Here is a 52,429-nt window from a genome sequence, read left to right on the forward strand (position 1 = left end):
TTGGTCTAGTTGCTGTTGGAATTTGTCTAAGTGTTCTTCATAAAAATTGTTCCTTATTGTCTTATCTTTAATTCCCTTTTTGAATCACTCTATTTGGAGTTTTTTAGGCCAAGATATGGCCATTTAACTAAGGCTGGCCGGATTAGTATTACCCAGAATTTATGGGCATTTTACTGGTTCTGGCAGTTTTGGACAACTAAATTTGGGTGGCAAAATGACTTGGTTATGGGCATAATTTGGGTTGGTATTCTTCATAAAAGTTATAGTTCTATGTCATGCCTTTCCAATGCCACAAAAATCAGATCATTTGGATCTGTCTAGACCAAGTTATGGCCAAATGAATAAACATTGTTTATTTGGTCATTTTTGTACAGTGGCAGTGCACATTACCCGGATTTGACCTATTTGTTCACTATCTAAATGTCATTTTCTGGGCATGTTCTCTAAATGAAAATTGTGTCTTTATGTGTCTAATTTTATTCCCAATTGGCCTCATACCAATTGGGTTAGTAGAATTTCAGTTTTGGTCTTTGAAAGGGACCTAGGTCAAATTGCCAGATTGGGACCCTTCACTAATCCGAATTGCACTTCATTTTCACTCATTCAAACACATTCCAAATGACTCAAAATGACCATTTCAAACATCAATTAGGTTAAAATACATAAATTTACTAATTTCTCAAATTTTCTCCTTAAAACCCTAAGGGTCAAGAAGCCTAATTATGTAATTCATGCAACTAATGAGACTAAGGTGTACAATCAACATCTATACACTAATCTAAGCTTAAATATACTTTTAATTTCATCAAACTAAATCAAACCCTAGTGGATCTAATGGTGGCCAAAATTTTCCCATGGCTCAATTCATAGAATTTTTCAAAGTTTTCATGAAATTTTATCAAGCATAACTTAAATTCAATCAATTTTTACTAAAGAAGAGAATTAAATTACTTACCTCACTTGAAGAATTTCAAACTTCTTAAATCCTTCACCTTTCTTCAATTTCTTTCTCCCTATCTTCTTTTCAAGAGTAATTTAAAAGTTTTCTAGGGTTCTAGGTTAAAAATTATGGGAGAATTTCAAGTTATTCAAGCTTGAATAACTCATCAATGGTGAAATTTCATGGAAGTGAGAGAGAGAAGTGGGAGAGAGAAAGTGTCACGGCAAGGAAGAAAATGAAGATAGAAAATTGGCTTTTTTAATTTTGTACATTTGACTTTTATTTGTGTGTAATTATCCATCTTTTTCCATAATTAATAAATTTTAATTATTATCTCATGGTGATGTCACTATAATGATATCATAATTCTCTTTTTAATTTCTTTTCTTTTCCTTTGTTTTCTTCATACTTCTTTAATTTAATTTCATATTTCAAAATTTTTATTTCTCAGACTTTATTGGACAGTTAGGTCATAAGTCACCTCTAGGGGTGAATTGATCAATTTGCCCCTCACCGGATTGATCCGATTTGCAAATAATCTGGTATTTCTTTCGGAGTCCTGACATAATTATTTACCCAACTTACCAACTCTTTTCTGTGATTTTCTCTTTTTCACTAGGTTCGCAATAGTCTTAAGGACCACAACGACATATTTTTTGGTTTAGAATTTGGATTAAGACTAACCTCGCAGTCACTTCCCGGGAAAGTCACCCATCACTGTGACCCTCGGCTCATTTAACTTTTTATGTTTTATTTTTCTTATTTATACTTAACCTTCTAGCACTCGCTATTTATTTTCATTCAGAGCTTTTCTAGGTGTCTTAAACATAGTTCTAATCCTCTTAATTATCCGGACCGACACTGATCCCCAGAACTGTAAATTACACATAGCTATGCATATAGGGGTGTTACAAGCTGCATAAGCAAGGACCGAATCTGCATAAGTCATGCAGTAACTTATGCAGGTTCCGACAGGTAAAAAAATTGCTCCTTTTTCCTGTGTAGAACTGCACAACTTGTGCAACAGGTAATGCAAGTTTCAGCAGGTTTGCATTCTTCAACCCTGAAGCTTTATTTTTGACATTTATGGCTATGGGAATCACTCCTCACTGGCACAATTTCTTTTTAGTTCCTCAAAAACACCATCTTATCTACAAAGCAAAATTACATATTATCCTAAAAATTGACAATTATAAAAAATTATCTAAATAACTAATAAAATTAGTCAAAAATGATTAACAAATAAATGAAATGGTAATGAAATTTAACCTAAATGACTGTGTAAAATGCGTGTATCATTAATTTAGAAAATTCAAGCAACATTTTTCTTTAAAAAAAATAGAGAGTTTAGTTGAAGTTCTTGCCTAGATTTAGTCTATTTGGTCTACCAAAGACTCAAGATACAAACATGTAAAATTCAAATCCCATCATATCTTATATATTGGATTCATAGTAAAACAAGAAAATTCAATTAGAGATTACAAGCATTAAAAATAAATTTCCATATTAACATTCAAAATCCCAATCTCCTTTTATGATTAATTAATTTTACCTTAATAAGGACCTTAATCAAGCCATAGATTAGAAAATCTTATTAGTAATAGTAATAGCCGGACATTTACCATATATTTTCATAATTAATTTTAGAAAAAATTACTATATATTTCAGCTTAATTGCAGGCATATCTTTTTCAATCGATTTTAAATAGCAAAGTATTAAAGTAACAATATCTTATTAGTATCATACTACATTTTTTTAATATGTTAGGGGTGATTTTGGCGCAATTATAAAATTATTCTATTTATGATTTCAAGATGGCAGATTTCGGACATTAAAATAATATATCTGCAAAGCAAAATAAGACTGGATACATAAACCCTCTTTAGAATCTATGAGTGTTGATGCATTATACTAAACCATGCATTATGAAATATTAGTTGAAGCATTTTAGCTCCAAGGTTGTAAGAACAAATAAGGCAATAGCCTCTCAACATGCAGTAGTTGTAGATTAATTAATTAAATGGTTTTTGTCTCTCTTACTCTCTATTGCAATTTAATTCATAGCGGAAACATATTATTAGGTGTGCTTTTTGTTCACAAATGACTAATGAAAAAGAAATTAACCCATAAGATCAATTACCCAAATGCGATTACAGTGTAATAGTTCTGTGTCCCCTGGCTCCAAGGAATTCGTTTTTTATTGATTGCAGCTCTGCCACAACATTGCTGATATTCCTCCGTTCATGTGGAAGTTCTGCAGAGCAAGCAACTCCAATTTCTAACATAGAAACTAAGCTCTTCTGAACTCTACAGCCTCCTGCGCCCCCATTTTCCCATTGGACAATTTCTTGAAGCAGAAATGGATCCACAATCTCTAGCATTCTATCAGGCAGAGCTGCCCTAACGAAGTTGTGAAGGTTCAAACCTTCTTTAAATATGTCATTGGTTGGCTTCTTTCCCGTAAACATCTCCAACAAGAGGATGCCATAGCTGTATAGATCACCAGCAGTTGACACTTCGCTTCCCATCCCATATTCTGCAATTACACAATAAAAAAATCACGATCAAAGAATGGAAAAAAAGGAGAAACCTGTAGGAAATGACCAAGCTATATAGATTTACCAGGAGCAGCATAACCAACAGTTCCCCTTACACCAACTGAACTTGTTCGACTAGCAGGCAAGTCTTGTGTGGCTTCTGAAAGGATTCTTGCCAATCCAAAATCACCTACATGTCCTGTCATATCATTGTCCAGGAGAACATTGCTTGGCTTGAGATCACAATGAACTATTGGAGTTTCACACTGATGGTGAAGATAATCCAGTGCGCAAGCAACATCAATGGTGACATTTATTCTCTGAAGTAAATTCAAACTCCTCGGAGTTTCTTGTGTCTCCTCTGTTGTTGGCTTCTGATGTAACCACTCCTCTAGACTCCCATTAGCCATGAACTCATAGACTAGAGCTTTGAAATCATTCCCCTGATAATCAACACTTGAGCATACAGTTAGTATCTTGATGAGATTTCGATGTCTAATATTCCGTAAAGCCTCACACTCGGCTGTAAAACTCCTTGAAGCTCCATGGCGTACAAGAGTAAACACCTTGACAGCAAAAGCCATTCCACTTTGATCAAGAATTCCTTTATATACAGATCCAAAGCTACCAGCTCCAATCAAATTAGCCAAGGAGAAACCATCTGTAGCTTTTGAGAGACTATGGTAAGACACCATCAAATGCAAATTTTCAGCAAAGTCTGAAGCAGGTTCGTTTCTTTTCTTTCTAGTTAAAAATAGGAAATAACTAGAAAGCACAAGAATTAAACATAGCAGTCCCGAAAGTGTTGATATTACTATCTTCCATGTAAGGGACAGTTTCCCTTTTGAGTGTTTAAAGTTGCATCCAGGGAGATGAAATTCGGGTGTTCCTCCACAAAGTCTGCTATTTCCAATAACTGAAGTTCGACTTGCATTCTTGAAAACTCCTCCTACTGGTACCACACCCTCAAAATTGTTGTAGGATAGGTTCAAAACTTGCAAATAGATCAAGTCCCCTAAAAATTCTGGAATTTCACCAGATAAATTGTTGTTTGAAATATCTAATTCTTGAAGGCCTCTCAGTGAGCTCAAAGATGAAGGAATGGGTCCTTGGAATAAATTGCCTTGCATGAATATAAATTCTAACATCACACAGCTACCCAGAGTGCTAGGAATCTCACCTGACAACATGTTCTTAGATACATTGAGCACATTTAAATTTTTCAGATTTCCGACTTGTAAGGGAAGGACACCGCTCAATCGATTATGAGACAAGTCTAGGTAAATGGACAAGGAAGAAAGGCCTATAACTTGTGCTGGTATGGAACCACTTAGATTGTTATAAGAAAAATCCAATTTTTGCAAATTTTGGCAGTTTCCAAGACTCGAGGGGATGTCTCCCTGAAGATTGTTGCTTGCTAAAGAAACTTCATATAAATTGGTTAAGTTCCCAACAGAAGATGGAATATGCCCCGATAACTCATTAAAACTTAAACTCAGTATCTGTAGATTTTTAAGCTCTCCAATTACAGTTGGAATGTTACCTGAGAGATGATTGCCTGGTGCCAGGAAGACGATTAAGTTGATGAGATTTTGTAACCCTGCTGGGATGTTTCCAACTATATGATTGTCATTAAACCGCATAATTTCAAGCGTAGTTGAGAAGTTGCCAATTAGTTCAGGCAACATTCCTCCAAAGTTATTGTCGCCCGCAACCAAAACTCGTAAATTGGTGGCATTGGTTAACGAGGAGAGAAAATTCAAGTCACTGGCTCCCCCATTCCCAAGAAAGTTGTATTCGATAGAAAAGAGTTGAAGTCCAAGTGAATTTCCAAAAGTAGGCACCTGGCCAGTAAGACTGTTCAATTGCAGTTGGATCACTTCTAAATTTGAGGCATTGGACAATGATGGTGGAATGGATCCTATCAACTGGGCTTGGAACATTCCGAGATGCCGAAGATGTGGAAGTGAGATTCCTAGATTGGAGGGAAGACTACCAGGATAAAATGGGTTGCCTGCTAAATATAAATCTGTCAGAGAAGAGAGATTGTAGATTGAAGGAGGGATTGTGCCAGAAAATGTGTTAATATGAAGGAAAAGCTTCCTAAGGGTCGTTAGTTTGCCTAAAGCATTGGGAATACTCCCACTGAAGTAATTCTCTCCTGCAGCGAGTGATTCAAGGGATGATAAGTTTCCAAAAGAAGCCGGGATAGCTCCTGTCAGGTTGTTGCCGGAAACAGCAAAAAGTGTGAGCTTTGAAAGGGAGCCAATCTCCATAGGTATTTCTCCAAAAAGTTGGTTGTTTAAAACGTGAAATTTGATAAGGTTGGAGCATCTGGATAAATTTGATGGAATCCCACCGCTAAGTGAATTATTAGGGAGATAGAGATACTGCAGTCTGCTAAGACGACCAATTTCAGGAGGGATTTCTTGACTGAAGCTGTTGTTATCCAGACTCAACTCTCTTAAAAAGCTCAAATTTCCAATATGCGGTGATATGGAGCCTGCAAGCTGCAGGGACATGAGATTCAGTGAAGTGACTCTCTGGTGTCTGTGACTACAAGTAACACCTTGCCACAGGCAAAAGTTAATGGAATCATTCCATGAGCTCATAACTCCAAGGGGGTCGGTTATCCTGGCCTTGAATTCAAGCAAAGCCAACCGGTCTGTCTCATTCCCACCAAGCGCACAATCAGTGAGACCAAGGGACAGGAAGAAAACGGTGGCATAGAAGCAGAAAAATGACCAGAAGTATCCCAACTGCATGGTTGCCACGGCTAGACGAGAAACAAGTAAATCAAAAACCAAGTATGCTATGAATCTCAAAGCTCACGTAAATTTAATCTGTTTGTTTTTTGTTAAAAAAAAATATATTTAATGAAATATTTCATTCTCGCTGTGACACGAAAATTGCCATGCACCCTTGACTGATTATGTTTTAGACTACGTAAAAATTTTTCGTTTTATTTGGCCGGCATAAGGCTGAATCAAAGAAAAATTTTAAAAATAAAAGTGCCATTGATGACAAGTTTATTCATATAATTTGGATATTCAGGTGGAATCATCGAAAGCACCAAACATGTCAACTAGAAAAACAATAATTTTATTTCGCCTTTTGTTTTGTTGTAATTTGCCATGTTTGATCCAAATGGAGGTCTGAAATACAAGTAATCAAAGACCAACCAAATATCAAAACTCATGTAGTTCATATATTGTTATTTTTTGTGGCTTTGAATTATTGAATATATTTTCATGGGCCCAAATTGTGACCCGACCCTAAAGTTTTGCGCTGCGACCCAATTAGGATAAAAAGTGAGATCTGTGATGGTTGCGGAGGGCACGAGCCGATAGGCCCAGGCCTAAAGCCCACCATTGATCTCCTTGGGGGTGCGAGGGCAATGCTCCCGCGGTATGGACCAGTATAAATATTATAATATTATACCCTTTGCGACAGAGTTGTGAGATATTTGGGAAACATACTAGATTTAGGGTTTGAGAGTTCTGATTGATTGTATCTTGCTCTTTTCATCATAGTGGAACCTTTTTCTCTTGTCTTGCCTATGGACGTAGACTTTACAGTTGAACCACGTTAAATCCTGTATTATTCTTCTTCTCTTCTCAATACTGTGTGATTGTGCAATTTGTGTGTGTGCCTTAGATTTGCGAGCTTGTTATAACAAACTGGTATCATAGCTTTGTGAGCAAAACCTAGGGTTTATAAATGGCGTCGTCTTCAACGAAGTATGAGATGGAGAAATTTGATGGTGGATCGAGTTTCAATCTGTGGAAGATTAAAATTAAATCTTCCTTGATCCTACAAGGTCTATGGAAGGCAATCGAGGATAACTTTCCATAAGATATGACAGAGGCGGAGAAGGCTGATCTAAAGGAGAGAACCTTGAGTGCGATTTCATGAGCGTAACTGATAATGTCCTATGCGAGATTGCTGGTGAAAGCTCAACATCTGTGGCGTGGAAGAAATTATAGGAGTTATACTCTGCCAAATCGTTGACCAACTACTCGTATCTGAAGAAAGACTTTACAATCTGAGAATGAGAGAAGGTACGCCCATTAAAGAACATTTGGATGAATTTAATTCAATAATTATGGATCTGAAGAATATTGATATTGAGATTGATCGTGAGGATCAGGCCCTTATTGTGTTATGTTCTTTGCCAACCTCCTATGAAACTTTTGTTGATACTCTGATGTATGGAAAAGATAGTATTTCACTAGACGATGTTAGTAATTCTCTAAAATCGAAGGAGTTGAAAAAGAAATTTCCAGATAATAGAGAAAGATTTGAGGGGGAAGGTTTGGTGAGTAGGGGAAGAACACATTCAAGGGAGGGTTCTTCCAGCAGAAAGAAATCTAAGGCCAGATCTAAGTCAAGAATAAAAAAGGCCAACTGTTTTGAGTGCAGAGAGCAAGGTCACTACAGGAGAGACTATCCCAAATTGAAAAATAAAAAGGGAAAGCAACCAAAAAGTTCTGCGAATGTGGTTGATAGTTTTATTGATTCTGATGGTGATGACAGTGCTGGAGAAATTTTATCCATGAGTTCAGATCATGGACAAAATTCTTGGATTCTTCACACTAGTGCTACTTAAAACATGTGTCCACACAGAAACTGGTTTATCACTTACAAACAGATGAGTGGCAAGGTGTTTCTGGGCAATGATCATGCATTATATGTTGAAGGAATTGGTAACATCAGATTGAGGATGTTTGATAGCGTTATCAAAACTATAGAGTGTTAGCATGTTCCAGGACTAAAGAGGAACCTGATTTCTCCTGGGACACTTGACTCTCATGGATTCAGATACCATACAGAGAATGGAGTTCTCAAAGTATGCAAGGGCTCTATGGTACTCATGAAGAGCAGTTTGGTTTCAGGATTGTATTTTCTTCAGGGGAAGCTGCAGTAGCATCGGGAAGCAATAATCAGAATCAGACTCAATTGTGGTATATGCGTCTTGGTCATATGAGTGAAAGAGGATTATCTGTATTAAGCAAGCGAAATTTGTTGGATGGGCAGAAAACAGAATCTATGGACTTTTGTGAACATTGTGTGTTTGGCAAACAGACCAGGGTGAAGTTCGACAAAAAGGCAGTGCATGAGACCGGAGGAATGGTGGATTATATCCACTTAGATTTATGGGGTTCTAACAAAATCCCTTCCAAGAACGATGCCAAGTACTTCATGACTTTGATTGATGATTACTCTCGGATGGTGTGAGTGTATTTTCTGAAAACAAAAGATGAGGCATTTTCAACCTTTGTAAAGTGGAAGACGATGATTGAGAAGCAGACAGAAAAGAAGGTAAAGCGTCTTAGAACTGATAACGGGTTAGAATTTTTTCTGAAAACAAAAGATGAGGCATTTTCAACCTTTGTAAAGTGGAAGACGATGATTGAGAAGCAGACAGAAAAGAAGGTAAAGCGTCTTAGAACTGATAAGGGGTTAGAATTTTGCAATTATGAGTTCGATGCATTCTGCAACAATGAAGATATAGTGAGACATTGCACTTGTACAAGGACACCACAACAGAATGGTATTGCAGAACGCATGAATAGAACACTTTGTGACAAAGCACGAAGCATGCTCTCACATTCAGGATTGGGAAAGGATTTCTGGGCTGAAGCAATTAATACGGCCTGTTTCTTGGTTTATAGATCTCCATCTATAGCTATTGAGTGCAAAACTTCTTTTGAGATTTGGTCTGGTTCACCTGCTGATTACTCTCAGCCGAGAGTATTTGGTTGCCCTACTTATGCTCATGTGAGGATGGTAAGCTTGAGCCAAGGGCAAGAAAATGCATATTTCTAGGGTTTACATCTGGAGTGAAAGGCTACAGGTTATGGTGCAATGATCCAAAGTCTCCAGAATTAATTATCAGTAGGGATGTGACATTTAATGAGTCTGTTTCATTGGATAGTCAGAGAGAGAAGTCAATAGCAGAATCAGATCATGGTGTCAGAGCACAGGTGGAGCTTGATATTGATACTTCAGCAGTTCAGTCCAGTGATTCAGAGGATGAGGTGTAAGATCCTGATCAACAAGAGGATGCACCTAAGCAACAGCAACAAGAATAATAAGCACGCAAATTTAAGGTACACACACAAATCACACAATCACATAGTATTGAAAATAGAAGAAGAATAACACAGGATTTAATGTGGTTCAACCGTAAGGTCTACGTCCACGGGCAAGACAAGAGAAAAAGTTCCACTATGATGAAAAGAGTAAGATACAATCAGTCAGAACTCTCAAACCCTAACCCCAGTGTGTTTCCCGAATATCTTACAACTCTGCCACAAAGGGTAGAATATTACAATATTTATATTGGTCCATACCGCAGGGGCGTTGGCCCGGGCCCGAAGCCCACCACTGATCTCACTTTTTATCCTAATCAGGTCGCAACGCGAAACTTTTGGGTCCATGAAAAAACATATCCAAATTTCAAGCCATAAAAATAACAATTCTTCCCCTTGGCTTGAATTCCTCTATCATCAACAAAATAACCATAAACACTCTGTCTTGCCATATGCCCTCGCAAGGGCATTACTGAGCACTACAAACACCAACCAAGTCTAGGCAATGCCTAAACTTGCTGACTGGGACTCCCTTGGTCATCATATCTACTGGATTATCATGTGTAGAGACTTTCTGCACAATTACAGTCCCCTGAGATACAATGTCCCGAATGAAGTGATATCTAAAATCAATGTGCTTAGTTTGCTCATGGTACATCTAATTCTTTGTGAGATGTATTGCACTCTGGCTATCACAAAACACTGTTATCTTATTCTGTATCAACCCAAGATCACCCACCAAACCTTGTAACCACAAAACTTCCTTTACTGCCTCTACTAAGGCCATATATTCAGCCTCTGTGGTAGACAAAGCAACTGTAGCTTGCAATGTTGCCTTCCAATTGATAGCACTTCCAGAAAGAGTAAACAAATAACCTGTCAAAGATCTTTTCTTTTCTAAGTCCCCTGCAAAATCCAAATCCACATAGCCAACAATTGAATTACTCATCTTGGCCCTGTTAAATGTCAGACCAACATCTGTAGTACCCTTCAAATACCTCAAAATCCATTGCACTGCCTGCCAATGCTCTTTTCTAGGACATACCATGTATCTACTCACAACACTAACTGCATGTGAAATGTCAAGTCGGGTGCATACCATAGCATACATGATGCTACCAACAGCACTTGAATAGGGAACATTGGACATGTGCTCCATCTCCTCATCTGTTTTGGGTGACATGTCTGCAGATAATTTGAAATGGGCAGCAAATGGAACAGTTACAGGCTTAGTATTATTCAGAACTCTCAAACCCTAACCTCAGTGTGTTTTCCGAATATCTCACAACTTAGCCGCAAAGGGTAGAATATTACAATATTTTTATTGGTCCATACCGCAGGGGCGTTGGCCCGGGCCCGAAGCCCACCACTGATCTCACTTTTTATCCCAATCGGGTCGCAACGCGAAACTTTTGGGTCCATGAAAAAACATATCCAAATTTCAAGCCATAAAAATAACAATTCTTCCCCTTGGCTTGAATTCCTCTATCATCAACAAAATAACCATAAACACTCTGTCTTGCCATATACCCTCGCAAGGGCATTACTGAGCACTACAAACACCAACCAAGTCTAGGCAATGCCTAAACTTGCTGACTGGGACTCCCTTGGTTATCATATCTACTGGATTATCATGTGTAGAGACTTTCTGCACAACTACAGTCCCCTGAGATACAATGTCCCGAATGAAGTGATATCTGACATCAATGTGCTTAGTTTGCTCATGGTACATCTGATTCTTTGTGAGATGTATTGCACTCTAGCTATCACAAAACACTGTTACCTTATTCTGTATCAACCCAAGATCACCCACCAAACCTTGTAACCACAAAACTTCCTTTACTGCCTCTGCTAAGGCCATATATTCAGCCTCTGTGGTAGACAAAGCAACTGTAGCTTGCAATGTTGCCTTCCAACTGATAGCACTTCCAGAAAGAGTAAACAAATAACCTGTCAAAGATCTTCTCTTTTCTAAGTCCCCTGCAAAATCCGAATCCGCATAGCCAAAAATTGAATCACTCATCTTAGCCCTGTTAAATGTCAAACCAACATCTGTAGTACCCTTCAAATACCTCAAAATCCATTGCACTGCCTGCCAATGCTCTTTTCTAGGACATACCATGTATCTACTCACAACACTAACTGCATGTGAAATGTCAAGTCGAGTGCATACCATAGCATACATGATGCTACCAACAACACTTGAATAGGGAACACTGGACATGTGCTCCATCTCCTCATCTGTTTTGGGTGACATGTCTGCAGATAACTTGAAATGGGTAGCAAATGGAACAGTCACAGGCTTAGCATTATTCATGTTGAAACGCTTAAGCACTTTCTCAACATAGGCCTGTTGAGACAAGAAAAGCTTTCCAACACTTTTATCCCTGGTAATTTCCATTCCCAATATCTTCTTTGCAGCACCCAAATCTTTCATCTCAAACTCATCACTCAACTGCTTTTTCAGAATGTTAATTTGTGACATGTTTTTAGTAGCAATAAGCATGTCATCCACATACAACAACAAATAAACAAAGGAATCATCTGAAAGCTTCTTATGATACTCACAACTGTCATATGAACTACGATTAAAGCCATTACAAACCATGAATGTATTAAATCTTTTGTACCACTTCCTAGGAGACTGTTTCAGACCATATAAAGATTTCTTAGGCAAGTAAACATGGTTTTCCATACCTAGAATGAGAAATCCCTCATGTTGACTCATAAATTTGCTCCTCCAACTCACCATGCAAAAATGTTGTTTTCACATCTAGTTGCTCAAGCTCTAGATCATGAACAGCAACCATAGCAAGTAAGACTCTGATAGAACTGTGTTTCACAAATGGAGAAAACACTTCATTAAAGTAAATCCCCTCCCTCTGAGTAAAGCCTTTTGCTACCAACCGTACCTTATATCGTGGTGCTTCAACCCTTTGAGTGCCTTCCTTTTTCTTGAACACCCATTTGCAACCTATCACTTTTTGCCCCTTAGGTAATGTTGCAAGCTCCCAAGTCTGATTCTTGTGAAGAGATTCAATTTTTTCACTCATGGCACCAACCCACTGATCTGTATCTGAATAAGAAATAACTTCTCTATAATTGCTAGGTTAACACACATTAACTGTCTCAGTAACTGACAAGGCAAAAGCAACTAGATCTGCATATGCATATCTCTATGGTGGTCTAATTCGTCTTCTCTCTCTACCAGTTGCAATGCTATATGGTTCCTGTTGCTGTTGCTCAGGTGCATCCTCTTGTTGATCAGTATCTTGCACCTCATCCTCTGAATCACTGGACTGAACTGCTGAAGTATCAATATCAAGCTCCACCTGTGCTCTGGCACCGTGATCTAATTCTGCTATTGATTTCTCCCTCTGACTATCCAATGAAATAGACTCATTAAATGTCACATCCCTACTGATAATTAATCTTGGAGACTTTGCATCATTGCACCACAACCTGTAGCCTTTCACTCCAGATGCATACCCTAGAAATATGCATTTTCTTGCCCTTGGCTCAAGCTTACCATCTCTCACATGAGCATAAGCAGGGCAACCAAATACTCTCAGCTGAAAGTAATCAGCAAGTGAATCGGACTAGATCTCAAAAGGAGTTTTGCACTCAATAGTTGTAGATGGAGATCTATTAACCAAGAAACAAGCCGTATTAATTACTTCAGCCTAGAAATTCTTTCCCAATCCTGAATGTCAAAGCATGCTTCATGCTTTGTCACAAAGCATTCTGTTCATGAGTTTTGCAATACCATTTTGTTGTGGTGTCCTTGTACTAGTGCGATGTCTCACTATACCTTCATTGCTGCAGAATGCATTGAACTCACGATTGTAAAATTCCAACCCGTTATCAGTTCTAAGACGCTTGACCTTCTTTTCTGTCTGTGTCTCAATCATCGTCTTCCACTTTACAAAGGTTGAAAATGCCTCATCTTTTGTTTTCAAAAAATACACCCACACCATCCGAGAGTAATCATCAATCAAAGTCATGAAGTACCTGGTACCGCTCTTGGAAGGGATTCTGTTAGGACCCTATAGATCTGAGTGGATATAATCCACCATTTCTCTGGTCTTGTGTACTGTCTTTTTATCAAACTTGACCCTAATCTGTTTGCCAAAAACACAGTGTTCATAAAAGTCCATAGATTCTGTTTTCTGCCCATCCAACAAATCTCGCTCGCATAACATGGATAATCCTCTTTCACTCATATGACCAAGACGCATATGCCACAATTGAGTTTGATTCTGATATTTACTTCTGAATGCTACTGCAACTTCCCCTGAAACTGTACTCCCCTGAAGAAAATACAATCCTGAAACCAAACTGCTCTTCATGAGTACCATAGAGCCCTTACACACTTTGAGAACTCCATTCTCTGTATGGTATCTGAATCCATGAGAGTCAAGTGTCCCAAGAGAAATCAGGTTCCTCTTTAGTCCTGGATCATGCCAACACTCTATAGTTTTGACAATGTCATCAAACATCCTCAATCTGATGTTGCCAATTCCTTCAATAGATAATGCACGATCTTTGCCCAGAAACACCTTGCCACTCATCTGTTTGTAAGTGACAAACCAGTTTCTGTGTGGACATATGTTATAAGTAGCACCAGTATCAAGAATCTAGGAATTTTGTCCATGATCTAAACTCACGGATAAGATTTCTCCAGCACTGTCATCACCATCAGAATCAATAAAACTATCAACCACCTTCGCAGAACTTTCTGGTTGCTTTCCCTTTTTATTTTTCAACTTGGGACAGTCTCTCATATAGTGACCTTGCTCTTCGCACGCAAAACAGTTGGCCTTTTTCATTCTGACTTAGATCTAGCCTTAGATTTCTTCCTACTAAAAGAACCCTCTCTTGAATGTGTTCTTCCCTTGCTCACCAAACATTCCCCCTTAAATCTTTCTCTATTATCTGAAAATTTCGTTTTCAACTCCTTCGATTTTAGAGAATTACCAACATCATCTAGTGAAATACTGTCTTTCCCATACAACAGAGTATCAACAAAAGTTTAATAGGAGGGTGGCAAAGAACATAGCACAATAAGGGCTTGATCCTCACTATCAATCTCAATATCAATATTCTTCAGATCCATAATGATTGAATTGAATTCATCCAGATTTTCTTTAATGGGCGTACATTCGCTCATTCTCAGATTGTAAAGTCTTTTCTTCAGATATGGGTGGTTGGTCAGCGATTTAACACAGTATAACTCCTCTAATTTCTTCCATGCCGTAGATGCTGAGCTTTCACTAGCAATCTCGCGTAGGACATTATCAGTTACGCTCATGAAAATCGCACTCAAGGCTCTCTCCTTTAGATCAACCTTCTCTGCCTCTTTCATACCTTCTAGAAAGTTATCATCGATTGCCTTCCATAGACCTTGTAGGATCAAGGAAGATTTAATTTTAATCTTCCACAGACTGAAACTCGATCTACCATCAAACTTCTCTATCTCATACTTTGTTGAAGACGACGCCATCTGTAAACCCTAGGTTTTGCGCACAAAGCTCTGATACTAATTTGTTATAACAAGCACCTAAATCTAAGGTGCACACACAAATCACACAATTATACAGTATTGAAAATAGAAGAAGAATAACACAGGATTTAATGTGGTTCAACCGTAAGGTCTACGTCCACGGGCAAGACAAGAGAAAAAGTTCCACTATGATGAAAAGAGCAAGATATAATCAATCAAAACTCTCAAACCCTAACCTCAGTATGTTTCCCGAATATCTCACAACTCAGCCGTAAAGGGTAGAATATTATACTATTTATACTGGTCCATACCGTGGGCGTTGGCCTGGGCCCGAAGCCCACCATTGATCTCACTTTTTATCCCAATCAGGTCGCAAAGTGTGAAACTTTCGGGTCGGGTCACAATTCAGATTTATGAAAAAACATATCCAAATTTCAAGCCACAAAAATAACATGTAGCTTACTTCCCCTTTGTTCCATTTGCTGCCATTAGATGTGTAGTCTTTCTTTTGCTAAGTTTATTTATCTTCCAAGTTTTGCTTTCCTCTGTTACATTTATTTGCTCTATTAACAGTGCCTAAGTGTTGCGTTTGGTTCAAGCTTTTCTTGCCATGGAGATCTTTTGAGAGTATGGAGTATGTACCTATATGTACATATCGAATTTGTCATTAGTAAACTAATTCTTGTTTTTTTTCAAGAAGTAATTGATACATCTGGAGGGTGGGTTTCTTCATGCCTATAGGTATTTGATATATAATGCTACCCGTTTTCTCTTTTTTTCTTTTTTTTTTTTCTGATAATATTTAATTAGTTGCCAGATGTGGTGCAAGCTTTGCAAGGAAGATTTTTCAGAACAGCTTGAAGGGAAGAGATTGCTCGAGCAACATCAACTTATTTGTCTAGAGTTGGTTTTGTCTTCTCTCACCTCTTTTCTTGGTAATCTTCCATTGTCATTGTTTTGTGAAGAAGGTAAGCATTTTCGTCTCTATGGTTATTTCACATGAGTTATTTGATGAAATATCTCAATGTTACTTTCTATTATTGAGTAAAGAAAAAAAAAAAAAATCCCGATTCCATTACTTTGATTTCTTTTTTTTTTTTTTTATTTCGTGTAGATTAATTACAGTATATAGTCCAAAGCATGCTCTCAATTGTTATATATTCTGAAATTTAATAATCTATTATGTTATTTGTTTAAACTTGGGTTTTTGTTCTTAAAGTTGTTCTCTTGGTAATCTTCCATTGTTCTCGGTGCGTGATCAAGGTAAACATTTCTTTTTGTCTCTCTACTTCCACAACACTAAAGTTTGTGATGGATATGGTTATTGTACATGAGTTGTTTGATGAAACCCATATTATTTTATGTAGTTGTTAAAATATGATCAGATCCATGTGTAAATGTGGTCTAATTTCATAAATTCTAAGTACACAAAGGGATCATATATTGAACAGTTACCTAATCAAAATCGTCATTACATTCAAACTTGATTTTCCCAATTTTGTTATGAAATTTTAATTTTAGTACCCAATTGAGAAGCACTAACATTTCTGTTGTTGCACTTTTTATTGGCACTATTCAAAATTTTGAAGGTTATGAAATATTAATGTTGTATTTATATTATTAAAAATCCAATGTAGCAGTAAATTATGATAGTCTTGAATGTCTATTCGTTGGTTCCTTAGTTTTGGTTTGGGCATTTAAGTTGTTTATATGCTGCGGCTGACTACTATTAATTGATAATTCATTAGCATTATTTGCCACTCTTTCTTTCTCTAAATTTCATTCTTCCTCTGTTATCTCTCTCTCTTTGATTGTTGTAATTAGTGCTTAGTGACCAGAGCAAAGCTTGGAGACTGATCCATCAACTTCAACCTCGAGGTCGATATTTTCTTTCCTCTATTTTTTTATTTATAATTCCTATATATGTACGTTTTTTTAAATTTTCTTTTGAGTGTTTAAATGATGATAAAAACCAATTTTAATTGAAGGATGTGATAATGTCCATTCATGAGTTCACTTTGTTATTTCTTTATAGATTTTATTGCATAAATTGCAATCATAAAGTTAATTAAATGAGTAAAAGAGTTTGTCCAATATTCATATTGAAGAAAATTTCCTACCAAAGTTAATTAGACTATTTCTAATTTTTTATTTTTTTTTATCTCCATACATATTTATTTATTTATTTGGGGATGCCATTTATGGTCAAGGAATCTGTTTTCAGTGATTTGAGAAGCAGAGACAATAGAGGTTCAAGTGATACTCATTAGGTATTCGCCCTAGGAAGAAATTTTCACCACTTCTTGCTCTTGCAGACCATAATTGATAGGCGAAGGTAAGAAATTTGAGAGAAAAGGAAAACGAATTCTATTTTCTTCAACTACTCAATCACATAATGATCCTACATACATATATATACAATATGAGTTAGCTACTGTAACTGAATCTGTATTACCATAACTGATTTCGTACACGTGACTTATCAATTTAAAACTCTAACTGACTTTGGTGCCATCTTTGACTTTGCCTCTTTTGCTGTCATTGCTTCTTTGATCAGCTGATACCCCCCCCCCCCCCCCCCCACCACCCCACACCCCCCGCGCAAGCTGGAGAATGAATGTTAAGCATTCCCAGCTTGGAAATGATCTCTTGAAATGGAATGACACCAAGTGGCTTGGTGCAAATGTCCGCAAGTTGATTGGAAAAAGAAAGTTGTAGCAATCTGATAAGACTAGTATGCAATTTTTCTCTCACAATATGACAATCAATTTCAATGTGCTTCGTACGCTCATGAAAAAAGGGATTTGTTGCTATTTGAAGTGTAGACTTATTGTCACAAAACAATAAAGCAAGCTGAGGATGGTGGATATGTAAATCTAGTAACAAATAAAAAAGCCATTGAATCTCACAAGTAATTGTTGCCAATGCCCTATACTCGGCTTTTGAAGATGATCGAGATACTATTGATTGCTTTTTAGCTTTCCAACAAATAAGAGAAGAACTAAGAAAGATGCAGTAGCCTGTAATAGACTTGCGAGTGTCAAGACATCCAGCCCAATTTGAGTCACTAAAAGCGTGTAATTGTAACTCAGAATTAGCTGAAAAGAATAAACCAGTACCAGGAGAACCTTTTATGTAACGAAGCACTCTGTGAGCTGCCTACAAATGAAATGAAGTTGGTTTGTCCATATATTGACTCAATTGTTGCACAATAAAACAAATATCTGGCCTGATAGATGTGAGATATAGTAATCGACCTACCAATCTTCTATACTGAAGAATATCAGTAAATGGAACACCTTGAGCTTCACTAAGCTTCATTTTCGAATCCATAGGAGTTTTGGCAGGTTTGGAATTGTGAAATCCAGCATCTGTTAAAATGTCAAGGGCATATTTCTGCTGATTGAGGACAATACCTAGTTGTGTTCTAGCTACTTCAAAGCCCAGAAAAAACTTCAATTGGCCCAAATCTTTGATTTTAAACTGATCATCCAGATAAGATTTGACATTGTTAATTTCAAAAAGATTGTTGCTGCTAGAATTAAATCATCCACGTAAACTAAAATCACTGTAATAAGATCATTTTCTTTCTTCACAAAAAGTGAATAATCAGCTTGTGAGTGAGTGTAGCCAAGAGAAAGAAGAGCCATTGACAATTTAGCAAACTATTGTCTACTGGCCTGTTTAAGACCATATAATGACTTTTGCAAATGGCATACTTTATTAGGAGCAATAGCTGAAAAACCAGGAGGTAAAAGCATGTAAACCTCTTCATGTAAATCCCCGTGAAGGAAGGCATTATTAACATCCAATTGTTGCAAATACCAATGATTAATTGAAGCTACTGCCAACAGTAATTGAACAGTTGTAAGCTTTGCAACTGGAGAAAATGTGTCAAAATAGTCAATGCCCTCTGTCTATGTGTAACCTTTAGCAACTAAACGGGCTTTATATCTTTCTATAGATCCATCAGCCTTGTGTTTAATTTTATAAACCCATTTGCATTCTATTGCACTTTTGCCTGGAGGAAGATCAGTAATAACCCAAGTTTTATTCTATTCAAAAGCATGGATCTCTACTTGCATTGCTTTTCTCCAACATTCATGTTGGATAGCTTGGTTATAGTTCTTAGGCTCAGAAATAGTAGCTATAGAAAGGCTAAAATGATATTGGGGTTTAGACAAGTGAGAATAAGAAATGACAGATGATAAAGGATAAGGAGTAGTACCTGTGAAATGTGAAGACTAATTGGAATTAGCTGAAGTTAAAGATAAAGTATAATGATAATCCTGCAAGTAAGAAGGTAATTTTCTTGTTCTTGAGGACTGTTTAGAAGGAGCTTGGTTAGAAGAAACTTGAGTCGGAGGAATTGGATTAGAAGGTGAAATAATGACATCTGAATCTGGAAGAGAAGAGTCTTGCAAAAGTGGAGCAATTGTGTTTAAAGAACTAGAGGAGAAAGGAAAAATATTTTCATGAAAAGTGACATTTCTAGAAACGAAAATGTCTCTAGAATGAAGATCTAGAAGCACTAAGCACAAATCCTCTAGTGCCTGTTTTAAAACCAAGAAAAAGACACTTTTTAGCTCTAGGGTCCAATTTGGATCTGTTGACAGTGAGGGTAGAAGCATAACAAAAGGAACCAAAAACTTTGAGATTGGAAAATTTTGGAGGTTTGTTATACAACAACTCATAAGGAGTCTTATTGTTGAGTAAAGGTGAAGACAATCTGTTGATTAAGTATACCGCATGTTTAACAGCATATGACCAATACAATTTTGGCAAATGTGCTTGAAATAATAGGGCTCTAGCCACATTTAAAATGTGCTGATGTTTTCTTTCAACAGTTGCATTTTGTTGGGGTGTCTTGACACAAGAATTTTGGTGAAGAGTGCTTTTGGAGGCATAAAAATCTGGCATATGAAATTCTACCCCATTATCACTTCTTATTGTCTTAATTTTGGCAGAAAATTGTGTTTCAACTAAGAAAAAGAAGAACTGTAACGAAACTCGAGCTTGAGATTTATTTTGTAATAAGAAAATCCAAGTGTGCCTTGTATAATCATCAACTACGGTAAGAAAATATTTGTGATTATGAATGGAAGTAATGGCAAAAGGTCCCCATATATCAACATGAACCAGATCAAAAGGTTTATTAGATTTGGAAGTACTTACAGAGAAAGGTAATCTTTTCTGTTTTGCAAGATGACATATGTCACAGTGACTATTGTTTTTGAAAGAAAAATAAAAAATATACTCATGTAACAATCTTATTCTAGAATCAGAAGGATGGCCTAGCCTGTAGTGCCATAGATCAAACTGAGATGGTGTAGAGGTTGTGTGTAAGATATTGTGGGAAGACTGAGAAGAAATTGCAGGTGGATGTATTGTATATAGGCCTTCATGAACTTCAGCTATACCAATCATCCTCGAATTACGGAGATTCTGAATGAAACAACAATGAGCATAAAAAGAAAACAACAATGAGAAGCAGAAGTGAGTTTAGTAACTGAGATGAGGTTAAAATGAAATTGAGGAATGAAAAGAACATCAGTAAGAATAAGTTCTGCAGAAAAAAGCACAGTACCAGAAATTATTGCTAGGACTCTAGAACCATTAGGTAAAGTAACTGACACTGGTTTAATGGATTTGTGTGTGCTAAAAAATTGCATGGAATTGGTGATATGATCTGTGGCACCAGTGTCCACAATCCATTGCTGAGATTTAGAAAAACAAGATAAAGAAATGTGATTACCTGTTTGAGAAGTAAAACATGACACAAGATTAGTGGATGAATTGGCAATAAGTGAAGTGTGGACTTGATTGGCCACGTGAAGTTTGGAATCAAGTTGAGAAGATTGGAGTAAAACTAACAAACTTTGAACTTGCTCCTAAGTCAAAACAACACTAGAATTACCATGATTTCCCCGAGGTAAAGTGAGAGGATCATATTGTGGAAAATTAACCTTAGCGTGAGAATCAGTTTGCTCATCAGAACTAACAACATTGTTGGCTGAGGCATTATAATAACTTGGCTTGTATCCAGGTGGATAGCCATTTTTCTAATAACATGTCTCAATAGTATGCCTTGGTTTTCCACAAAAAGTGCAAAATCTGTTATCTCCAATGGTAGAAGACTTAGGACAGAACTTTTGAGCAAAATATGGCTTAGATCTGTTATCTGACTTGTTAGCAAAAACCTTAGGCTCAATCACACCAATTGAAACAGGACTGAGTTGCCTTTCTTGTTGAATGACTAGTGAAAAAGCCTTATTAATGGAAGGAAAAGGTTCTAGCAGCATTATTTGAGGTCTATCGGTTGCAAATTGGTCATTTAACCTTTTTAGAAATCTAATCACATAATCATGTTCTTGATACTATTTGATCTTGGTTAAAACACCACAAGAGCATGGAGTTGCGCAAGAACATTCAGGAAAAGGTCTGTAATTCATCAATTCTTCCTAAAGGATCTTCAATTCAGTGAAATAATCTGTAACAGTTTTATCACCTTGCTTAAAAGAATAAATTTCCTCTTGCAGATCTGCAATCTTAAGAATATCACATTGAGAAAATCTCTCCTTAAGGTCTTTCCACACGTCAACAACCTTATCAAACCAAAGAACACTTTGAGTAATAGATTGAGACAAGGAATGAGTAAGCCAAGAGAGTACCATTTTGTTGCATCTCTCCCAAGCAGGATACAGAGGATCTGTGCTAAGAGGAACTTGTAAAGAACCATCAACAAACTTCAAGTTGTTCTTGGATAACAAAGCCATCCTCATTGCCCGTGACCATGAGTGGTAATTGGAGCCTGTAAGAACTGGAGATACCAGAACAAGAGCTAGATTCTCATTGGGATGAAGATAGTAAGGCTTAGATGGATCTTGTAAAGAATTTGTTCCAGTAACTGTCATGGCAGATCAAGATTTGAAATTTCAAAGAAACAAAAGCTCTGATACCATAAGAAATTTGAGAGAAAAGAAAAATGAATTTTATTTTCTTCAACTACCCAATTACATAATGATCCTACATACATATATATACAATATGAGTTAGCTACTGTAACTGAATCTGTACTACCATAACTGATTTCATACATGTGACTTATCAATTTAAAACTCTAACTGACTTTGGCGCCATCTTTGACTTTGCCTCTTTTGCTGTCATTGCTTCTTTGATCAGCTAATAGAAGGGAGGGACGAATCCTGGTTTAATAAAACAATTAATGCTCTTGCTCCTATGACTACCATAACATTCGCTAAAATTCTCTTTCTCAGGCATTAATGCAGTCTCCATCTTTACCAATTTATCAAGCCTTGATGTTGTGTCCATCTTTGCCTCTTGCTTAGGCATTGATGTTGCATCTGCATTTCCTTTATATCAGCATCTTTTGCTTCCTTTCCTACCTCCATTCTTTCAATTTTCAACCAACGGTACATTTTTCTTTGGTGGTCTAAAAAATATCACTTGATTCCTTTTGTAGATCAAAATGACACTTTTTTTTTGTCTTAATCAGAATTGCCTTGTTCTATTGTCTATATTATAGATAGGAAGATATCCATAGTTTAGATCAATACTGATCCTGCTTTTCAGCATGCCATTCATTGTTCTTTTTCAATTTTCCTTTAAATATCATTTAATAAAATACAATAATGAGAAGTCCACATTCTGCATTTGCATTAGTTATTGATGAGAGAATTGAGTTGTGCTATGGAGGATGATACGAAGCTTCAGTTCTTGACATCTGTTTTGAGGGGAAGGCACTGGTATGATCATTTTGCTTCCTTCCTTGCTGGACTCTCTTTCAAATTATCTAATTTGGACTTGAATTCCAAATCAGTAGAGTCAAACCTATGTATGAATATTTTTCTGTTCATTTTGTGCTTTGGAAACAGACAAGAAGGTTAGTGATAGAAGGACCTGGCAGAACCACCCAAGTCATAGGTGGTGGTGGAATGATTCAAGAAGCTGACATGGCTGCTAGCATCAATGTCGTGGAAGGTATGCAGGCCAGTAGAGTATTTGATTTCTACTTGAAGCGGCTATAACAATAACAATTTGGCGTTTTCTTTCCCCGACTTTTTATTATGTACAACTGAAAAGTTACGTGGATGTTTTTTGTCCTTTGCAAGCACTTTTATTCTGCTGCCATTATCCACTTAAACCAATATTTTCTATTAATATAAAGTGATTAATATTTTCTATATTTACCATATATGCTAGGTTGGGTTTCTGTACTAAGATGCATGGTTGATTCTTGATATATATATATATATATATATATAAATTTACTGAAATCTTATTGTTGAAGCAAAAATATTCATTTAAGTTGAATGTAAATTATGCAAATTAAAACCAAATATTTTAATTTCTTCAATATTATAAAAAGTTATTATTATTATTATTATTATTATTATTATTATTATTATTATACTTTTATCTTAAAATAATTTAGTTATCAAAACACACAAAAAATTATAAAAAAAATTAAAACTTTTTATTTTCATAACAATCGCTATTATTAATTAAAAAACAAAATTAGTTGGTTACCTGCAGCAAAGTGCGGGTACACCGTTAGTACAACACTATAAGTAAAAGCTGGGTTAACGATTGAAAGAATTTTTATTTTATATATATAATTTTATGTAAGATAATTTAAAAATTAAAATATTTAAAATATATATATATGTTAAATATATTTATGAAAAGTTAAATTATATTATATAATTGAAAAATAATTGTTATAATTATGGATCATATATTAATTTTATTCTTTAATATAACTCTAAATATTTATATATTTACATAATCAAATAAGATTAAAAAGACAAAAAAAAATCAAAATTTTTATATCAATTATCAATTTTAGCAAGAAATTTTAATTATATCAATTTACTCATTAATCTTTTCTAATGTTTTTAGTTTTATTAATAAATTTAATTAAAAACAATTAACTCATTAATTGATAAAAATAATTTGAGTTTTTTCATTTATTACCAATTTTAGCTATCTCTTTTAGTTTTATTAATATATTTAATAATTTTAGTATTTTTATTAATTTTAAGAAACTTCATATTGATAAAAAAAAATACTAAATGAATAATATATCTAATATAATTATTTAAATTTTAATTTTTTTCTCTCTTTCTTTCTAATTATACTTTTAATTCACATCTTTTCTATCATTTTATTTCAAAGTTAAGAAAAAATTAAAAATAAAGTATGAACAAATAATAAAATCAAAATAAATGTAATTATAATTTTTAAAATAATAAATAAATTAATTAAAATAATATTTTATATCAATTTGAGAATAATAGTTAAAATTAATATAAAAATAAAAAATTAGCTAGTATTAATAATATATGCAAATATTTGAATTACTTTTGTCAATTAAGTAATCCAATTAGGCTAATTATTAAAAATAAAACTAATGTCAAAGTTTGAAATTAAATTGATAAAATTAAAATATTTGGCTAAAATTGAAGAAATTTATAAAGAATTTGATTTTTGTAATAATTTAGCTATTAAATAATAATACAAAATTTATCTAAATAGACAAAAATTTGAATTGAATAAACATTAAAATTTGATATTATGATTTTCTTATTATATTTTATATAAAATTTAAATTTATTTTATTTTAAACAATTATTTTTCTAAATAAAGACTAAATAATTTTTTTGAATAGCATTTTTTAAAAATTTGTAATATATTTATAAATTATAATATTTTATTTATGTAAAGAATAAAATTAATTAGAAAATAGGATTAATTAATTAAAAAAATTCTAAACATTTTTTTAATTTTATTTAAATTTTAGTTGATTTTATTAAAATTATAAAATTAGTGTTAGTTTCATTCTATTTACCTAAATTAGTTTAGTTTTACTCCATTTACCTAAATTAATTAAAACTGAAATACAATTATAATAATTTCATTAAAGTTTTCAAAACAAATTATTTTTTAATTTATTATATTGAATACTAATTTGAGAATATAAAGTTATTTATTTTTATTCTTGTTGAGAATGAAATACATAAAATTCATTTATATATAAAAATAAATTTTATGTTTGATTAAAGTTATATTTTTATCAATATAAATAATTAAAAAAAATTATAAATTTATGATTAATAATGTTGTTTATCTACTTGAATTCAATTAAAAATTTAAATTTTTTATTTTAATATGTAGTTAACGCTAAATTTTTATTTAATTATATATATGTATTTATTTACTTATTAATTTTATTAAAATAAATTAAATAATTTTTAATAAATTAATAATACTTATAGAATTATAATTATGGAATTACTATATTATGAATTATAATATATTTTAATATAAATAGAATTATTATTAAAATAATATTAAAATTTTAATTTATATTAATTATTATAATATTAAAAAATAAAATTATTAGGTATTTAATGATAAATATTTTGTCGCTAAAAGTTATTAAAGACAATATAAAATATTATAAAATTAATATTTTAAAGGACTTGGCAACAAACTATATGCCACTAAAACATTAGCGATAATAATGTTTAGAAGATATTTATTGTTAAAATTATTAGCGACATATATTTTTATGCTGAATTGTATTAGCAACGAATTTATAATAGGTTATTAACTTTAATATGCATTATTGGCGACGAATTATTTATCTATCACTATAAATATATTGTTTTATATTTTATAAATAATAGATAGATAAATAATATTTTTTATTTTTTTTTATTTTTATTTATTAATTTTATTTATTTATCTGTCACTAAATCAAAGATGATAACTATAACTGTTTCAACTGTAATGGGATTCAATTATAAAAAATTCTATCTCCTCCCTTTCTCCTTCTCTCCTTGCTCTTCTCCTTCTGCTTTACTGTGAACAAGTCACAACCTTTTAATTTTTGTTATTTTATAAATTAATAAAGCATTATTTTTCATATATAATTATTAATGGATGTAATTAAGTACATTTTGTACTTGTATGAAAAAATTTATTTAGATCCAGTTGATAATTATAAATCCCACCAGGACCATCAAAAGGGTTGTTATCTTTATGATCCCTTTTCTGGAAGGAAAATTTCAGGTCAGCATTTGCATAATCTTCAGTGTACTTGAACGTGAAATGGCTAACACTTGCCCATTCCTGTAAAGATTTCCGAATTGCGTATACTCCTTGTCTTGGTGTTCCATTCAGGAATCCATAGGTAAGTGTTGATTTAGAAGGTGGCCATTTTGGATTTCCATCGTAGAATTTGTAGTCAAGATGAAATCCTGCACTGTTACCATTCATTTTATCTGGCACGCCACACCGTGGCATCATCATCTTAGATACAGTTTTTGAGTCTAAGCTTCCTGTTACCGTGAATTGTAATTCAGCTGAAACTTTCTGATGGCCGACTCTGTTTGCTCATGGAAATCATCATCACCATCACCACCACCTTCATTATTGTTGTTGGTGTTCAAATAATTGCTGCTGGACTGGTCATGGTTTAGGTGGCCAAATCGTTTAAGGTACTCTTTTAGCTCTTTGACGCCTTTAACGTTTTGACCCTTTTGAGATCCCTGCAAATTCTTTAGGAAATCAAATGGTGATGACGGTGGTGGAGATGCTTCTTCTGTGTAATTTGATTGATCATCTGATAAAACTGCATGATAGTGTAGAGAAGATGAAGAGAAAAATGAGAGACAATGGGGTAACTAGTTTAGGTGTCATGGTTGATCACGATGTGGTTTTCCTAAAGATTTTGGCCTATTTATTGAGGAGAAAATTAAAATGGCCAGAATAATGTGCATGCTAAATTGTTAATTATTATTATTTTCTTTTTTTTAAGAAGATTGTTAATTATTATTATTATTTGGTGGAAAGTTTTTTTTTTTAGAAATTTTTTGGTGAAAGGTTGTTAACTATTATTAGTGGCTACTACTAAGTAATTTACACCCGAGTTAACTCAACCATTAGAATTTACCTACATACTAAAATAAAATTAAAGGATTAAATTTTAGTGTTAATTTATAAAATTCCATCAATTTTTTTTAAATAAAGAGTTTAGTTGAAATTTTTATCTAAATTCAGTCTATCACATACCTAAAATATAAATATATATTATTCATATATTTAATAGGTATATCTTGAATCCATGGTAAACTGGGTATAAATAAGAAAAATATTGCACCAATAAATTTTTGTATTAACATTCAAAATCCTAAACTCCTTTTATGATTAATTAATTTTACCTTAATCAGGGACCTTAATTAAGTCATAGATTAGAAAATCTTATTATTAATAGTAATAGCCGGACATTTACCATATATTTTCATAATTAATTTTAGAAAAAATTACCATATATTTCTGCTTAATTGCAGGCATTTCTTTTTCAATCGATTTTAAATAGCAAAGTATTAAAGTAACAATATCTTATCAGTATCATATTACATTTTTTTAATATGTTAAGGGTGATTTTGGCGTAATAATAAAATCATATATCTGCAAAGCAGAATAAGACTGGATACATAAACCCTCTTTAGAATCTATGAGTGTTGATGCGTTATACTAAACCATGCATTATGAAATATTAGTTGAAGCATTTTAGCTCCAAGGCTGTAAGAACAAATAAGGCAATAGCCTCTCAACATGCAGTAGTTGTAGATTAATTAATTAAATGGTTTTTGTCTCTCTTACTCTCTATTGCAATTTAATTCATAGCGGAAACATATTACTAGGTGTGCTTTTTGTTCACAAATCACTAATGAAAAAGAAATTAACCCATAAGATCAATTACCCAAATGCGATTACAATGTAATAGTTCTGTGTCCCCTAGCTCCAAGGAGTTCGTTTTTGATTGATTGCAGCTCTGCCACAACATTGCTGATATTCCTCCGTTCATGTGGAAGTTCTGCAGAGCAAGCAACTCCAATTTCTAATATAGAAACTAAGCTCTTCCGAACTCTACAGCCTCCTGCGCCCCCATTTTCCCATTTTACAATTTCTCGAAGCAGAAATGGATCCACAATCTCTGGCATTCTATCAGGCAGAGCTGCCCTAACGAAGTTGTGAAGGTTCAAACCTTCTTTAAATATGTCATTGGTTGGCTTCTTTCCCGTAAACATCTCCAACAAGAGGATGCCATAGCTGTATACATCACCATCAGTTGACACTTCACTGCCCATCCCATATTCTGCAATTACACAATAAAAAAATCACAATAAAAGAATGGAAAAAGGGAGAAACCTGAAGGAAATGACCAAGCTATATACATTTACCTGGAGCAGCGTAACCGACAGTTCCCCTTACACCAACTGAACTTGTTCCACTAGCAGGCAAGTCTTGTGTGGCTTCTGAAAGGATTCTTGCCAATCCAAAATCACCTACATGTCCTGTCATATCATGGTCCAGGAGAACATTACTTGGCTTGAGATCACAATGAACAATTGGCGTTTCACACTGATGGTGAAGATAATCCAGTGCACAGGCAACATCAATGGTGACATTTAATCTCTGAAGCAAATTCAAACTCCTCGGAGTTTCTTGTGTCTCCTCTGTTGTTGGCTTCTGATGTAACCACTCCTCCAGGCTCCCATTAGCCATGAACTCATAGACTAGAGCTTTGAAATCATTCCCCTGATAATCAACACTTGAGCATACAGTTAGTATCTTGATGAGATTTCGATGTCTAATATTCCGTAAAGCCTCACACTCCGCTGTAAAACTCCTTGAAGCTCCCTGGCGTACAAGAGTAAACACCTTGACAGCAATAGCCATTCCACTTTGATCAAGAATTCCTTTATATACAGATCCAAAGCTACCAGCTCCAATCAAATTAGCCAAGGAGAAACCATCTGTAGCTTTTGAGAGACTATGATAAGACACCATCAAATGCAAATTTTCAGCAAAGTCTGAAGCAGGTTCGTTTCTTTTCTTTCTAGTTAAAAATAGGAAATAACTAGAAAGCACAAGAATTACACATAGCAGCCCAGAAAGTGTCGATATTACTATCTTCCATGCAAGGGACAGTTTTCCTTTTGAGCGTTTAAAGTTGCATCCAGGGAGATGAAATTCGGGTGTTCCTCCACAAAGTCTGCTATTTCCAATGACTGAAGTTCGACTTGCATTCTTGAAAACTCCTCCTACTGGCACCACACCCTCAAAATTGTTATAAGATAGGTTCAAAACTTGCAAGTAGATCAAGTCCCCTAAAAATTCTGGAATTTCACCAGATAAATTGTTGTTTGAAATATCTAATTCTTGAAGGCCTCTCAGTGAGCTCAAAGATGAAGGAATGGGCCCTTGGAAGAAATTGCCTTGCATGAATAGAAATTCTAACGTCACACAACTACCCAGAGTGCTAGGAATCTCACCTGACAACATGTTCTGAGATACATTGAGCACATTTAAATTTTTCAGATTTCCGACTTGTAAGGGAAGGACACTGCTCAATCGATTATGAGACAAGTCTAGGTAAATGGACAAGGAAGAAAGGCCTATAACTTGTGCTGGTATGGAACCACTTAGATTGTTATAAGAAAAATCCAATTTTTGCAAATTTTGGCAGTTTCCAAGACTCGAGGGGATGTCTCCCTGAAGATTGTTGTTTGCTAAAGAAACTTCATATAAATTGGTTAAGTTCCCAACAGAAGATGGAATATGCCCCGATAACTCATTAAAACTTAAACTCAGTATCTGTATACTTTTAAGCTCTCCAATTACAGTTGGAATGTTACCTGAGAGATGATTGCCTGGTGCCAGGAAGACGATTAAGTTGATGAGATTTTGTAACCCTGCTGGGATGTTTCCAACCATGTGATTGTCATTAAACTGCATAATTTCAAGCGTAGTTGAGAAGTTGCCAATTAGTTCAGGCAACATTCCTCCAAAGTTATTGTCGCCCGCAACCAAAACTCGTAAATTGGTGGCATTGGTTAACGAGGAGAGAAAATTCAAGTCACTGGCTCCCCCATTCCCAAGAAAGTTGTATTCGATAGAAAAGAGTTGAAGTCCAAGTGAGTTCCCAAAAGTAGGCACCTGGCCAGTAAGACTGTTCAATTGCAGTTGGATCACTTCTAAATTTGAGGCATTAGACAATGATGGTGGAATGGATCCTATCAACTGGGCTTGGAACATTCCGAGATGTCGAAGATTTGGAAGTGAGATTCCTAGATTGGAGGGAAGACTACCAGGATAAAATGGGTTGCCTGCTAAATATAAATCTGTCAGAAAAGAGAGATTGTAGATTGAAGGAGGGATTGTGCCAGAAAATGTGTTAATATGAAGGAAAAGCTTCCTTAGGGTCGTTAGTTTGCCTAAAGCATTGGGAATACTCCCAATGAAGTAATTCTCTCCTGCAGCGAGTGATTCAAGGGATGATAAGTTTCCAAAGGAAGATGGGATAGCTCCTGTCAGGTTGTTGCCAGAAACAGCAAAAAGTGTGAGCTTTGAAAGGGAGCCAATCTCCATAGGTATTTCTCCAACAAGCTGGTTGTTTACAACGTGAAATTTGATAAGGTTGGAGCATCTGGATAAATTTGATGGAATCCCACCGCTAAGTGAATTATTGAAGAGATAGAGATACTGAAGTTTGCTAAGACGACCAATTTCAGAAGGGATTTCTTGACTGAAGCTGTTGTTATCTAGACTCAACTCTCTTAAAAAGCTCAAATTTCCAATATGCGGTGATATGGAGCCTGCAAGCTGCAGGGACATGAGATTCAGTGAAATGACTCTCTGGTGTCTGTGACTACAAGTAACACCTTGCCACAGGCAAAAGTTAATGGAATCATTCCATGAGCTCATAACTCCAAGGGGGTCGGTTATCCTGGCCTTGAATTCAAGCAAAGCCAACCGGTCTGTCTCATTCCCACCAAGCGCACAATCAGTGAGACCAAGGGACAGGAAGAAAACGGTGGCATAGAAGCAGAAAAATGACCAGAAGTATCCCAACTGCATGGTTGCCACGGCTAGACGAGAAACAAGTAAATCAAAAACCAAGTATGCTATGAATCTCAAAGCTCACGTAAATTTAATCTGTTTGTTTTTTGTTAAAAAAAATATATATTTAATGAAATATTTCATTCTCGCTGTGACACGAAAATTGCCATGCACCCTTGACTGATTATGTTTTAGACTACGTAAAAATTTTTCTTTTTATTTGGCCGGCATAAGGCTGAATCAAAGAAAAATTTTAAAAATAAAAGTGCCTTGGATGACAAGTTTATTCATATAATTTGGATATTCAGGTGGAATCATCGAAAGCACCAAACATGTCAACTAGAAAAACAATAATTTTATTTCGCCTTTTGTTTTGTTGTAATTTGCCATGTTTGATCCAAATGGAGGTCTGAAATACAAGTAATCAAAGACCAACCAAATATCAAAACTCATGTAGTTCATATTAAAAATAATTGTTCGATATGAATTAAGTGATTAGCTCAGCTCTGTAAAATCTTTTTTATATATATTGAGATTATGTTTATTACTCTTATTAAATTTTTATTAGTGAAGGCTATGCACCAGGCTTAAAAATTTCTTTCAGAGGATAATTTTTTTTTTTGAAAGTGAAAATACTTTAATATCAATTAGAATAAATTAATTTTTTTAAAAAATTAAATTAGTATTTCATTTCTATTTTTATTAAATTTTATTATTATGAACACTTACATGCCTTGAACTTTTATCATTATTAACATTTTAATCTCTCATTAAAGATCTTTTAGTTAAATTAATAAAAATACAAGAAATAATAAAAAAATATGAGAAAAATAAAACATAGAAATACTAGTTTTTTATACAACATACATTATACATTATTATATTCACTACACAGGCTTGTAATTGAACTTTTTTTTTATAATTTTTTATTAATTTTTTGTATATATAATATAATATTACCATAATATTATAAATATTATATTGAATTATTTGAATTAAAATATTAATTTTAACGTCATTTTAATTAATTATATAGATAAAAATATCTATCAATTTAAGAATTATCTTCTGAGTATAATTGGTTGGCAATTGAAGTTTGTTGGAGCTGGGTTTTGCGTTCTTGGCTTGATTTGCAGGCTCTTCATGTCTTCAAGCCTCCTATGTGCTCTTTTACCTTTTGAAGATTCTAATGGCCTAGGAGTTCTGAGCTTTCTGCTTTTGTTAGCTCTTGGTCAGTTTAGCAAATCAGGGGCTTTCAGAAGTTCTTTGAATCAATGAGGATGCTTTGGTGTTCAAGCGAGGAACTCCTGATGGTGCTCTTCCACTAAAATGCTTCTTTTAGGGTGCTGTAATTTTCATTGCGCAAGGGATTTTTTTGGGCATCATCTTGATTTTGATTGGTGGCCTTGGGTTTTGTTTCGCTCTTCGATTATGGGAATCATGGACGTGGTTTGCTGTTTTCTTATGGATTAATTGCTTCAGGTATGATTGTTTGAGACTTGAAACACTGGTTAGCGCGTTTTTTGGTGTAAAAACCCAAGGGATAAATTCGTGAGGCCAAGTATGGGCTGGGCCAAAGCGGATAATACTAACCAGTGGGCCGAGCCGTTACTAGCGATATCAGAGCTTTGGTTTTCAAACAAGTTTTGAATTTCATATTTGAAATATTTTGATAAGTACAACTGCTCAATTGTCATTAATTGATACATGTTGATCCTATAAGCTCAAAGGAGCATAGATTTTGATGATACCAAAACTCAACTAGAATCAAACTAACCTTGTTTTAAGTATTGAGCTTCTCAAAGAACAAAGAAAAAGTCTCAAGAAATTCATGATGGATTCATGCTTTTAAAGAAAGGATGACATTTTACGATAACACTGGACGAATCAAAGGAGATAAAGGAAGAAAATGTTACATTCCAAAGCTGCATTGAAGATCAAATTTGAAGTTACATGTAGTATAAAAGTTAGTTTTAACTTTTAGGATTACTTGTGAAAAGAATTGAGGAGTAGAAGCCAATGATACTTATTTTTAATCCCTCAATTATTTTCTTTTGAAAATCATCAATGGCCTAAAAGCATTTGATTATAATTTAGTGTAAAGTTTTAAAGTTTTCAAAGTTATGCAGAAAAGTTTTCCTGGTATGCTAACTGGTTTGCTACTCGTTTTGATATGCTAACTGGTCTGCTACTTTTTCTATTATGCTAACTGTCTTAACTCTGCACAACATCGTAGAAAAAGACAAAATAACGGCTATTTTCTTGAAATTTAAAATTGCAACGTTCAAATGAGTTCTTATGTAATGGCTCGGCCCACTAGTGATATTGTCCGCTCTGAGCTGAAGCCCTCACGGTTTACGAACCACCAACTTATAAATCCAGCATCTCTCTCGTGTTTTGCCGATGTGAGATTTGCCTAGGGTGTTACATCTTAAACGGTCAAAAATGTTCCTAAGCTATAAATACACCTATCATTGACCATTTTGCACTTAATGAAAGTCTCTCTACTGTTCCTAACCTCTTAAGATCATTAAAGCTTTCATTCAAAGTGCTCAAATTGTTTTTATTGCTCATCATTGGCTTACCTACTCATCTCTTCTTTATAGATTCTGTTGTATTGAGTGAGATTGATTTTTAAACACTTTCTTATCATTTATGAGAGGTCATTCAAGTACCTATTTAGCTTGATTGTGAAAAGTGTTTGGGATAACACTTGGTAGAAGTGTGAAGCTACTTGTAAAAGCTTTAGTGAGAAGATTTGTAAAGGGCTTTTGTCTCTTGCCTTTAAAAGAGAAGATTAGTGGAGTGAAGACTCAAAGTGGGATCTTTGAGAGAGTGGATGTAGGTTAGTTGAGCCGAACCACTATAAAAATTCAGTGTTCAATTTTCTCAACTCTTACTCTTTACATTTATGCATTTTAACTTTTTGATTGAAGTATTTTTGCTGATATGAAAATTGATACTGTTTATTGTTAACCTTACTGCAAACTGAGATAATTGGTCTACTATTGAATCTGCTGATATCTGATATAATTTGCTTATTGCTATATCTGCTGTCAACTAATATATTTGGTGTACTGCTCTATTTGCTGTGTTGTGATCTTATCCAGACATCAAATTTTCTTGAATGCCAATATATTCATTAGATCGATATCAATGCTTATGAGCCAACTTTGTATTAACTTATCAATTGAGCAGCATTGCACATATTTCACATTAGAAAATTAGGTTGAACTAAACTGTAATTTTTCAAAGGTTTTGAGCAAGAATCGAAAATTTGTTTTTAAAGTCCAATTCACCCCCCTCTTAGACATATTTTGGGACATGAATTTGGTATCAGAGGTTGTCTCTCTTGCTTGAGGATTAAACACCTTAGAGTGATCCATACACATGGCTGGTTCATCTAGAAACTCGGCTGGTATACCTGCTCCCTTAGCTGAAGGTTATTCAATCACTAGACCACCACTTTTTAATGGCACAAATTACTCTTTTTGAAAAACTAGAATGAGAAACTTTATACAATCTGTTGATATTGATGCTTGGAGAATAATTAAAGATGGTCCTTATATTCCTTATAAAACCAGTGAAGGAACTGTGCAAATTCCTAAAGCTGAAGTTGAATTTGATGATAATGATTGGAAGAAAATTTCTACAAATGCCAAAGCTATTAACATTCTTCATTGTGCTCTTGATATTAATGAGTATAATTGTATTTTAGGGTGTCAAACTGCAAAAGAAATATGGGATAAACCAAAAGTCACATATGAAGGAACCGATGTGGTGAAAGAGTCAAAGGCAAACCTCCTCATCCGTGATTATGAGTTATTTGAGATGAAACCTGGTTAAACTATTGCTGAAATGAGTACTAGATTCACAGATCTTGTTAATCTTCTTAAAGCTCTTGGAAATAAATTTGAGGAACAAGAACTCGTAAAGAAAATTTTGAGATCTCTTCCAAAGTCATGGGAAGCAAATACCACAGTTATTCAAGACACCAAGGATTTCAGAAAGTACACCTATGATGAGCTAATTGGTTCTCTCATTGCATATGAGATGATCTACAAGAAAAATGAGAAAGAAGGTGATCAAAAGAAAAAGAAAGGTATAGCCTTCATATCCGAAAAGGTAGATGAGAAAAAGAAAAGTGTTACTTTCAAAGCTAGTTCAAGTGATGATTCAAGTGCATCAAGTGATGATAATGAAGATATGGCTATGATAGTCAAGAGATTCAAAAGAGCATTTAGAAAAGGTGGAAGCAAATATAAGAAGTTCATAAAGAAATATGCTCCAAGGACTCCAAATCATTCAAGTGAAATAGTTTGTTATGAGTGTAACAAACCAAGCCACATTAAGTCAAAATGTCCTACATTGAAGAAGAAAAACAAGTTTAGAAAGGATAAAAGTAAAAAGGCAATGGCGGCAACATGGAGTGATAGTGACTATTCATCAAATGATGAAACAAGTGACAAAGATATTGTAAATGCTTGTATGATGGCAATTGAAGAAAAAGGTGAAAGCTCGCACATTGAAGATAGTGAAAATGAGGTAAATCTTGAACTTTCTAATGTTGATGAGTTAGAACTTGCATTTGTAAAGACATATGATAAATATAGATCTTTTAAAAAGAAATGCAAAATTTTGATACATGAAAATTGTGCTTTAAGATCAGAAAATATTTCTTTGAGTATGGCTTCAAATGAAAATGAATTTTACAAATCTCAAATGAAATTATTTAAGGAAGTTAATGATGAGCTTCAAAGATCAAAAGAAGTTTGTGAACAACTTCTTAAGAAAAACAGAATTCTTGAAGCAAAAGTTGAATCTTTGACAAGAGATTTAACTAAATTTACAAAAGGAAAAGAAACACTTGATATACTTCTTGAGAATCAAAGATCCATAAATGAAAAATTTGGAATTGGTTATGATGGATTTATGAAATATGGAAAATACAAACATTATTTTGTTAAAGCTTCATCTTCTTCTCAACCAAATATTACATGCTTTTATTGTAATCATAAAGGTCATATGATTAATGCTTGTCCTATTAGGAAAGGAACCTTTAAGGCAAAGAAAGTATGGGTGCCTAAAGGAACCCTACCTAATATTACTAACATACAAGGACCCAAAGTTGCTTGGGTACCTAAAGACAATTAACTGATTTTAGGTCTGCCTAAGGAGTATGCTGGAAACAGACCACTGTTACATAGGTAGTGGCTGCTCTAGGCACATGACAGGAAATAAAGGCAAATTCTCCTCTCTTACTTTGAAAGAAAAATGTTATGTCAAATTTGGTGATAAAAGTAAAGCTAAAATTATTGAATGTGGAACTATTGGTAAAAATCCTTGCATTGAGAATGTTGCATTAGTACAAGGATTAAATTATAATCTTTTAAGTGTTAGTTAACTGTGTGATAATGGTTTTAAAGTCATTTTTACTTCTACACATTGTGAGATTCATGAAAATAATGTCATGTTTGTTGGTGCTAGAATAGATAATATTTACCTACTTGATTTAACAAGTCTTGAAGAAAATTGTACATGCTTTATGACTTCGGATGATAGTGCATGGTTGTGGCATAGAAAATTAGGACATGCTAGCATGAGTACACTTGCTAAACTTTCTAGAAGAAATCTTGTTAGAGGCCTTCCAAAGTTAAGATTTGAAAAAGAGTTACAATGTAAAGCATGTGCACTTGGTAAGCATACAAAATCTTCCTTTAAATCAAAAAATGTTGTAACTACATCTAGACCATTGGAGTTATTACATCTTGATCTTTTTGGTCCAATCACACCTAGAAGTTTAGGAGGCAAGGCATATACATTTGTAATTATTGATGACTTTTCAATATTCACATGGACTTTCTTTCTTGCTCATAAAGATGAAACCTTTGATATATTTGAAGCTTTTTGCAAAAGAATTCAAAATGAAAAAGGCTATTGCATTACATTTTTAACGAGTGATCATGGAAAAGAATTTGAAAATAGTTTGTTTGAAAATTTCTGTTCTCAAAATGGTATTTATCATACTTTTTCAACTCCTAAAACTCCACAACAAAATGGAGTTGTTGAAAGGAAAAATAGATATTTGCAAGAAATGGCAAGAACAATGCTGAATGAAAACAGTTGACCAAAATATTTCTGGGTAGAAACTGTAAATACAGCATGCAACATTTTGAACAGAGTTTCCATTAGAGCTATTTGAAAGAAAACTCCTTATGAACTTTGGAAAGGAAGAAAACCTAATATTGCATATTTTCATGTCTTTGGTTGCAAATGTTACATTTTGAATAACAAAGATAGCAATCTCAAGAAATTTGATGCTAAATCTTATGAGGGAATATTTCTAGGTTATTCAACAAATAGCAAAACATATAGGATTTTCAATAGAAAAACCTTGACCATGGAAGAATCAATGCATATACTTTTTGATGATGCTAACACTTTCTTACAAAGGAAAAATTATTGTGATGATGAAATTGAGCAGATTCTAAATTCAAAGAATTCAAATAAAGATGAGCTTGATCCAAAACAACTAGTAGAGGATGATCAAAATGACAAAGAAGAAGAACTTCCTTGTTCCACAAATGTTGAAATTCAAGAAGACTCACAACCAAATGTGGAAGAATTACAAATTGAAGAACCTCAACATCAAGACATTCCACAAGAATAGAGGTACCATAGAAATCATTCCAAAGATGACATTTTTAATAGTCCATCACAAAGAATGATGACAAGAGCTCAACTTAGAAGATATTTTGGTAATGTTGCTTTTGTCTCTCAATTTGAACCCAAAGCATATGATGATGCTCAAAATGATGAAAATTGGCTTTTTGCTATGCAAGAGGAATTAAATCAATTTGAAAGAAATAAAGTGTGGACATGTCACACCTTACCCCTCTGTAAGGCATAACATGATCCCGTAGAATACTTAATGAACTACCGAACTTCACCTACCGATAACTCATTAAGTACCCTACAAGGGATTTTAAAACAATTTTCTTACATTTTGGAAGTGGTGAGCATTTTAGTAAGAATTAAAAACCATTTATTCAAAGTTTAAATACTAGTAACAATTTTTGTCTATTTTAATTTTGCAGCAAAATTTTATAAAAATTTTGACAGAGTTCCGTTTGTAATTAGAGAAAACAGTTCTTCAAATACCTGAGAAAAACACTTCCAAAAATTTTTCACAACTCCCAACCTCTAATAAATCTCAATCAACTCAATTCAAAACACTTCAAAGTAATTCCACAATCCAAATCAAAATTCATTATCTCAAAATATTTAATATTTCATTCACAAGGCATAAAGCATGAAATTCACATGTACAATATTAAATTTACAGAAAAAAAAATTCCAAAATAATATTATTACAATTTATTTACAAACTGCTCGACTTACATTGATACATACAACATTTCTATATTTACATCAAAATTATTTACAAGGGTATAAAATAATACCCGTACAAAATGTTCAGGGGTCCACAATTCGATAGCAGCTCACTCTGCTGCTTTCTCCTTACTCTTATTTGCGATAGCAAAATAAGCTATCGCTGAGTATAAAATACTCAGTGGTGCACAATAAAAATTTAAAATGCAATATATAAATCATTCATTGCCAAAATACAATTTAAATATTTCTCAGTCATATTTCGCAAATCTCAAAGCTCATAACAACACCATTTTGTCAAATAATCTATTAAACACAGTTTAGTCAAATAATTTCATAAACACAGTGTTGCCAAAGTCATACACAACTTAAGCCATGACACAAAATTTCCGATCAATGCCGTGTTGTACACCACGACAAAGCAATCTCAACCCCATTAATGGAAATCAATGAAGGAGGTGGCTAGCTAGCTAATGAGTACTCATCCGATCTCAACCTCAACTGGCGAGCCAGAGAGGGAGGAAAATAAACGATCTCAACCCCATAAATGGAGGAGGAATAATGTGATACTGCCATGCTAAGTGTGAACATAAAATCAATTCAAAACAATCTATTCAAACAATTTATGAGAAATCTGATCAATTTCCAAAGTCATAGTTACGATTATAAAATGGCAACACAGTACATAATTAATCAAAGAAGTCAAATTTTTGAGATTAAAATATTTAAACAATTATTATTGTGCACAAACCTGACTGGAGTCGCCTCTAGGCCTTGACTCAGTCTCTCCGAGCTTCCAAGTCTTTTTCAGCTGAAACACACAATTTCACCGTGTTTCAGTACCATAACTTAGCATAAATCCAAAAATAATTTCACTTCATTTTTACCTAGCTTAAATGTGCTAATTTCGACGTTCTCGAAGTTTTTGTGTTTCGGGTTACTATTCACTACACTATTCAAGTCAAATTGTTGACTTTTTAAGGCTTAATAGGTATGTGAACTCCAACTTCACCCACATACCACATTTTGGTCATTAAATTTGTTGGTTTTGGTCATTTTCTCAAAGCTTAAATCCTTTTGGCCAAATTGTCAAATTTTCAGTTTTGGTGCTCCAAGTTGCACTGTTCCATTGGTCAATCTACTGTTGGAATTTGGCAAAACTTCCTTCATAGAAAATGTTCCTTATTGTCTTAAGTTTATTCTCATTTTTGGATCACCCCAATTGGAGTTTTTTAGCTCAAGTTATGGCCATTTGAACCAGGGCTGCCAGGTTAGACACAACCCAGATTTTCTGAGCAAAGTTTGGTGCTGGCAGATTTGGGTCACCAACTTGGGGTGGCCAAATGGCTTGGTTGCTGGCAGAATTTGGACTTGTGTTCTTCATGAAAGTTTTAGGTCTATATCTCATCTAACCACTGGTAAAATTGCAGGTCAATTTGAGCTGCCTAACTTGAGTTATGACCAAATGAACAAACACTGTTCATTTGGTCAGTTTGTACAGTGGCAGACTGCTCTTACTCAACTTTGGTCAATTGGTTCACTGGGTTTTGGTCAGTTTTTGGGCATGGTTCCTTAATGAAAATTGTGTCATTTTATGTCTATTTTCATCTCCAATTGATGGCATATCAATTGGACTTGTAAAATTTCCATTTTGGTCCTTCAAAGTTAGTTTGGTCATGCTGCCCCATTTACCCTACGAATTTGACTTCCATTCCAACAATTCCCACACATCTCCTTTGGTCATTATTGACCATTTTTCTCTTCACAATAGGTCAAAGTCATCATTTATGCATTTCTCCAAAATTTGCCTCAAAACCCTAGGCCTCCAAACCCTAATCTCACTACTTAATTACCATTAGCAATTTCAAAGTTCCAATCTATAATCATTCAACTAATTAAGACCTTTAAACTCATTCTAATGCATCAAACCATACAATTTATGTTCCTTCTTCAAGTTGGCCGAAATTCAGCAATGGTCCTTCCCCCATATTTTTATTTCATTTCATTAATTCTAAGCTCATTTCAACCATTACATATGCATTTAAAATGGAAAAATAACAAGTTAACATACTAACCTCAACTATAATGCCAATTCTTCAATTTCTCTCCTCCTTTCTTCTTTCTTTCTTGTTCTTAAGTTGAGATTGCAAGGTCTAGTGAAGTTTTTAGGGGATTTATTAAGGTTGAGTGGAGGAATTAAAGCTTAAGTGCAAGCTTTAATGGAGAATTTTCATGGGGGAAGTGTGGAGATGGTGAGGCGGCAACCAAGGGAGAAGAAGAGTGATTTTTCTAATTTTTTTTCTTTTGTTTTCTTTTATTTATTTTGCTATGGAAGACCATAAAAATCTAATTTAATAAATAATTTAATTGATTCTTTTATGACATCATGCATGAGGTCATGCATGAAGTCATCACCTTTTTACTTTTTCATTTTCCTCTTTTTTTTTTCTATTTTTCTATTAGTTCTTTAATTTAATTCTCGATCCCGAAATTTTCTTTTCTCCGATTTTATTTGACAGTTAGGTCAGGAGTCAGCTCTCGGGGTCAATTGACCAAATTGTCCCTCGCCGGTTCATCCCGGTTTGCAAATAATTTTATATTTCTTAGGCTCACGACCTAATTATTTGGTGGCTTAATAGTTCTTTTTCGTGATTTTCTCTTTTCCACTGTGTTCATAAGGTTCCTAAGGACCGCAGCGTCATATTTTACTGTTCGAAATTTGAGTATAAAAGACTTCGTGATCGTTCAGAGAGGTCACCCATCGCTGTGACTCTCGGCTCGTTTAACTTCTTATGTTCTGTTTTTCTTATTTATACTTAACTAATTGAACATTACTAATTATTTGTGTTTATGGTTTCTCTAGTTGTCTTAAGTATGGTTCTAATCCCCTTAATTGTCCGGACTAACACCAGTCACCGGAACAGTGAAATATACCAGGCTATACAAATAGGGGTGTTACAGGTCACTTGTCCCTAAACCTAAAAGCATTCTATTATTGGAACTAAATGGGTATTTAGGAATAAGATGGATGAAAAAGGACATATAATTAGAAATAAAGCTAGACTAGTAGCTCAAGGATATAACCAAGAAGAAGGTATTTATTTTGATGAAACCTTTGCTCCGGTTGCTAGAATTGAAGCTATTAGAATGTTGTGTGCATTTGCATGTTTTAAGAATTTCATGCTTTATCAAATGGATGTTAAAAGTGCATTCTTAAATGGATATATTGATGAAGAAGTTTATGTGGCTCAACCTCCTGGTTTTGAAGACCCTCATTTTCCAAATCATGTTTACAAGCTTACTAAAGCTCTCTATGATTTAAAGCAAGCTCCTAGAGCATGGTATGAGAGACTTAGTAAATTTTTGCTTCAAAACGATTTTAAAAGAGAAAAAGTGGATACTACTCTTTTCATTAAGAAATTAGGAAAAGACATGCTTATTATGCAAATCTATGTAGATGATATTATTTTTGGTGCTACTAACCATTCCCTTTGTAAGAAATTTTCCAATATGATGAAAAGTGAATTTGAAATGAGTATGATGGGTGAACTTACTTTCTTCCTTGGATTGCAAATCAAACAAATGAAAGATGAAATTTTTATAAATCAGTCCAAGTGCATAAGGGATATGCTAAAGAAATTCAAAATGGAAGATATGAAAAGCATTGGAACTCCCATGAGCTCAACAGTTAAATTAGAGAAAGATGAAAAAGGTAAGGAGATAGATAATAAACTCTATAGAGGTATAGATAATAAACTCTATAGAGGTATCATTGGTTCTTTACTCTACTTGACAGCATCTAGACCAAACATTCATTTTAGTGTATGTTTGTGTGCAAGATTTCAATCATGTCCAAAAGAATCTCATCTTGTAGCAGTTAAAAGAATTTTTAAGTACCTCATTGGCACACACAACATTGGCTTGTGGTATCCAAAATGTGAATCATTTGATCTTATTGGTTATAGTGATTCAGATTTTGCTGGTAGTAGATTGGATAGAAAAAGTACTTCTGGAACTTGTCAATTTCTAGGTCATGCATTAGTTTCATGGCACAGTAAAAAGCAAACTTCTGTTGCACTTTCTACAAATGTGTGAATATATTGACTGAAGTTGTGTTGCACAAATTTTGTGGATAAAACAACAACTTGAAGATTTTGAAATTAAATTTGATCATATTCCCATAAGATGTGACAACACTAGTGCTATAAACTTGTCAAAAAAATCCTGTCCAACACTCTAGAAGGATGTATATTGAAATTAAACATCATTTTATTAGGGATCATGTTCAAAATGGTGATATTCAAATTGAATTTGTCCCTTCTGAAAAACAGTTTGCTAACATTTTTACAAAGCCACTTAATGAGGAAACATTTTGCAAAATAAGAAGAGAACTTGGTATGACTGATGCTCTTGCTTAACTTTTGATGCATACTCATGTTCCTATATGAAAATGAAGTGATATATGTTGGTTTGTAGTGTTAAAAATGTGTTCTGATATTTCTGGTGCAATTTGAAAATTTCTGGGTCTGATCTGACGTAAATAGTATTCTGCAGAATTTGATTACAATGACAAACTAATCTGTTTGCTAATTTTCTTGTTTGCTAAGTGCTTTACCACTGCTCCTAATACTTCGTTTGCAAACTGGTAATTAGGTCTGATTCTACTAAAAATCTAAGATTATTCTTCTTTTCTGAGTGCCTATTCTGTATTTTTAAAAGGCATATTACTTAAATACCCCTTTATTTAAAACAATGTATCATTATGTGTTTAGAGGATAAAATAGACTTTTTATATATTAACCTCTAGCGCGGGACTCAAAAATTTTTACAAAACCATCAGTCTTCTGTGCTTCTCCACTGGTACACGGTATCCATCACTTTGCAAAATCTCCATTTATGTCTTTTCAAGTTTAAAATTCAAAATTTTTCCCTTTTCCAATGCATCGCCTCCCGAAATTTGATCGAATGCATCCTCTCTCCATTGTTAACCGTTTCACTCACAACCCTCTCAACCATCATCTCTCTTCGTCTTCTTTAAAAATTTTCGAAACCCAATTGCTCTAAAACAAAGCTATCGTTCCGCATTCTTCAAGTTAGAAAATCCCTAAATCCTTCTTATTCATTCCCCGATATCTCTCTCAATCTGCCGAAAGAAACCATTCAAATTGATTCTCATTGGGTTAAAATTTTTTGATGCATTCTCTCTTGTTTTCATCGATTCGTATTCTCTCTACAAGTACCTGGTATTGATTTTGAAACATTAGTGGATACGTGATTTACATTTTTTTTCTTGTTTTCCTTTCATCTCTCACTCTTGAAGTTATTTGATGGATTTTCTTATTTTAAGTATTCACATAACACCAAAATGCGCTATATGACAAAGTCATGAATTTGTTATTATTGACTCTCAAAAACCCAAATATTTCTTACTGTCAGTCCTAAAATTTTTTTAATAATACATGACATTGTGTTAAAAATGTGTTGATATGCTTCTAATGGTTATACGTTGACTGCTCACATTGTTCATTTTGTGAACCTAGCTTTCTCTATCCCTACTGCCAACTTTTTCTGATTTGGTCATGGCACGGTCAAAATAAAAAGGCAAAGAAAAGGTCACCACACCCTCATCATCTTCAGAGTCTACTGATGCGAGTGTCCCTGCATCACCTCCTCCACAGAGAGAAGTTCCTCTGGTAATTGGAAAATCAAAAGAAAAGTCCAAGAAAAGGACCAGTGAGCCTGTCCAGGAAAAAGGTTCTAAGAAGAAAAAGACTTCAAAAGCTCAAATTGCGCTTATGGAAAGGGCCATTCATGAACCAAGGTACATTCACTGGCCTGCTTTTAATGAAATCTCTGTTCCTCTACAGTCTCTATTTGAATATCAAAAATGGGACAGATTATGCTCTAATATTGAAGGATTATATGTGAATTTAGTTCAAGAATTCTATAGAAATTTAAGAGTTGATAATGCTGAAAAAGATGAATCTTTTAAGGTTAAAATGAAAGGAAAAGTTTATGAGGTAACAGTAGAAAGGTTAGCCAAAGCCCTAGGCATCCCAAACAGTGGGAATAGAATCTGTTCTCATAAAGAAGTATTTGCTATTGGAGGGTTCAATAAAAGAGATTTTGAGGCAGAAATATTTAAAGGAGAAGTGAAAGATAAGACTAGCATCACCCATGCTCACCAACACATCAAAATCCTTCATAGGTTCATCATTTATGTGCTGAATCCTAGAACTGGTAGTCCAAACTATTTAAGCACACTTGATCTCTGCATAATTTGGCATATTGTGAATGAAATTGAGTTTAATCTTGCCTACTTTATGCTGAAGCAAATTATGAAATGGAAACCACCTTACAAACTACCCTATGCCAATCTTCTTAATGGTCTATTTAGAGACTTTGGGATACCCCTGGAAATTGAGAAACTTTGAACAAATAATGGCGCCGTCTGTGGGAAGATGATGATGGCAGAAAACTAAGGTTTAAACAAGGTGTTAGTTCTAATGATAGTAAAAGTGGTACTTTTAATGTTGAAGAAATTCTAGAAGAAGTGAATAATTTAAGGCAATTTGTTGAGATTGAATTTGGAGAAATACAGAAATTTAGAGCTTTTCAAACTATTCTTATAAATGCATTTGATTCTAAGATTGATGAAACTTTGATGTTGATGTATAAAATTGTGGAAGAACTATTCAAAATCAAAGTTCATTTGGGTATTTCAAGCACTGAAGCTGTAGAAACCAGTAAGGTTGCTACTACTGGTTTTGTTCCACAAACAGAAAAAGAAGAGGAAGAAGAAGAAGAAACTGAAAAAGAGGAAGAAGAAAAGGAAACAGAACAAGGAGAAGAGGAAGAGGAAGAAAAGGAAGAAGAAGAAGAAACTGAAAAAGAGGAAGAAGATTCCGATGATGGAAATGGAAAAAAAGGCAGCAAAGAAGGAAATGGAAATGACATGAGTGACTCTGTTTCTGAGCCAGAATCACAGACTTCTGCTCCTGCTGTACTTGCAAAAGGAAAGACAAAAACAGCTAAAGAGGAACAAAGAAGCAAGTGGAAAGAAGAAACTGATAAACCATCTAACAAAAAGGCTAAAACTGGTAAAAAGCCTACTGCAAAATCCGGTACTACTGCTGCATCTGAATTAGTTGCTGGCCCTATTGTTCCCTTAACACCTGGAACTGCAATGGCTGCTAAAATACTTCAAACCTTGAGTGATAAACTTGTTAAGCCAAAAAAGGTAAAGATGGCTGCTCCAAGACAAATCAGAAGAAGCTCTAGGCTGAAAGGATAAATCCCCATACTGGATGTTTACTGATTTTATTTTGTCTGACAGTCTGTCTCTTAGTTTGCTACTTTATTTGCTATTTGTAGTTTTCTGGACTTTAATTAGTTTGCTATATTATCTACTGTTTTGACTATTTAATTCACTGCACTTAAACTGAATTTTGGTTTATACACATGTGCATGTTTTCTCCCATGTTCTTTTGATGCTGACAAAAAGGGGGAGAAATGAATGAGTGATCTTGTTGATATAGCTTGTGATTATTATATTGTTGATATAGCCTATGAAAATATATTGTGCATATTTAGTTAGTATTTTAGTCACACTTGTCTAAAACTCCTTGTGACAGAAAATGCTTATGAATATTTCATTGAAATTATTAAGGGGGAGTTATTTGTTAATATGTGTTGATATAGGTAGATACATAGGGGGAGTTATTCATACACATACTCACACTTGATTCTTACATGGTGATTCAATTGAGTTTTGTCATCATCAAAAAGGGGGAGATTGTTGACCCCATAAGCTCAAAGGAGCATAGATTTTGATGATACCAAAACTCAACTAGAATCAAACTAACCTTATTTTAAGTATTGTGCTTCTCAAAGAACAAAGAAAAAGACTCAAGGAATTCATGATGGATTCGTGCCTTTAAAGAAAGGATGACATTTTAAGATAACACAGGATGAATCAAAAGAGATAAAGGAAGAAAATGTTACTTCCAAAGCTGCATTGAAGATCAAATTTGAAGGTACATGTAGTATAGAAGTTAGTTTTAACTTTTAGGATTACTTGTGAAAAGAATTGAGGAGTAGAAGCCAATAATCCCTCAATTATTTTTTTTTTGAAAATCATCAATGGCTTAAAAGCATTTGATTATGATTTGGTATAAAGTTTTAAAGTTTTCAAAGTTATGCAGAAAGGTTTTCCTGGTATGCTAACTGGTTTGCTACTTGTTTTGGTATGCTAACTGGTCTGTTACTTTTTCTGTTATGCTAACTGTCTTAACTCTGCACAACATCGTAGAAAAAGACAAAATAACTGATATTTTCTTGAAATTTGAAATTGTAACGTTCAAATGAGTTCTTAAATGGTCAGAAACATTCCAAAGCTATAAATATACCTATCCTTGGCCATTTTGCACTTAATGAAAGTCTCTCTACTGTTCCTAACCTTTTAAGATCATTAAAGCTTTTATTCAAAGTGCTCAAATTGTTTTTATTGCTCATCATTGGCTTACCTACTCATCTCTTCTTTATAGATTCTATTGTATTGAGTGAGATTGAGTTTTAAACACTTTCTTATCATTTATGAGAGGTCATTCAAGCACCTATTGAAGCTTGATTGTGAAAAGTATTTGGGATAACACTTGGTAGAAGTGTGAAGTTACTTGTAAAAGCTTTGGTGAGAAGATTTGTAAAGGACTTTTGTCTCTTACCTTTAAAAGAGAAGATTAGTGGAGTGAAGACTCAAAGTGGGATATTTGAGAGAGTGGATGTAGGTTAGTTGAGCCGAACTACTATAAAAATTCAGTGTTCAATTTTCTTAACCCTTACTATTTACATTTATACATTTTAACTTTCTGATTGAAGTGTTTTTGCTGATATGAAAATTGACACTGTTTATTGTTAACCTTGCTGCAAACTGAGATAATTGGTCTACTGTTGAATCTGCTGATATCTGATATAATTTGCTTATTGCTATATCTGCTGTCAACTAATATATTTGGTGTACTGCTCTGTTTGCTGTGTTGTGATCTTATCCAGATTACTGAAATTTTTACTGAATGCCAATATATTCTGTTAGATCAGTATACTGAATGCTTATGAGCCAACTTTGTATTAACTTATCAATTGAGCAGTATTGCACATATTTCACATTAGAAAATTAGGTTGAACTAAACTGTAATTTTTCAAAGGTTTTGAACAAGAACCGAAAAATTATTTTTAAAGTCCAATTCACCCCTCTCTTGGACATATTTTGAGACTTCAATACATATAGTGCATTACATCATGAATATAGACTAATGGAGGGAAACCTCCTTGTGTTGGTTGTACAGGGAGTAAAATTCCTTGTGATTCAAAGATGGAAGAGGGGATCACACAAGAGAGCAACAAGAGCCGAGGTACATGTGGGGAGACACCAGCTCCTCAGAATGCCAGTGGGCCGAGCCGTTACAAGGTAATCTCCTGTAGTTGAGGGTATTACTTCCATAGATAGATTAATCAAATTCCTAATTAGACCATGTACCCTTGCACGCTGTTGTTAACTGACAATCCTTTTTGGAGTGCGCATTATAAGAGCCATTATTTTATCTAAGACATAAACAAAAGGGGACATAAATAAATAAATAATAAATATATCATAGTGCAGTAATTATATTAAATAATGCAATAATTTGAGCTGATTACCATTATATTAAATAATGCTAGGAGTATAACGCTATTTAATTTTTTTTAATGCATCCTTACGGTAAGTAGCTCCAACAAATGCTACCATTATCAATCAAAAACAAACACTTCAAAAGGCAATAAGTAATATTTATATGTATCTATTATGAATATCTTATAGTCACAATATATAAAGATTAAGATAACATTGAAATGTACTTAACCTAACAACATGGGCGTAATAATACACATAAAATGAAAACATAATTATGAAAACAGTGTCCAACAATTTGTGATAATAATATAAAGATTTTGAAAACAGTGTGTCCTTATTCACGACATAGCCTTCAATGGATTTTAGACATATCCCCTCCTTTTTTATTCACCCTCAAATCCATTTCATTCTTCTTCCTTAAAGAAGTTGGTCTTCTTTTAGACCTTTTCCGATTTGGGTCAGGTACAAGGATTGGATTTGGCCAATCATCATGATGTCCAAGTGTATGGAACTGCCACTCATAGCACTTAAGCGTTTGCTCTAATGTATAATAATTTGAAACGTATTGCTCATAATTGATTGACATTGATTGGCATGCTGCTATCACATGGGAACATGAAATACGTATCTCTTGAAACATATTGCTCATAATTGATGAAATTCGGGTGTTCCCCCGCAAAGTCTGCTATTTCCAATGACTGAAGTTCGACTTACATTCTTGAAAACTCCTACTGGTACCACACCCTCAAAATTTTCGTAGGATAGGTTCAAAACTTGCAAGTAGATCAAGTCCCTTAAAAATTCTGGAATTTCACCTGATAAATTGTTGTTTGAAATATCTAATTCTTGAAGGCCTCTCAGTAAGCTCAAAGATGAAGAAATGGGTCCTTGGAAGAAATTGCCTTGCATGAATAGAAATTCTAACATCACACAACTACCCAGAGTGCTAGGAATCTCCCCTGACAACATGTTCTCAGATACATTGAGCACATTTAAATTTTTCAGATTTCCGACTTGTAAGGGAAGGACACCACTCAATCGATTATGAGATCTAGGTAAATGGACAAGGAAGAAAGGCCTATAGCTCGTGCAGGTATGGAACCACTTAGATTGTTAAAAGAAAATTCCATTATTTGCAAATTTTGGCAGTTTCCAAGACTAGAGGGGATGTCTCGCTGAAGATTGTTTGTTGCTAAAGAAAATGCATATAAATTGGTTAAGTTCCCAACAGAAACTGGAATATGCCCCGATAACTCATTAAAACCTAAACTCAGTATCCGTAGATTTTGAAGCTCTCCAATTGGAGTTGGAATGTTACCTGAGAGATGCTTGCTTGCTACCCCGAAGTCGATTAAGTTGATGAGATTTTGTAACCCTGCTGGGATGTTTCCAACTATATGATTGTCATGAAACCACTTAGTTTCAAGCGTAGTTGAGAAGTTGCAAATTTGTTCAGGCAACATCCCTCCAAAATTATTGTTGCCTACATCCAAATATCGTATAGTGGTGGCATTTGTTAACGAGGAGAGAAAACTCAAGTCATTGGCTCCCCCATTTCCAAGAAAGTTGTATTGAAAGACTAGAAGCCCAAGTGAGTTCCCAAAATTAGGCACCTGGCCAGTGAGATTTTTCAATTGCAGTTGGATTAGTTCTAAATTTGAGGCATTGGATAAAGATGGTGGAATGGATCCTATCAACTGGGCTTGGAACATTCCGAGATGTCGAAGATTTGGAAGTAAGGTTCCTTAATTGGAGGGAAGACTACCAGGATAGAGTGGGTTGCCTGCTAAATATAAATCTGTCAGAGAGGAGAGATTGTAGGTTGAAGGCGGGATTGTGCCAGAAAATGTGTTCATATACAGGAAAAGCTTCCTAAGGGTCGTTAGTTTGCCTAGAGCATTGGGAATACTCCCACTGAAGTAATTCTCGCCTGCAGCGAGCATATCAAGGGATGACAAGTTTCCAAAAGAGGCTGGGATAGTTCCTGTCAGGTTGTTGCTAGAAACAGTAAAAACTTTGAGCTTTGAAAGGGAGCCAATCCCCATAGGTATTTCTCCAATAAGCTGGTCGTTATAAACGTGAAATTTGATAAGGTTGGAGCATCTGGATAAATTTGATGGAATTGCACCGCCAAGTGAATTATTAGGGAGATAGAGATACTGCAGTCTGCTAAGACGACCAATTTCAGAAGGAATTTCTTGACTGAAGCTGTTGCTATCTAGATGCAACTCTCTTAAAAAGCTCAAATTTCCAATATGAGGTGATATGGAGCCCGCGAGCTGCAGAGACGTGAGATTCAGTGAAGTGACTCTCTGGTGTCTGAGACCACAAGTAACACCTTGCCAATGGCAAAAGTTCATGGAATCATTCCATGAGCTCATAACTCTAAGGGGCTCATGAGTTATCCTGGCCTTGAATTCAAGCAAAGCCAACCGGTCTGTCTCATTCCCAGCAAGTGCACAATCAGTCAGACCAAGGCACAGGAAGAAAATGGAGGCGTAGAAGTAGAAAAATGAGTAAAAGTATCCCAACTGCATGCTTACCGAGCCTAGCTAGTTGAGAAAGAAGTTCAAAAAAAGCAGAAATTCAATGGCAGAAGATTTTGCAAAAATATAGAAGCAATAAGAGAAGTTGCCCAAAAAGTTGCATAACTACGAAGGATTTTGGGTTTATATATATCATGGCTAATAATAATGTTAATATATAAATATTTTTAATGTGTGCGTGTGTGTATATATATATATATATTAATTTTTATAAATAAAAATAAAATAATATTTTAAATTTATTGTTAATTACTCTATATTTTACTTTTATTACTTTTATATAGAATATATTTTTAATTCTCAAATTTTTTTAATGAAAAATTTCATAATAAAAAAATAAAACAATATAATAGAAATATTTATTAAAAATATAAAATATTTGGAGTTTGAGTGAATTACATTATCATTTTCATCACTTTAAAATATCAAAATTTTTTTATATCTTTTTAATATATTAAAAAAATATAATATATTTAAATATTATACTTATTTAGTAATATTAATATTATTTTAAAAATGTAATATTAATAATCTAAAAGCATAAATATATTTGAAAAACAAAATTTAATTATAGATATATAAAATAAACATCCGTTAACATATATATTATAAGTTTCCTAATAATAATATTTTTTTTTAAATAATTACTATAGTTATAAATTACGACAGTCAAGGGCGGAGCTACAGCCATTTGTGTGGGTTAATTGACCCAACTCAACTGAAAAAAAAAATTATATATATAATTAATTAAATTATTCATATCACAACTCACTAATTAGAAAATAATTTTTTATTTTACTAAAATGTTTAAAACATTATTATATTTAATAAATTTAAAAACACTTATTATTTTAATATTTAAAAATAAATAATAAAACCTAAACTTTTATTATTTAAATATCTTATTTTATATTTAATAGATTAATAATTATAGAACTTATTATTTTAATAATTAATATGTATATCTAATATATCTATTAATTTACTTATTTGTGAAATTGATATAGATATTACTCATCGCAATCGCAAATATTAAAATTGCATTTTCTGTAATGATTCTAGAAAATAAAACTTATCAAAGAAAATTATAAATTTAATATTATTGTGATAATTTACTATTTTATAATTTTTTTTCTATTCAATTATTTTTATATAATGAAAATTTATATTTTTTTTATATTTTTTTATTAATAAATAATTTATTATTATATATAATATTTTTTTTATTTAAATAAAATATTTTTAATCTACTGACTCAATATTCTGGCTCCATCCTTGACAATAACCTCTATAAAGCGAGTATTACATGACAACTTTTGTCATGGATAGACTAATTAGCATTCCAAATCTATTCCGAATATAGGTGAGCACTATTGAATTTGAACATAATAAATTGAATTGAATCACTTTAATTTAGTAATTCAGTTCAATTTTTAAGATAATCCAATTCTGTTTAGTTTAGTTCAGTTTTATATTTTAAGAATTTCGGTTATTTTAGTTCAGTTTGGTTTTGAAAAGAAAAAAATAGTTAAACCAAATCAAATCAAATTAATTTATTAATTTTTGAATTGATTTATTTTTATAGAGAATTTATAAATTATCTATAATTATATATATATAAACTATTTAATTTTATTGATTAATAGTTATTAGGTTCAAATCAAGATCAAAATCAGATAAATAACTTAAAAATTAAGTCTACATTAAAAAATCTATCAAAACTCAAAATCAATCGGTTCAAATTAAATTGAACTGAAATAAAATAATTTGATTCGATTCAATTTTTTATTTATTTTAATATGATTTAAT

General features: G+C 33.8%; 3 protein-coding genes across 3 annotated transcripts; all 3 read right to left on the reverse strand.

Moving 5' to 3' along the window:
- Positions 1 to 3,091: 3,091 nt before the first annotated feature.
- Positions 3,092 to 6,288, reverse strand: LOC110673887 (probable LRR receptor-like serine/threonine-protein kinase At3g47570). Its single transcript, XM_021837117.2, has 2 exons — positions 3,564 to 6,288; positions 3,092 to 3,477 (listed from the first exon to the last, which is right to left on the reverse strand). The coding sequence occupies exons 1-2, from the start codon at positions 6,241 to 6,243 to the stop codon at positions 3,092 to 3,094; spliced, it is 3,066 nt and encodes a 1,021-aa protein (XP_021692809.2). The 5' UTR covers positions 6,244 to 6,288.
- Positions 6,289 to 26,445: 20,157 nt separating this feature from the next.
- On the reverse strand, positions 26,446 to 31,030 carry LOC110660816 (probable LRR receptor-like serine/threonine-protein kinase At3g47570). The gene is made up of 4 exons (XM_058150844.1): positions 28,351 to 31,030; positions 27,884 to 28,265; positions 27,642 to 27,688; positions 26,446 to 26,735 (listed from the first exon to the last, which is right to left on the reverse strand). The coding sequence occupies exons 1-4, from the start codon at positions 31,028 to 31,030 to the stop codon at positions 26,446 to 26,448; spliced, it is 3,399 nt and encodes a 1,132-aa protein (XP_058006827.1).
- An 18,789-nt stretch (positions 31,031 to 49,819) lies between these two features.
- Positions 49,820 to 50,611, reverse strand: LOC110660815 (LRR receptor-like serine/threonine-protein kinase EFR). The gene has a single exon (XM_021819252.2). The coding sequence runs from the start codon at positions 50,609 to 50,611 to the stop codon at positions 49,820 to 49,822; it is 792 nt and encodes a 263-aa protein (XP_021674944.2).
- Between the last annotated feature and the right edge of the window lie 1,818 nt (positions 50,612 to 52,429).

The sequence above is a fragment of the Hevea brasiliensis genome, chromosome 8 (genome assembly GCF_030052815.1).
Source record: "Hevea brasiliensis isolate MT/VB/25A 57/8 chromosome 8, ASM3005281v1, whole genome shotgun sequence".
In the NCBI taxonomy this organism is placed as follows: Eukaryota; Viridiplantae; Streptophyta; class Magnoliopsida; order Malpighiales; family Euphorbiaceae; genus Hevea; species Hevea brasiliensis.

Bases quoted from the DNA above. Each gene is read 5' to 3' on its own strand.
- LOC110673887 (XM_021837117.2), bottom strand. From the start codon at position 6,243: ATGCAGTTGGGATACTTCTGGTCATTTTTCTGCTTCTATGCCACCGTT. The intron at 3,478-3,563 runs GTAAATCTATAT...GTGTAATTGCAG, and splicing joins TGTTGGTTATGCTGCTCCTG to AATATGGGATGGGAAGCGAA.
- LOC110660816 (XM_058150844.1), bottom strand. From the start codon at position 31,030: ATGCAGTTGGGATACTTCTGGTCATTTTTCTGCTTCTATGCCACCGTT. The intron at 27,689-27,883 runs GTAATCGCATTT...TTGTTCTTACAG, and splicing joins GGACACAGAACTATTACATT to CCTTGGAGCTAAAATGCTTC. The intron at 26,736-27,641 runs GTATAACGCATC...ACTATCATGCAG, and splicing joins ATTTCATAATGCATGGTTTA to TTTTATCAGATGATCAATCA.
- LOC110660815 (XM_021819252.2), bottom strand. From the start codon at position 50,611: ATGCAGTTGGGATACTTTTACTCATTTTTCTACTTCTACGCCTCCATT.